The sequence below is a fragment of the Ptychodera flava genome, unplaced genomic scaffold (assembly GCF_041260155.1).
Source record: "Ptychodera flava strain L36383 unplaced genomic scaffold, AS_Pfla_20210202 Scaffold_78__1_contigs__length_561843_pilon, whole genome shotgun sequence".
Taxonomy (NCBI): domain Eukaryota; kingdom Metazoa; phylum Hemichordata; class Enteropneusta; family Ptychoderidae; genus Ptychodera; species Ptychodera flava.
The window spans coordinates 191,036-263,124 of NW_027248400.1; the positions used below are offsets into that span (position 1 = coordinate 191,036).

Below are 72,089 nucleotides of genomic sequence, written 5' to 3' on the forward strand. Positions count from 1 at the left end.
CCAAATGACGCCCTCATTTGAGTTTCAATTTTGTAATTATTCTTTCAGATTTGACCTTGACACCGGTACTAACTCGCGTTGTAGGGAAGTCGATCTTCGAAACATTCGGCTACATTCCAACCTCTAACCTCATATCAATGGATGAGTGACTTTTCGCCTTTTCGCGTATTTGGGGCAAATCGGCCATACCCACCACGTCTATTAAAATTCATGAGTTTTTTTTTCTTAAAGCTTGTTTACGCACACACTTATATCGATTGGATATCTGGGGAATGGCTATTACATCAGGTTGCCAACCCCCGCGTGTGGGCAGTGAATTAAAGGGACAAAGTCGGCAATTTTCATGAATTTTATTTGATACGAGATACTACTTATGTTTTTTTTGGACATGTTGAAAGATAATCAATGTGTGACCATGCATATATTCGACCCCGGTTTTAGACACGATACATTAAACCATCGCGAAAATGAATCAATGGTCATGGCCATTAATTCATTTTCGCGTAGTTTCATGAAATTTATCTAAAACCGGGCTCGAAAATATGCATAGTCACCAATTCATTCATTATATCAAGCACAATTCACGAAAAATGGCCGACTTGTCCCGTCAAGATTACTCTTGTAAGACAGTTACGATTCCAATAAGGCAAGACAAATTTGTTGCTTTCCACAATTTCCCTCAAAGTAGAACATTAATATTCATCAAACAAACAAAAAACTATGAAGACCTAGCATAGCCTTCTTAAAGACATTCGAAACGCATTTTGTAATGACCAAAATATTCCACAATGCTTGCTGTATAGCATGGAGGTACTAGCTCCGCTCCTGTCCACGTGATCGTAGCGAGCGACTAACCATGGAGGTAGAAGAGAACTCCATGGACTAACGTACACGTGGCCGTAAAATAAAACCACGGAGGTTACTATAAGTATTTACCTAAAGCCATTCTATGTGACGGTACAAACCGATGCACGATGGTATCCTATTAGTCCTACAGCCAGTATGAGTCAAGTGTGCTAGGCTGACTACGCACAGAGCGGACTAGCGTGCGTGCAAACGACAGAGTAGCCGAGGCTTTTCTTTTATTGACTTATGTTCCCCTCCATTGTGGTGGAAGGTAATGTAGTTAACAAAACATGTACACAGAGGTCCACACAGCATCGTACGTATGGTGCATTTAGTAGCTACGTTGACAGTAGTTCATGGTTACTGGAAAAGACCAAGGGTAGCCCAACCTGAACTTTGTTAAGTAAACGTTTTTCTTTTTCAGAAGTTTACCACCCTGGAGCAAGAATCTCCTTTAAGAAAATATATTCTCACTCACTCACTCACTCACCCAATAAAACTACGTGGGTGAGAAGCTCATACCACAGGGCATAGAAGTCAGTCCCCTGAGGTGGGGTAGGGGTGGGGAGGGATGGTTTTTTACTTTATTGGGATGGTTTTTACTTTATTTGTTTTTATTAATTTTGACTTTGATATTTCAAATACAGATTTCGACACCACACCGTCTGACTGCTGTCTATATTACCAACAAGTCCTTATCTCGTCTCCAACTTGTGTATGCACCACTGAAATTGCTCCAAAAACATTGCCAGCTGGCTAATCCGCTTTCCTTATCAGCGGATTAACTGATTGAGTCAACACCACAGCCGTCACACACGTAGTAAAATAAGAGGCTACATGTGGGACGGTTGTGGTGTTGATTTAATCACAGAGAAACATAGGCAGAGTCGCAACGGGTGAAGCGGTTACGTAACCCATCCATGTTCGCCTCGCCTCAGGTTGCTCTCGCCTCTCTTTTCCGAAGAGTGCCGACCATGCATCCTTCGGTAATTTTCGGATTTTCGCCAATTGTTAAGCGAAAGTATGTTCGGCAAAGTTTGTGTTGTTGTTGTCATGTGGTGCTGAGCGGAATTGACGTGCTGGCGAAAACGGGAGTGTTTTGAGCTTCAGGAAAGTGAGTTTTACCGTTTTAAAAATTCCTCTCATATTTTTATGAATATATAATAAGTGTGTTTGAACCAAATTTGAAAGTCTTTTATCGATACTGTCTGGTTTTACTCAATGGTTTACGGTCAGTCATACCATCTTTTACACGTGCGTCAAGGAAGGACATGTTTATGAAACTGCTTGCGTGTTATGTTTTGATTGGGGTGAAGCAGTGTTTCTGGCTTGAGAGCTCACAAAGTAACTATGGTTGCTACGCGACTGGCAGTACGATGCCATCTCGTCGTATTTTTCGCATAATCTCGTGCAATTACCAACTACAAACAAAGCCTCCAAAAAGTTTAACACCTTTGAAGCTCATTTTCATATGAAAATGCAATAGTCTACCAAGACGACCATGGAACAAAAGGCATTATTGCGTTTCCAGTCTGTCTACATTTGTCTGTGATTTAATCAGCTAATCCGCTGATACGCACAGCCGAGTAACAATTTGGCAATGTTTGCGGAGCAATTAGAGTGGTACGTACACTGGTTGAAGAGCAGATAAGAAATTGTATGTATTAAAAAGACAGTCAGATACTTTGGAGTCGAAATCTTTATTTGAAATATCACAGTCAAAATTGATAAAATAAGATAAACCGTTGCAAAAAAGACCATCCCTCCCCACCCCAGGGGACTGAGTGCTTTGCCCTGTGCTCATACCAAGATACTTGGCCCAAGATATCCCATGAAATACTAAAACTAATCTTTACGAAACAAATAATAATCGCATACAAACGAAAAAAAACACATAAAAAGACACATTAGTGAAGACAAGACAAAAACAAACCAACAGCAACGATCTGGTAACAGCGTCTTCAACAAAGCTTTAACAAATCAAAACATATAAATGTATATTCTAACTTTTAGTAGAGTAAAGCAATCAACGAAGAACCAAACACAACCCATAAATTCAAGCGACTGATAAAGTAAGAACTCGGGGTTCAAAAACGAAAGCATCAAAAGGATCAAAGTGTCTTAGACATAACAAACCTGCTTTGTTTCGCCGCGGCTGATTTCTAAAAAGCCGAGTATATAATACACTTAAATAGTCATTAAACAATCAGACCATACCACAAAAACATTAAACCACACGACTCCAACATAATTTAATAACCAATGTGTGCAGCTGCGTTTCCGTATTTTACTTGCAATGTGTCATTCTTTCCTATGTTTCACTTAACTGCAAGTGAGACTTTTTATTACAATAATTACTTTCAAAGTCATCTACCCATCATTTTAAAGGCGTGATCTAGATGGTCACAACAGCCAATTTTGACCCATTAGGTTTAATAATCTAAGAAAAGATGCTAAAAACGTACGACGGATATATTGACGAGATAAACAGAGAATAGTGGGATTAAGAGAGGTGTCACTGGTCCAACCTGTTCAGTTTCTATGTTGAGAAAAGTTGGAATGTTTTAGGCTGATGTCATTTAAATCTTTTAAATTTAAAAAAAAACAGGAATCGTACAAAATAAAGTAATCAACCCATTGTAAGGCATCATGTGTTAATTACGAGAAGTTCAAATTTGTAATAACAAATTGTCTTTTGTAAAATCAGAGTATAAATTTTATATCAAGGAACATCGTAGCGATTTCTGTATTATCACTTTACTGTGTATTTCTACCACTCCAAATCATCATTTTTGTACACTCTAATATTCTAATTACAAATCTAATGTCGCTTTATTGTCTTAATGTTTGAAAGTGTTTCCGTGCGAAGAGCTTGAAAAAGTTTTTTTTTTATTTTGAAATAATAGATGTATTAAAAGGAATCCTACTCTGTCTCTGAAGTCATATTTCTTATAATTACACCCATCGCTCTCACAAAAGGACAAAACAATACTTTCTGGCGGTAAATTAGGAAGTTCTTTATTAAGACTCCACTACAGTAAAAAGGCACATAACACAAGAACAAGTAAAACCAATAATGAAGCTGTGTCACAATCAGACTTGAAAATGGTAAGAAAAGTAAACAAGACAAAACCATCAACGATCAAAGCATTCCAAAAACTACAAAATACAATAAGGCAGTTAAATGGAACAAAATACAATTATTCCAGGAGAAGTGGGAGAGGAGGGTGGGAAAGAACATTGAAATGGGAGCAGCTGGAAAAACATGTGACCGAAGCAAGGATATGAACGATCTGAGTAACACTAGAGGGCTACGCTAGACATTTAAGGTTGTTTGAGGGCGCACTAGCTCCTGGGGTGTAATTAAATCAAATGACACATTCATAACAAATTACACCCATCGCTCTCACAAAAGGACAAAACAACTTTCTGGCGGTAAATTAGGAAGTTCTTTATTAAGACTCCACCAAGAAAGAAAACCGCCAGAGAGTTAAAAAAAAAAAAAATAAAAATAAAAAATTCAAAAAACGTATGAAACTGCACTAACAGCAATTGAAAGCAAATGATAAAAAGAAGAGTAGTAAATACAATTAGCAAAAATTCTAATCAAAGGAACAAAATGGAAAGTGTCCAACTATGAAGGTGTAACATCGCACAAACGACAAAGAAATTGAGGCAAAATGACATAGCAGGAAAAGAAAACTGCTATTAAGGGATGGGAAGTACAAATGTACACAAATTTAACGCAAGGATGCTTGAAACTGCTTCAAATATGAAACAATGAGAACATGCTTGAAGCCATACTTGTAGCCAGTATAATCTGATGCCACATAAAGTGGACTGGCAAAATTGTACAGAATAATACGACACTGCGAATCATCAATAATGTTACTGGTGAGACATACTGACTGGCTTTTGTTGTGTCCAATTTACCATGCGCTGAGATACTGACAAACGCGTAGCCATAGGTACCTTAACATACCGTTCATAGGCATCTGAACGCCAGTCTCCGTGCAATTTAATCAGATCTGTAGGAACCCCTGCAGCGTGAGCCAGGGTAGCTCCACCCCTACGCAAGCTATGTACTGAATAAAGCTTGTTATCTTTACCTATACCCCCCAGTAACTTGCTAACGGCGGATGAAAATGAAGAATGTGTTAATGAGACCAGTTTCCCTTTTTTTGGAAAAATGAATGCCGGCATATGTCCCTGCGCCGGTACTTGTGAAATCATCTGTTTAAATGCCGACACAGGGCATAGTAAACTACCAGGAATGGCTGCTAAAGGAATGATCAAAGTACGCTCATGACACTGTATGGTCTTTGACCAGCGAATAGCAACTGTGACAAAGTTCTCTTTGACTACAAAATCTCTACGGCAAAGATGACGAGTGCAGTCAAAGGCCTGTCTAGAAGGAGGTACTAAATTGGACTTCCTGAGGAATGAAAAGAAACCTGTCAATATGGCGCACCAAACGACAACCTGAAATGGGTCTGCAAAATTGATTAGTGTAGACATGTCTTCCAACATGTGAACGGTAATTGGTAACTTCTGCACAGGTGTGTGCCTGCTTGTCTTTTAATGCCTGTCATTGTTAGCTTGTAACTCAGACACCCAAAAGCTTCCACACTGTAGCCAGTGAGAATGTGAAGTGTTTTAACGCCTGAGAGGTAGTTTGCAATGGATGCTGAGCTTCTGAATGATCTACTGAGGAATTGGGCATATTATGACAGAATGGTTGGAGTGGCTGGGAGTGCTTGTAAGCCATAGTATAGTGTAAAACTGAAATACGCACGAAACTGAGTATGCAGGTTCTTTCGTGTACCAGAAGTGAATGCTGCAATTCTAGAATGCTTAACCTCCTGTCGCAGTAAATCTAGATCATGCCTGATATCTGCAAAGAAAAAAAAATTCAGAATGTGTTGTCCAACACAAACAATTTGTCAGAAACAAGGGTTTCAGTTAACTCACTACCGCGAGTCAATCTGCGAAATGACTCACTGTATGAGCTGTGCAGATGCCAACGTGACAGACAGTCTGCTACTTGGTTCTTGACACCCGGTAAGTGTTCTGCCTTTAATTCAAATTCATGTGTAGCTGCAATCAACCAAAGCTCGCGAGCAGCAGCCAAAAGAAAAGGGTTGCGGCCTCTACCAGAGTTCAAGACTTGGACAGTGCTAATGTTGTCACTGTAAACTAATATGCGTTGGCCTTGCCAGCTATGACCCCAAAGTCGCGCTGCAACAACAACAGACAGCATCTCTAGGCAATGTATGGGGTGTTGTTCCTGTAAAACAAAGTGTGGGAAACTGGAGTGAAAAAACTGTGTGCCTGAAATGCCGCCACAGCCTGAAAGACAAGCATCTGTAGAGAAAACACAGTTAGGAACAGACCAGTCTTTGTTGGGAATGATGGATACGCCATTGTACTTTCTAAGGAAGGTAATCCACCACTGTATGTCTTTGCGAAATTGTGAGTTAAGAAAGATATGGTGATGCGCACTCTGGACTGAGCGAAGGGTGTCTAGCAAACGGCTAATAAATAAACGGCCTGAACGCACACAACTGGTAACAAAGGAGAGTTTGCCAATCAAAACCTGCAACTCGCGCCTGGTTGCTTTCTTTTAAACAACCACTGTGGTAATAAGCCTGACAGTTCTGATAACCTATCTTCGGTAACTTCTAAAGTCATTGTCACTGTGTTCACTTGCACACCAATAAAGGAGAGAGATGTTGTGGGTAGGATAGCTTTGTGTACAGACTCCTCAATTCCTAAATCACAAAAAAAGAGCGCAAAGCCAAAAATGCAGACTGAGAAAGGGTAGGCTTTTCTGCACCACAAAAGTCATCTAAGAAATTGACTGCGCGAAAGCCCAGTTGGTTATACATAGCTATGATTGCGTTTGTTGTTGCCTGACATGCGAGTGCTGCAGAGCGCAGGCCAAAAGGTAACCTTATGTCTATGAAAAGTGAACCCCTCCAAGTGTAACCAAGCAAATGGAAGTCATGTGGATCGACTGGGAGTTGTCTATATGCTCTACGCAAATCTAGTTTGAATAAATGACAGCCAGGGACAAGTTCTCTGATTAAGGATGTGAGGGCATCTATATTAGGGTAACTAAGGTGAAATGGCTGATCAAGGTAATAGTCTGCTGGGATACCAGCATTGGCGGATGTGCCTGATGGGAAACTTAGGTCCATAACTGTGCGACGTTCCAAAGAATCTTTCTTCGGAACCGAAGAAGGGGGGATGTTGCAATGGGAATACAAAGTGGGTTATTGGCAAAAGGCCCAGCAGTTGCGCCATAGCTTACTTCTGTGTACACAAATGTATCAATGTGATTTGCGAAATGTAGTGCTGAACTGTGGTTTCGTGCACTCGAAACTGGCAGAATACTCGATGTAAAGCCAACTGGCCACCCAAATTCAAGGAAATCCACAATTGGACTGTAGTCTAGTCCTTGAAGACGTGCACGCAATGCAGGAATGTTCAGAGATGAAGGAACGGGAATGCGAAGCCCTGCAAAATTTGGTCTGCCCGAGTTAAATACTGCATGGTGCGTACTTACTAACCATTCTACAGAAATGCGAAGGCTGGTGGCCAGGAAGCAATACGAGGAGGAATCCAGTGAGGGATGTGAGGAAAGTTAATTTTGACAGTGGAATTTGGTGGCAATGCAAAATTCCCATATGTGAAACCGTAGACACTGTTCAAAACTTGAGGCAATGTTACAGTTGATGAGTAATCTACAGATTGTTGAACAAAAACATTAAATGGTATGAAACTAGGATCAAGTGAGTATGCCTTTGAATCTTCCAAATGATGGAAAGCTGATGTCTCTAATGGTTCGCTTGTGCAACTTGACCCTTGGTGTACATACAATGGAGGTTGTTCCAATGCCACCTGACTGGGCAAATTCACCTCTTTTACATGGACAAAATGATCACTATCGAAATCACTATCAACTACAAGATGGGAAATTGTGAAAGAATTGCCAGTACTAGGTTGAACAAAAGGAGCCAGAGTCTCAAGGCTGTGACCCTGGCCCTCCGAAACCAATTGTCAATCTTTGTGTGAACTTTTTTGTTTTTGTTCTCTGTACTCTCTGTCATTGTATGGACAGCCAATGGAAGCATGCCTTGCCTCTTGCTGTCTGAAGCGCAAGCAGGCTGAACAAACATGCTTCTCTAAACTACCATCTACTATGTGGTCATCTGACTGACTACATTTGTTACTCTGAAAGGCATAACAATACCTCACACGGCGTGCTTTTTTATTCTTAGCAACCATTTGTGATATGTTAGGCTGTGGGGGGTTTCTTACAAATCTGGTGTGGATATTGTCAAAAGAATCTCCCCACTCCAACAACCCTTGTTCTAAATATTGCAAAATAATAGAATGATACTTTCGTACTCGATCCCATGGGTACAATTGAGCATCTGTTACAATATTCTGTAAGTGGCTTAGCCTATGTAAGGCGGTATCACTACTAAGGTTCATGCTTAATATTATTTCAAGCTCTCCAGAAACTAGCTGTGCTAATGTCATATCGTCATATGTTAAGGCATCTGGCCTATTAGGAGTTGGGTCTCTAATGAACTCGTGAAGGCCAGGGTATATACTTCTGAACTCTATCAGTGGGTTTTTCGTTTTGCGCCACTCTTGATACGTTTACCTTTGGTGACGGTCAATGTACTGCTGTGTTTGCTACTTTTACTGTTGCCGTTCGCACCTTTCGCCCTGGACTTCAGATTCTTGTGTACGGCAGCGGCACTTGCCTTGTATTCGCCGTCGGAACTGCCACTGGTGCTGTCTTCTGTATCGGAATTTGGCGAACTTGTAGAACTCACGACTAGAACCTGCTCGACGGAGTCCTGCAGTTCCTTGTTTCGCTTAAGCTCCGACAAAGTTGTGACCTTGGTTTTGGCGCGCCTTCCGGTCCGGTTATCGTGGTGGTCTGTGACGTCATGGCCTTTGGCTTGCACGATTTTCATTACGTCTGCAATTTTGCTCGATATATCTTGAACTTGCGTTGTAACCGCATCTAATTGTTTTTGAACACTGCTGCCTGTCGAAGCACGTTTGACTGTCTTCTTACCAAGACCCGACGTCTTGAAAGTTGCCTTCGGTCTTGCGCTTGCTCGGAGAATTCGTGATTGACCAGGAGCTGTATCGTTAGTGCTGATGGCGGGAACGGCAGAATCGACTGCCTCATCATGTTCCGTTTCGGACGCCTCGATATCTTGAGCATTTGCTCCGGCAGCCATACTTCTGAAGCTAGGGATACTCGTGCAGTGAGAACTATAACTGTGCAGCAGTAGTGTAACGTCGTGCTGATTTGTCGAAGAAGTTTGTCTCTCAAAAAGAAAATTGAAATGGGAGCAGCTCGAAAAACATGTGACCGAAGCAAGGATATGAACGATCTGAGTAACACTAGAGGGCTACGCTAGACATTTAAGGTTGTTTAAGGGCGCACTAGCTCCTGGGGTGTAATTAAATCAAATGACACATTCATAACACATTAGTACCATTGACAATTATCCAACTCACAAAATACACTGCGTGCAAATTTGGATTTCGGTAAATGGTGACCTAGTGACGTGCGACAAACATGAAAATGTAGTTCGTGTGCAGACATCATCGACAAAGAGATCTGAAAGTCGATATTTCTATTGTTCGCATTAAGAAATCATGTGTTTGTCACTCCATCACATTGAGCAACAAGAATGATTTTTGTAGACTTTACATGAAAGTATTCGTGCGATAGAGCCATTGTCAGTAGGGGACAGGAAATACAGGCTACGGCCCTTATTCATGAATAAAAGCTTAATAGATCTGATCGCTTTTTCCGGAAAAAATGTTTATTTTTCAAATGAAAATGATAGGAGCTGTACATGTATTCTACTTGAACACGAAATGTCAATTCCACGTTACTTTAGAAATACAAAGTAAATAAACAATGCAAGTGATTCATGGAAATAGATTCAAGGGGATGTATCTATCCTGGATCCATCGATCAATCGATCGATAGATCGACCGATTGATCGATCGATGCATTGATCGATCAATCAAACGATCTTTCTATCGATTAAATGATTGAATGAATTGATCGATTGATAGAACGATATATATATATATATATATATATATATATATATATATATGTGTGTGTGTGTGTGTGTGTGTGTGTCGATCGATGGATAGATCTATCGAAGGATAGATAGCTAGCTAGATGGATAGCGTATCAAATCAACCAAGACGTATCAAATCAACCAATACACTGGCCAAGTCAAAAAGTAAAGATTCCAATCAACTGATAATGCATCAAGTCAACCAATAAAGTATCAATCAACCCATAAAGTAATAATAAATGCAAACTAACTGAATATTAATGACAGTTGTATCTTTCGGTTTTTCATGATCATCAATTACACCTTTAGAGTTACATATACTTGGCGTAGACTGTTTTCGTGATATTAACAGACATCAGGAATCGAATGTAATCAATTTGGAAAATGTGACATAGTTAATAAGTATTCCTGCAGGATGAATTCGAGATACAACACACATGTGAACATCTTTATCTACACACTTGCTACGCCACTATGTGTTGTTGCATTGTTATATCGCCCTCTCGCGATGGGCACTTTGTTGGACTAGTTGTTCTGCGCATGCTCTCCCCTCTCTCTCTCCGCATCGCCATGTTGTAGTTGTGTTAGTCTTGTACCAGTCGTAATAAAGTTCAACGTTTATCTCCGACATCCTGTGTCTGGTTGTGGTCTTGACCTGATGGTTAAACAGGGATTGTCTCCTCATTGGCGTGGTGGCAGCGATTTACGGACCTACACGCCATTTACGAAATAACGAAGCTTTTCGAACAGACCTTTCCCATACCAGCAGCCGTCCAGACTTCACGTATAGGTGGACAACCAGTCAGTAACTATAATATTACTGGGTATCACGGACGTTCGGACACTCTCAAGCTACACTCAACATGGCGAACCTTCACCGCGCACCAAAGCAATGATGCTTAAGTAAGTCAGAAACCATTACTTCCTTTGAGAGCTGGCGCCAAAATCTCAGCTACACTTTGTCACTAGACCCTAACTTTGAACTGTTCTTGAGTGAGGGCGCCACATGGAAAGCCAAAACCAAGTCTTCCCCTCTTAGAGGATTTACTGACGATGGCCGTACAGCACAACAAAAGGTCAACGCTCTTGAACTCATGCTAGGTCAGATCGCTAACTATTGCCCAATCATTTCCCGTAACATGATAGTTAGAAAGTCAACATCAGTGGACCATATCTGGCAAACCATACGTCTCCACTATGGTTTTCAGTCCACTGGAGCACACCTTCTGGACTTTTGTGACATTCATCTTGAACCTGACGAGCGCCCAGAGGACCTTTTCCAACACTTGACAGCATTTGTCGAAGACAACCTGCTTCATAAGGACTGTGGCATTACTCATAACGGCGAGAAAATTGTCGACGATGAGGAGCTGTCTGCTTCCCTTGAAAACTATATTGTACTGACATGGTTGCAGTTGGTCCATAAGGACCTGCCACGGCTTGTAAAACAACGATACAGAACAGAGCTCCGCACACGCACACAAGTGTCAATAAAACCCGAAATATCTCAAGCCCTCACTTCCCTTCTGGATGAAATCCGTTCCATGGAGGATGCTGCTGTGATGCGCACCACGTCCTCACGACACCAAGATGCCAGCTGCAGTAGACGTGCCAAACAAAGGACACGCTCCAGAGACCAGCGATCGTCTCGCTCCTGTCATCTAAGTAAACAAGCAGGCCGTCCGGATGTCCACTTTCTTAGCGAGTGCAACTTCTTACCAGCCAAAGACCGTAAATATATGGCCAAGGCGAGGCAGATTGTCAATATCATAAATGACAATACTGAGTTTGACTGTCAACCCGATGCCTTTGACAAAGTGGACGATGACATCGCCCCATCTGACGACACCCCAACTGCCATGAGGGTCCAGGTTCGTCAGTCTCCTTATCTTGATGTATTCTATTGCCATCAGACAGCCCGACTAACCATTGATAGTGGTGCTACAGGTAATATAATATGACTGGCTGCTGCCAGACGACTGGGTGTACCAACCAAAGCAAGTTCCCAGTCTGCCCACCAAGCTGACGGTTCATTACCCCTGAATGTCACTGCAGAGACAAAGTTTCTTCTAACCTGCAATAGTGTCAAATTTACGTTCGAAGGTCTTGTTGTCAAAAACCTCGATGTGGACATTTTAGCAGGTACGCCATTTATGGAAGCTAACGACATCAGCATTCGTCCTGCAAGAAGACAAGTTACTCTCGGCAATGGCTCGACCTACACTTATGGCTCGAACCCTCAGACTACACTCAACACCGTTGGTCGTGCCTGTGTCTTACAAGCTCCTACCCAACCCACTACTATCTGGCCAGGAGACTTCATTGAAATGGACATTACTGGTGATTTTCACCAATCTGATGAAACCTTTGCTCTTGAGCCTCATAGAAGCCCACAGACTCGTGGTACACAAGGAGTATGGCCATTGCCAGGCGTATACCAAAGTCTGTCCGGGAAAAGTCGCATACCGAATTTGTCCAATACTCATCAGACACGTCAGCGCAGTGAACAATTTTGCACTATCCGCCCGGTGTTCATCCCAGCCACAGATGACTGTAGTGTGACCAGTCCACCTACCCAACCAAGGAACACACACAAAGATGTTACCCACTCTGCCTCCATCAGACTAGACCCGGATAATCAACTCTCGCACAGCCAGCTAGCTGAGTTTCGCAAGATACACCAGGACTTTGATGACGTTTTCAACCCTTGTATCAAAGGTTATAACGGCGCATCCGGTCCATTTCAGGCGGTCGTCAACATGGGTCCAGTCCAGCCGCCGCAACGCAAGGGCCGTCTTCCTCAATACTCTCGCACAAGCTTGTCGAGTTGCAACAAAAATTCGATGAGCTGGAGGAAATGGGTGTTTTTGCTCGCCCGGAGGATATCCAGGTTAATGTTGAATATATCAACCCGTCGTTCCTAGTCAAGAAACCCAGTGGTGGTTCGAGACTTGTCACTGCCTTTGCTGATGTAGGGCGCTATAGTAAGCCACAACCATCGTTGCTACCTAGTGTGGACAGTACACTGAACCAGATAGCACAATGGGAGTATATCATTGCCACCAAGCTCAGCAAGGCATTCTACCAGATCCCCATTTCCCGCAAATCTCTTAAGTATTGTGGTGTAGCTACCCCATTTCGCGGTGTTCGAGTGTATACAGGTCTGCCGTGGGGATGCCAGGCTCCGAAACAGCCCTGGAAGAGCTAATGTGCCGAGTTTTAGGTGACCTTCTTGCCGATGGCAAAGTAGCCAAGATAGCAGATGACCTCTACTGTGGCGCTAATTCCGTTGAAGAGCTTTTAGTCAACTGGAAGCGTGTATTACAGGCCTTACACCTGAACAACCTATGTCTTTCAGCTACCAAGACCACCATATGTCCCGCTACTGCAACAATACTCGGTTGGCTTTGGCACAAAGGCACTCTCTCAGCGAGCCGGCATAGCATCGCAACTCTGTCGTCTTGCCAACCTCCGAAGTCAGTCCGTGGTCTTCGCTCATTTATTGGTGCCTATAAAGTGTTAGCAAGGGTTATAACCAGGTTGTGCCTCACTCCTCACCCCACTTGAAAACGCAACTGCCGGCCTCCAGTCAGCCGACAACATTGTATGGACTGATACCCTCTATGACGCCTTCCATGCAGCGCAATCAGTGTTGTCAACCAATCGGGCAATAACACTTCCCAGACCTTCTGACCAACTATGGATTGTTACTGACGCAGCCGTCAAAAGCCATGGTATTGGTTCTACTGTGTATATTTCCTGTCACAACAAACTACACCTTGCAGGTTTCTTCAGCGCCAAATTACGAGGACGCCAGGCAACATGGCTTCCATGTGAAGTCGAAGCCCTCTGTATCGCTGTCTCTGTGACGCACTTCAGCCCATACATTATCCAGTCTCACCACAAGCCTTGTGTCCTCACAGACAGCAAGCCCTGCGTGCAAGCCTATGAGAAGTTGTGCCGTGGAGAGTTTTCTGCCAGTCCGCGAGTGACTACATTCTTATCGGCTGCGAGCAGATACCAAGCGTCGGTTCGCCATCTCTCAGGCACTGAGAATATTCCTTCGGACTTTGCCAGTCGCAACGCACAACCATGCTCCACTCCGTCCTGTCAGGTTTGCTCCTTTGTTGAACGCATTGAGGACAGCACTGTCAGATCCCTGTCAATCCAGGATGTTGTCTCAGGCAATGCTCGACTTCCTTTCACGAATAGGGGTGCATGGCACGACTTACAGTCAGAGTGCTCCGATCTACGCAGAACGCATGCACACTTGACCCAAGGAACTCGTCCATCCAAAAAGATGACTGACATCAAAGATATCAAGCGCTATTTAAACACTGTGACCATTGCAAAAGATGGATTACTAGTTGTTAAACGCTCCGGCCCATTTGTACCTTCCCGTGAATGCATCGTAATCCCGCGCCAGGTTCTGGATGGTTTCCTGACAGCGATGCACATCAGATTAAGCCACCCATCTTGTCATCAGATGAAACAGATCATACGTCGCTACTTCTATGCCTTGACTTAGATAAGTCCATTCAGCAGGTATGCTCATCATGTCACCGTTCGCCTCCCTGCGCAAGGTTCCACGATCACTTGCCGAACAGTCTACCACGGATCCACCTGAGGTTGTTGGTATTTCCTTCGCTGCTGATGTTATCAAAAGAAAACGTCAACTTGTCCTCGCTCTTCGTGAATGCGTCACCTCTTTCACCACAGCTTGCCTTGTGGAGGATGAACGCCATACTTCACTCCGTGATGCTCTTGTGCGACTGTGTATTGAGATGCAACCACTAGATGGTCCCCCCGCCGTCATCCGCACCGACCCTGCCCCAGGATTCACTGCTCTCCGTAATGATGCTCTACTCAAACAGCACAGACTTTCAGTTGAGATAGGCCGCATCAAGAATCATAATAAAAACCCAGTTATTGACAGGGCGATCCAAGAAGTGGAAGATGAACTCTCCGCACAGATCCACTGTGCGCAACTATCACGCCACTATCACTCGCAATAGCTGTTGCTCATGTTAATTCCCGCATCCGCTCCAGGGGCCTCTCCGCCCATGAAATGTGGTTGCAAAGAGACCAGTTCACCAGCCCCCAGCTACCAATAAATGATCACATTATCGCACAGCATGCTCAGCGCCTGGCTAACCACTGTGCTAATGAACAGTCCAAAGCTCCAAGAGGTAAGACTGTAACTCCTCCCCCTCTACAAGTTGGTGATCTTGTTTACTTACATGCAGACCGCAATAAGTCATCAGCCCGTGACCATTACTTAATTACCAGTGTTGACGGCCAATGGTGTAATGTCCGAAAGTTCCGAGGTGACCAGCTTCGTCGGACATCGTACCGTGTTAAAGAATGTGAGTGTTATAAAGTACCACAGGCTACAGGCCCTCCTCCTCACCTTAGACGTGACACTACGGAAGATTTGTCGTCGGACGAGGAAATCCCACCACGTCCAGCCTAGAATCCTCCTGAGCCTCCCTGCATTCCACAAGTTCTCTCTTCGCAGGGTAGACCTCCAGACCTACATGAAACTTGCCAGCCTCAGAGTCAGCCTGTCGGAGACCCACCTCTTTCCTCATCGGAGCCAACCTGTGTCGACAGTGTTCCACGGCCACATCCAGTTGACAGTCCCAGTGCTAACGCTCCCAGTGATGCCAAGGACAGTAGACGATCTTCCCGTGAGCGCAAGCTCCCAAGACACTTAAGTGACTTTATTCTGAACTTTTAGACAGTTTGAGGCAATAGTCTTTGCGTGCCCCTCTTGCGTTCTGAGACAGTTGACCGATGTTGTTAGTAGTTTAGTTCTTTGTTCTTTTCCAGGCTTGCGGACTTCTTATTTTGAGGAAAAAGTGGTCACGCCACTATGTGTTGTTGCATTGTTATATCGCCCTCTCGCGATGGGCACTTTGTTGGACTAGTTGTTCTGCGCATGCTCTCCCCTCTCCCTCTCCGCATCGCCATGTTGTAGTTGTGTTAGTCTTGTACCAGTCGTAATAAAGTTCGACGTTTATCTCCGACATCCTGTGTCTGGTTGTGGTCTTGACCTGATGGTTAAACAGGGATTGTCTCCTCATTGGCGCTAAGTTGGAAGGACCTGGAAAAACATTGCAACATGACTGATTATAAATTCCTTTACTTACAACGTCAGTATATCAAAATGACAAGGTAACTCTCAGTCTGGGACTGAATTACAGATAAATGTAGACTCATTGTTCAATTGAATTCCCTATAATCAAAATTCATTAATATTACAAGTCAACAAGCAAGCCAAGTCAACAGATTTTGTAGACAACATATTGCTTCATCTCTCCTTTTTATCCTTCTGTCTCTATTCATGTCAAGTCACATCTTATGATTACGAAGAAATCGCAAATTATTGAGTAGTTGCACATAGTCTGATGCTGGTTAAACAAAACGCTTACCAGAGTTCACTCATACATTTAAATTAGGTTCCAGCATATTTTTCACTGATATGCTAACCTTTTCAAATACACACGTCGGAGTTTTTCAATAACATGAAATATAATCAATTTTACGAATATATCATTAATATTCTTTGGTTAACTACTAATACGCAGTTATTTCTATCGTTGACGTATCCAATATGTGTGCGAAATTTGCGACGTTGGCTCTCGGTGAATGCAGCATTGCAACTGGTCTGTTAGACCCAGAAAACAGTCCCGAAGGATAACAGGACTTTCGTGTTGTAGCTGGTCCAATTACGTTTAAAAAACCCCAAACAAATGTTTTGTGATAATCAAATTTATATACAAAGCACAGTATATTCACGACTCGCCTGTATAGCTTTTGTTGCATTACGATGCCGCCTTATTTTACCAATCGGTTACACGGTAAGGCATTTTCGTTATTTGTTTTGGTTTGTTGTTGCTGTTGGTGTTGCTTTTATAGCTGGATGACATATTCGATTCAGATTCAACTCCTCGTTATACATTCAAAGGTATACATTCAAATCGCACTCAACTACTGCATCGACCCCGCTTTTGTTTCTGAGTGAAAGTCACTCTGTCAAACGCGGTTCCCAAATTTTCCAGGTGTAAACATTAACTGACATCACTTCTATTGTCGCCATGTTTGCCGGCATACAGTTTATGAACCCCCTGGGAGAACATTGGTGGCAACGTTAAAGCTCCATAGTCTTGTTTGTAAGTCGAAACTATATATGTTTTTCTCCAGACTTAACAAAGTGGCAATTTAGAGTTTCAAATATCGGTAAATTTGAGGTACTGTTATATGTTGTCGACAAATTCACTTTTGAAGATAATAGTCTACGCGTAGTTGAGCAAAGAAAAAACATTTAGCTCTCTGCTATAAATTTATAAAAATCTCGTTTACAAAAAGTTTCATTCAATTTATAGTTCAGAATCCGACAAGTTCAACCGCCAGACTATCTCTGTTCTAAATAAAATTGTAGAGCCTATAGTAAGGCTGAAGTAATTCGTTTACCTCTATCAATGTATAATCGATGTGCTGTGATTAACGATTAATTTTGACATAATTAATAACACAGGAATAGTAGTATAAATTGATTTTCGGTTACGAAAGAAATATTTGTCTTCTTCCTGCATGTGTTCTCTTTTCTGAAAGGAATGATGACGTCAGAGTTGTGTCGTCATCTTCAACCAGCGTTTCCATTTACACAAACGGTCTACGACTTGAAAACTACATGGGGGTAAGCGACGTGAATTCGTTTTTGGAATGCACACATAATAATGTCCCGGAGATCGCAGAATGAATTAAAAGATTGTTATATGAATTTCTTATTGCGGAGCGGTTTACGCCAACATGAACGTAAATATGATGTGCAACAGTATATTCGATGAATGTTTCCAATTATTTGGTGTGCGTGAGGTATCAGACCGAACTCACATAAAAATCAAACTTTTACCTCCCTCTAAACCAAACATATCGATGTAGACCAAATAAATCATTTTTAGCACGAGTCGATACTGTAATATGCAAACAGGTTCCCATGAACTTTGTACAGTTAGAATTTTGTGGTAACAAATAAATAGTTAAACATTAAAATGTACCAGATCGTAAGAGGGGAATGACACGTGACCTGAAATTCATTACAAGAATAATATCCGATCAGATCTGCCATGTTCTTCGCCTTCTCGCCTTTAACCTAAAGAGTTTGTCGTTTCACTGTCTTCGTACTGTATGGTCTCATCACTATCAGTCTAGGCTAAGTCGGAACGACAACACAGTCTTACGGTAAGGAGTGAACTATTTACCCGTCATCTACCATAAAGTGTAGTCAAAACTCTGCAACTTTGTTTGAAAATCATCGCAAATGGGGAGACTTTCGGAAACTCTACTTGTCTAAGCTTTGAACGTAACGGCCAGTCATTTCGACAAAATCTGGCTTAATTACGCATCCACTGAGTTCGTTAATCTTTGGGGTGGTTTCTGTCTCGTTATACAAAACAAGTACCGGGAAGTATTAGGCTGTTCTTTTTCAGAGGGGAGAGTTCGTCGGCAGTTTTCGCTCTCGCGTTCATAACTATTAGCAAATCAAACCGAATACACGGTTTGTTTCACGAATTAAGGAGCCAAGGGAGAACTACACTTGAAAGAATTGAACAGACAGATAAATTGAAGACAGACATTGTTATTTTGGACGATGTAGCAAAACACGTCCTTTTTTTACTAAACAAACATGTGGCTTGAACGAAAGATTATCAAAAGCCAGGTACGAGGGCTCTAGAAAATGGCGGATGGAGCTGGCAGGTTGCCAGGTGAATTCTACCTAATGAGATTTCTTAAAAAACAGTATAATGTTAACTGGCGGCAAGTTGCTTTAAGGGATTCGGGGTGGTTTGATTAAAATCTTGGCGAGTAAATAATGAATTGTTCGTCATTATGTTAGCATGTTAAGGTGGCTGGAAAGGCTATTTTGCACCAATTCTTTTCTCAGAGTTATGTCAAGTTTCAAGTGTTAGAATCAAGATATTTAGTTCAAATTTTCAGGATAACTCCCTAACTTAATACTTTCTCAAAAGAATATATAAATTGTATATTTGCAGCCATGATTTTGAAATATGACACCAGTAAATATTAAAATTTAATTTTTCATTTTTTTTTACATATTTGAATTTAATAATAATTGGATAGTATTGATATTACCAATTTAGTTATAAATATGTTGACATTATTGTAAGATTTGTACGGCAGGATTTGTAAATAAAATTTGTTTTTATGATTTTACATGGGTTTACATATCAAAAAATTATTAAAAATTCTTTCAAATCTAAAAATGTGATATTTCTAAAAGTACTTCAAATACAGGAAAATTGTGCCATACAAATCTTATCTGTAACCTTGTTAATAGGCTGTAAAAATTCCATGTCCATATCTCATTTCAAAGGTTTGATTAAATTGGTATACAATTATGTAGGAAAACTGTTATTCTGTCAAAAATGTTGAAAACAAGCCATATTTGCACCCCTCTTTTGAAGTCACAGAGCAGTTTTCTGGTTGATATCACTTTGACACCTCTTTGACACTCAAAGAATATAAAAATGCATTTACAGTAGCAGTCACTCACTCTGAATGCCAGCAACGCCTCGTCAAACTTTCCTGAAAAACAGCAAATAATGACTTTCCCTTTTCAAAAATTTTATTAAAGCTAGGGAACCTCTACCATAGTTAATACATTAAGGACTCCCCAAATTCTTCTTATTTGGTCAGTTTTTCAGAGGTTTCAACAGGCTATAACTCTGCAATGCCTTTGTGCCCAAATGTCTAGTTTTTTTATTCCACAGAGAATGTTGACTACTTTTATATTTTAAGTTTTGTTGAAGTTTATAACTGACGCTCTAGCCTTTCCAACCACCTTAATGGCTAGAATATGAATAATGAAGACAAGAAAATCACCGTGCAATTAAAAGTCACACTGACTTCAGTAATATAAAACTATTTCAATTTCTTTATTAATAATGACAGAAAATTTATGACTTTCTTTTTAAAGTGGAAGAGAATCTCAAGAGTGCATCGTGAGTTTGGAAAATATACCTCTTTAACAATTTAGTGTACAGCATGTTAAAAATAAAGTATAAAACCCACGCTATGTTATCAAGTGGAAGACTTCTACAGTATCACTGTCGGATTAAAGTAACAATATATTTCTAAATTTATCACATGAACTGGCCCGAATCTCCACCTGTGTGACGTAGAACAGGACGGATAAGAAATCCGAATTACCCCTGTTGTACGTCATCAACCGGAACTTTTTTCGCGCATGGTACCGTTCATACAAGCAGGCGTCGCGACACAGACAGGTCTGTTGTGATCGATGCCGTGCTAGCTCTCACGTTATTTTTACTAAAAGGTGACCCGATAAATCCAGACATGGAAGCATAAAAAGGCATATTTGTCCAATGAAATTTCGAGTCGCTAAAACTATAGCTTTTCACAAGAATAGAATGGAGATACCGTCGTAACGTCGCAGTTCCAGCCGAGTCGTGTAGGCTCAATGTGGACGTCGTACCTGGCGATCTCGGTTGTCAATAAAACCGAAACCTACACCTCAACGTAAGTTCAACTGAATAAATGAGTATAGTATAATCTTCGGGAAAGCGACATAGGAGGCACAAGCATAAAGTCATTTGACTAACAACGATAAATTTCTTTCATCGCACAAAAATTCCGTCAATTCTCGCCCGGAATCAAACTTGCAGTGCGACGTAAAGCTGTAGCGAAGACATACAAGCTGTCGAGCTGTGTGCAGCGCTGTAGATCCGATGTACTTTGAAAGCTGACTCAGACAAAACTCAAAACAGAGTTTCCGTCAAGTAAAAAAAATTAGGCTGTTTCCACGGGCGAGATATGTGTCCCTGCAAACATCAAAGTCCGTGGGACAAAAACATTGACGACCAAGATCGGGATTGACGAGTTGACACCGCGGCACCGGTAGAGACCGGTGATGGCAGCGTTGTGGGCACAAACATACAATGAGTGTCATCGAACTGAATCTTTCGCGCTTGCAAAGGTCGTAAATTTGAGTGATATTTTGAAAGTCACGGCATCTCTGAGAATAAGAATTACTGTTTCGATCGTGTCGTTGCATTTACTTCATAAATCTATTTATGAATATTCTAAAGAACTCTGAATACTAAGGCTATCCGTCGCTAGCATGGTGAAAGCTACGTTCGCCGATGGCCAACTTGCCTTGGCATCGGTACAGCGCGAGACAATGATTGACACGTTCACGTCATCGAATCCATACGCCCGGTTGGTGGAGATACCATTCAATGTAGCAAATTTCAGCTTGATAGGATTTATGAATGAAAGTATCTCCTGGGTGACGGGCCGCTTTACTCTTTAAATGAAAGCAATCCGCGTAAGTAAAACACAAATTGCGACGAAATTCATGTAATTTGTTATATAATTTTGATCCATCTACGTCAAAAGAAAATAAGAAGACTGTTCATGTGATAAATATATAATCCCATGGTATTTTTCTCTGTTTGACGTCATCGTACACTCGTGTTTTTCGCGGAGCCGCACAACTTCTCGCCCTCGGCTCGAAGTTGTACGGCTCCGCGAAAAACACTCGTATACGATGACGTCAAACAGAGAAAAATACCATGGGATTATATATAATAATGACAAAGTTTCATAAGATGCCTGGCCAAAAATTAAACAAAATTATTTGTCTGACACACTGTTTCTGTTCCATTCTAAATTCAGGCTTTTCTTTACATACTAAACAACCTGCTCGCCTGCCCGTCCACTCACCCATCTATCAACATAGATAGATACTAGATAGATAGATAGATAGATAGATAGATAGATAGATAGATAGATAGATAGATAGATAGATAGATAGATAGATAGATATATAGACAGATAGATAGATAGATACAAACATACAAAGATTACGTTGTTACAGTTTTTGACAAGGTACGTGGCGGTATTTTGACTATCAAGCTGAAACATCGGCTATCAGATAAGGTATATTTGTTTTTCCTTGCTACCTGCCACCAGAAACTCACCATGGGGCAGGAATGCGTCAAAATTTTTTGGTCATATTTTGAGTAAGCTTTATTCGGCAGACGAAGCAGCTGCTGTGTTTTTACGCGGCGATTTTAATTCGCGCATAGGTAATTTGCATGATAATGTAGTTGTTCTTGATGACATTCCAACCAGACAAGTGTGGGATGAAACAGTGAATCAGCATGGTAGGGCATTTATCGATTTTTGACTGACTCGAAACTCTGTGTACTTAATGGTAGAGTAAACCGTGGTACTGATAATTTTACATCTATCTCAGCAAGAGGTAGGGCCGTGGTTGATTTTATTACGTGCCGGTTAACGATGTACTAACCGGTTTCCATGGGTACCCGGTCAAGTGAAGCCCTTCGACATTTTTGACGTCAAAGTAGACGCATAACGCTGGATATAAAATATCCATGCGCGCTACTATTTTGATTTTCGGTAAAATCTGTATATGCTGGTCGATAATGGTAAAGTTGTTTGAAAAGGCCCTGCATTTAACTAAATGTCGAGCATTAACTGTGAAGAGGCATGTAATACATTACGGGAAAGCTCCATTAACTTAGGATACCCTACTTCCCCCTAGAGGATCAATTTCACAGACCTGCCTTTCCTATAATGTCACTACAATGGCACCAGCTTGATTAGATAAACGTAACAATGGAACATTCACACCTTTGGGGATTAAAAGTCTTCTGTTTGTAACCCGAGTTGGTCAGGCAAGGACCCGAGTTTCAGGTACCATGAGAGTTAATGCAGTCTTCCCCTAATGGGTACCCGGTCAAGTGAAGCCCTTCGACATTTTTGACGTCAAAGTAGACGCTTAACGCTGGATATAAAATATCCATGCGCGCTACTATTTTGATTTTCGGTAAAATCTGTATATGCTGGTCGATAATGGTAAAGTTGTTTGAAAAGGCCCTGTATTTAACCTAATGGCGAGCATTAACTGCGAAGAGGCATGTAATAAAAATATTATCGCCTGAATACATGGGTTTATGTGCCCTCGCAGCACATTAACCCATGTATTCAAGCAATAATATATAGGCCGCCGCAAGCAGAAACACCCCCAAAGCTGAAAATTTTTCAATTTTGAGTTATTGATATTTTCAGAAAGTACTGAAGCTGCTCTTTCCAAAAATGTAAGTGGTTAGCCCATTTCATACTCCTATACCCTATAAATCAAGGGTAAACGACCCTTGACCTATGCAAATTTAAGGCAAATTTATATCTGACTATTTTCATCCACTGTGATCCTTTGCATATCTTTCACATGACATTATGAAATAATTGTCATCTTGGGGATGACCAATTCTGCATGACAGTGAAACTTGTCACACTCGGCATTGGGTATGGACGCTTACTGTTGGATCAAACCATTTTTCTTTGTGGGGGTGAAAGGAAGAGAAAACAGACCTAATTTTAAGTAAAAATCACTTATTTTGAGCCGCTATGGCATCTTTATTCTTTTATTGACATGTAAAAACTGGCTCATAACATTTTATTTACAGTGCAGCCAGGTATGTTCAATTATAGATATTACCAATTGCCATGGAGATTGTTGCTAGGCAACATAGAGATTGACTATAATACAGTATAAAAGTCATGAATGACTATATTAAAATCGTTTCTCATCATATATTATATTACAATATAACATCATTTTTCTTATTATGCCTAGATACATTGTCACACAGGAAAATCAATGGATATACAATAAATTGTAATAAAGTGAATAGCAATGAAACCTTATTTACCATAAAACTTATCACATTATTGAAGCATTGGCATAGAGATTACCATGCATTAGACTCTGGAAATCTACTCAGTAGTCAGTGACAAACAATCCATTACCTCATGTTTGCTTACATTTGTTAAAATCTCCTTGAATACTTCTCAATGGGGTGTAAACAATTTAGTTTCATTTAAGTTCAGTTCATTAAGTTCATTTCTAAGGAAATTAAGACTTATTACAATGGCTAATTATGCTAATTCACACCAAATGCCGTACTAGGTCCAGTATGAGATACTTTTACTGCACCATAAATTTGCCATCAATATTCAGAATACAATAATTCATCTACATACAATTATAGTTTTTACTCAATCATTGAGAAATACAATTGTGTAGCAGTATACTTCGTCAAATTTAACTTAAACCAGAAATTGCTCATTATGCATCAGTATTCACTGCACATTCAATATTTTTCAACATATACAATGTCAAAGCACAGTACAGCACTGCAATGACAACTTTTAAACTGTCACTATTGAGTATGATACAATATATTGATATAATGTTGCCATATAAGCAAAGGATAGATAGACAGATTGATAGATGTAAAGATAGATAAATAGACAGACAGATAGATGTTTTACAAACTCTTATTTTTCAAAGTGTTACCACAGCACTGTTTATTTACTATGTGTAGCAGTGTGCAGAAGTATGTGGCTCCCAAACATACCATAGTACTCTGGTCTGGAGATCAAGATAACTATCTCTGGACAAACCACCAGCTGGTAGTACTGGGGTAAATTATCATCACTTGGTGGCCATGTAACCCCCTTTTCACTAAATAAACACGTTCCGAAAATCCAGTTACTGATTTTTTTTTACATACACAGCCCCTAGGTCATCTTTAGTAAATCTTAAGTGATGATAGCCACTGATTCCCCTGAGATTTCAGAGAAACTTCTTAAAAAACTCATCCCACTCCCTCCACTGGAAATTTGACTCACTCTCAACATCACCTGATGCATCTGAAGACATGTATGGCCTTGAAGAATTGACCTTTGAACTTTTAATGACAATATTACACAGTTGTGCCATAGTCTCAATGTCACTCCTCCTGCACAACTGACGGATCTTACCAAATGCTGAGTAACATTTAGTATGGCCAGCTTCCATAAAGTGACATCTGATCTCTTTATGCTTACTGTGCTCTAAGGATAAATAAAATAACGCAATAAACTTTTGTTTTTATCTTGACCAGAACAGTTATCTGCATGGATAGGAGCACATTTCTCACAAAGACCAAAATACTAATTACATTATTTTGCCAATTACACTTTGTTGTCTGGCTGTATGGTTTGTGATTCGTGAAATAAATAATTCATGATGTATAATTTACATGCCTCATCGTGAATACCAAAACAATTAACTTTCATTGGATTGAGAAAATAAAGTGGTCCTACTTGACGTGATTGATGAGGTAAAAGAAAAATCTGAGCAAATCAAACGTATAGTGTACTTTGGATAAATTATTACAACAGAAATTGCAGTGACCTGGCTTAATTACTACTTTGACAGGCTCACCATACTGTGCTGTTGCCATTTTTATCAATTCGTTACAGAATTCACTTTCAGACTGTGCACTTGAAATGTGATCACAGAATTCAGTTCATCGGATTCACTTGTTGCATACTGAAAAGATTGTCTGAAAGCTTCACTTTTTGGACAAACATCAGTCCTTGGTTCCATCGGTCTGATATGTTGGACACAGCTACTCCAAATATTACGGAAAGTCGTCTCACCAACAGCCATATGTTGAGGGTCACTTTGTTGACAACTCTCCATATACTTGTCATATACCTCAGCTTTGGTGTCACTTGAAGGTAGCTAGTAGACTTGGTTCAAGTCGGTGAATTTTAAAAAAATAAAATCATTTATAATAGTTTCTTTTGTGTCTCTCCTATTTCGTACAAACCTGTCCGGAATTTGGCAGCTCACGCCAGGTTTTCCCAGCGATTGAATGCGTCACGTTTGAGTCTGCGCAGTAGTGAGTTAGTTTCTGCCGGATTCACCGACTTGGACTTCTTGCAAAGTACAGGCGGTGAGACGGACTGTGTACACAGTGACGTAGAGCAAATACAAAATGATTGACAGCCCCCGCCGTTATTCTGGCCAATAAGAAGAACGCTTGCTAATAAACCTCTGCATGCATTAAAAAGTTTGTTGTCATCTCCGTGCAAAGCTAGACATCGAGTACGTTTTATATCTGGGCGAATAATAGCATCAAGTTCGTACATCCACCGCGTTTTACAACTGATCGGTCGACCACCGCTAATCATGCGAGATTACCAAAGAAAGCTTGTTGAGAGTTACATTGAGGGAAAAGATGTGTCGTCTGCACACCAACCGGCAGCGGAAAATCACTGACATACGAAGGCGCTCCACATTGTTTTGATTTCCATCGCTTCGGGCACGTAAGAGAACAGAATCCAACTGTAAGGACGGTGTCTTTTTCCATCCTTGAATAACCGGCCACGATTTTCGCATTTTGTAACATAGGCCCCACAAACAACACATATTTTCACGCGTTTTCGGTGATAGAAACAGAGGTCGTGCTGACTTTTGTGGGAGTGATCGCACTCGACATTTTGTCAACAACGCCATGTCAGTTTTATGCACGTCTCGTTTGGGTCAACTGGTAACTCCTCCCAATGTGTAAAATTTAGTGATGTCATCTTATGAATAATATATGAGTAAAGAAAACGTCATCTCATGAATAATTTATAGCAACGCAAATCCTGCAAGAAAGCCAAGTCTGTGATTCCGGGTGAAACTCCGCTGTATAGCGTTCACTCCACTCATCGCGTTCACCCTACTCATCGCGTCCACTCACGCGCGCGTTTCACATGAAAGCAAAATACAAATCATTGCGTTCACTCCACTCAAACATTCACAAATCACAGACTTGAACCAAGTCTAGGTAGCTAGATGGGAGGATGATCATCTCTAACCGTTGGAGCAGCTTGCATTGGTAACCCTTTCTCATCCGGTACCTTATAAGGAATTGAACAACATCCTCAATAACCTGGAGATCAAGAGGTATAGGAAATGTTACTGAAAGGAACAAATCATGCAATGTAAATTCCAATTCCAAAAGACAAATTGGCTGATTTTCGTCTACCTTTAAATTATAGGGGCATAAGCCTGCAATGTGTTATTTCTAAACTTTATAGTTCTATTCTGAATCGTAGGATTTTAGATTACCTGGAAAGTAATGAAGTTTTAGTAGATGAACGAAACGGGTTTAGAAAAGACCTTTCTTGCCAGGATCATCTTTTCGTACTAAGTTCGATTATCTGTAATAGACTTAGACTGTGAATAATCTGCCAACATATACAGCTTTCCTCGATTTGAGAAAAGACTTTGATTATGTTAATAGAGATGCACTTTTATATAAATTTCTCCTGAATGAAATCGATGGTAAGATGTTTAATGCTGTAAACACCCTATATTCTGACAACAGTGCATCGATTTGTTAAAATGGTTTCTTACAGAGTCGTTCGAAACACGCAGTGGTGTTAGACAAGGGAATAATTTATCTCCGACACTTTTTGCTGTCTTTATAAATGACGTTGCAGGAAATATCAAGAATTTGCAATGTGGTGTCAGAATAGGGGAGATGAATGTTGGTATTCTATTATATGCCGATGATATCGTTCTCATATCTGATTGTGAGCACAATTTACAAGAAATGTTAATTTTGTTTCATACATGGTGCAGAAAATGGCGCCTAGAAGCCAATGTTGTAAAGTCGAAATCACAATGTTATACGTAGTGATTTCTGTTTTCACATTGGTACGCATGAAATTGCTTTTGCTTCGAGATATAAATATCTCGGTATTGTGTTGGACGAGTTCTTAGATTTTTCAGTAACTGCCGCAGCACTAGCTGATTCTGCTGGCAGGGCTCTGGGCTTGATTTGCTCAAAATTCAAATATTTAAAAAACATGGGATTTAATACGTTCACCAAACTGTTTAATGCCTCTGTTACTCCTATTCTTGATTATTGTTCAACAGTCTGGGGCTATGAGAACTTTCTTTTCCCTGAATTAGTTCAAACCAGGGCACTCCGTTATTTTCTGGGAGTAAATAAATTTGCGCCTAAACTTACTGTTTTTGGAGACACCGGCTGGGACATGTGTATCACTCGTAGGAGGGTTAATATGGTTCGTTACTGGAACAGACTCTGAACTGTTTAGATGAAAATAGATTAACCAAGGAAATGTTTCTATGGTATAATTATCTGTGTGCTGGAAATTGGTAAGCGGAGTTGTATAATATTTTTGACAGTTTAGACATTGATGATGTGATACCTTGTGACATAGATAGGGTCAAGAAGAACAAACAATCAAGTTGTATTGAAAATTGGTACAATAATGTATTAAATAACCCACACTCCGTACTTCTTCCACTTTTAAGACAGAGTAACGTATAGCACTGAAAGCTACCTAAACTTGGACTGGTCTCGATCAGAAAGGTCTCTGTTTGCCCAGTTTCGTTTTGGTATTTTTCCTCTCAGGGTTGAAACAGGTCGATAAAGAGACGAGGCCGTGGCCAATTGTACGTGTAAACTATGTGACTCAAATGATGTCGAGGATGAAGATCATTTTATTTTCCATTGCTCATTGTATGATGACTTACGGTGTTTTCTTTATATAATTCTGTAAGTGAATCTTGTCCTGAATATTTTTCTTACGATGATATACGTAAGCTGAAAGATATCATGGTAAATCACCCAAGAGTTACCTCAAAATTCATTGTTAGAGCCTTTAATAGGCGACGAAATGTTTTGTATGTTCCTAATTAGTGATTTGTGAGATTTCTTTGTTTTATAATATGATGTTTCTAAATGTAATTTGTCAATGTATTCTAATTATATAGCACCCTCAACGACTTTTTGAATGAATATATATTTCATAGTGACTTATAAGCCCTATGGGCTGGGTAATTCATCTTGTATTTTTGTCTTTGAGTTGTATACTTTCGCAATTACAAGTCACTACAATAAACATAATACTACTACACACATACATACATACATACATACATACATACATACATACATACATACATACATACATACATACATACATACATACATACATACATACATACATACATACATACATACATACATACATACATACATACATACATACATACATACATACATACATACATACATACATACATACATACATACATACATACATACATACATACATACATACAATACATACAAACATACATACATACTTACATGCATGCATGCATGCATGCATGCATGCTTACATACATACATACATTAAAATACAATAAAATACAAAATACTACAACTAATATTACATTACTACATCTCCCGCCTAACTCTTAACATTTTTTATGCTTTCATATAAACCTTCTTAACCAAGTGTTAGGATGAGTGGGATCAGGGAAGCCATTCATGTTGTTGTCGACGATACAAGCCTTGATGATCTGAAGTTTGTGCTCCGACGACTTGGAGTTTCAGAACCTATCATCGAAGATATTGAGAAAGATCACTCTGAAAATGCACGCGAATGCAAATATAAGATGCTCCATAAATGGCATACGATACTTGGCAGCGAGGCGACTATCGATGTTTTGGTAAAGGGACTGTTCGACTGCCGCATTACAACGACTGCTGAAAAGCTGGCTGAGAAATTTAACATAATCTGTTCAACGAGAGGTATATCTTGATCCCTTGTATTCGAGTTCTTTTATCTTGAAATATCGCATAATGTGTACGCTTGTTGAGAAAATATAATTACTTGCTCAATTGAACCTTATATCTATTTAAAACTCTCAGTGCGTTTACTAATTAAACTGTACAGGAAAAACAAAGGTACGATAAAGATGACGCATGGATTGGCTATTATATACTATTATTAATCAAATAACTGAGTGCGCTGTAAAATTGTCACCATATTACACTATGCCGGAATCACTCCTTGTAATATAAATATCGACAATATTTTCTTCGTGCTCTCTGTACGGGGATAAAAATAATGTATGTTACATTCGTTTCTTGTCAGAGTAGCATTCGCTGTAGGTTTTCGCATTATGAATTACACGAAAGAGTTAAATTAATAATTGTTTGATCGTGAGATTTCAACGCAACTCATCTGAACTTTTCAATGAATCCTTGAGACACTCTGCACTTAACTTCGATGAATCCTTTTAAAAATGTTCTGAACTTTATTTGCTCAAATCCTCCTCTCTGCAGCAAATGCTGCTATCTTTCTAATCTTCAATGAGTTAATTCAATCGAAGGGGTTGTGAATTGCTACATCGGTTTTCATAAGCTCGAATATCAGTGTAAACTTTACTTAAAGTTTTGAAAAGCCCGCAAGCACCAGTTCTGGTGAGCAAGCCTCAATACGACGATCGGTAGACTCGGCAGAGTATACCGATTCTCTACAATGTATGTATGCTAGCCAGTAAGTGATTAATTCTGCATGGTCCTTCAGATTTGAAATATATGTCTGACATCTCCCTGATTTCTCAATACAAGACATAGTATTTATCGAGGTGTTTCCCCCGTAGATAATTAGTACTGTTTGTTGCTTTATATGCACTTGGAAATGTTTAAAACCTTCGAGACAGTTTATATGATTTTTTTGTTATTGACGTTGTCACTTGAAAACATGTGTTTGAAATATAGTACGGTGTAACTTGACGTGATTAGATTTCAATGTAAATTACTTTTGCATATACTCTGGCGCTAGAAATGTCCAGCAATATAACGCACCAACCAATGAATATTCTTATTTTCCATTGCTCCACAGATTTTCATAGTTACAATATCGATGACGTTTGTAAATGGTTAAAGAACATCGCCATTGACGAGAGTACAATTTCTGTGTTTCGAGAGAATCGTATAACTGGCAAGGACATGATAGAGTTTATCACAAAGGATATCCTACTCGGTGAAGGTTTCGAGTTGTCAGTTGTCACCGCAAGTAAAATACTTCATTATCGTGACAGCGAAATAAAGAAAGCTGAATCAAAGAAAACGCTTTGTAAGTAACGTAAAATACGAACAGTTCATGGTGGGCAAAAGTTTATGATGAGGGGAAGTAAGGAGATTTTTGACGTGGGAAGAAAGGTCATCTTGTGTTTGAGAGGGGGATGCTCAAGTGTGCTTTGGCGGTAGACAAAACTTTTCAAATCTCTACGAGATGGATGATGGCAGTTATGACCAGCTTTAACTTCCCCTCCTATATTAATTTTTGCTCAGAATAATTATGTATGTATGTATGTATTATGTATGTATGTATGTATGTATGTATGTATGTATGTATGTATGTATGTATGTGTCATAATGTAAAGCAAAGAAGCTGGATCTGACGACGAGTGCTGATGTATAACTGGAACTTATTCATTGAATACGGAACCATGACTGGGCCTACCGGCCCAGCCGCTGATACATGAGTCTTAGTTGGTCCTAGTTCCTAGTTTCGGTCACTCCACTAGAGAGTGACCGTGGTCCAAAGTTCTGGTTTCGGTCAAAGTTCTAGTTTCTGAGTGAATGTCCTGTCTCGGTCACTCCACAAGAGAGTGACCGTGGTTATCGGTCCTCGTTAGTCTCTGAGTTAGTGTGTCCATTTATACAGTATCTTGGCTATGTCGGATGTCGAAGCCATGAAGAATATGATAACAATACTTTGATTTACCGACATTAGAGAAGATTACAAAAGTAGAAATTATAACTTGCCTGTGCGTGGCTTGCTACAATTCTTTTGTTTCAAACCCACGCCAAGAATAAATTAAAATGATAACAACGGCTCGATATTACGATTGGTTGAAACACAATAGAACATGGGGGTAGTACGCAGAATACCTCCATGAGAATATAAGTTACTGGGTAATTCTTTCAAATGTGTAAAAGAGGGAGATCATGTTGCCAATACTGTGCTGGTATTTCGTGGCGCCAGCATTGTTAGAGTCCAAACAAAGAAACGTTGCAGCTTGATCAATCGCGTCCAAGAACGCTAATGTATTGTGAGCGTGGAATATTACTATTCTGTGCGCCAATTTGGAAGATTATGACATATGTATGTATGCATGCATGTATGTATGTATGTATGTATGTATGTATGTATGTATGTATGTATGTATGTATGTAATTAGAGTGGTCTATGCAAAATTAGAGTGTTATAAACACACATTTCACAAGGTGATGACATTTTTCATAATTTTGCAACTGCTAAGACTTTCCCCCACATCTTCATATGAATTGCTGCGTCACACCATTTGCTACAATCTTTGTTAGTTTATAAGTTCGACAATAAGAGTAATAAGACTAAATCAGAATGTTCATTTAACAGAGTAGATTCAATCATCAATTATTTGCAGTTTTACTGAACAGCAAAGATTGCATCTTTTGCTTATGTTAGAGCAATTCGATGCTCCTGAAAATGCCTGGTCTTTGTTCTCAAGAGTCCGAAATATTATAAGCCTTGTTACGGAAGGATAATTCTATTTGATTAGTGGAAATGTATTAAAAGCTTTATCAGCTTTCTGCATTGACTTCTGTTGAGACTTTTGAGGCACAGTAACAGGAAACGAAACATCAGGTGAAACCGCCCTCCCCTTTTCAGTAAAAAACTCAGTATCTAACATCGACCAAAGACGTTTCGACGTTTTGATCTCCACTTCCGGAAGAATATAAACACGGCTAAATTAAGCTACGTTTGCAAGTAGAATACGATATGTAGTAAGAGATTACTCCAATAAGAGAAAAATCATCATAAAGCAAAACAGCTGTACGTTATTGCTACGATAAGACTACTTGTCCGTTAAAAGTTTACTGTTAATCTAGAGAAGTCATATTCATGGCAAAAGTCTAGATAGGAAAGTGAAAAACATGACCTCCGTCCCCTTGCCAATGTACCCCACCCCTGGCCATAATAAACAAACACTCCCTTATGTGATTCAAGTAATGTTACTTTCCATAAAGTAAGAAAACGACACTCTTTCTCACTTTCTTGGCAGGTCAACCTACCGCCGGTACCGCATCAAGTCTATCCGGCGATCACAGCAACCAATCTCCCGGTAAAGGTACTTCAAAAGCAACCGCAGATTGCCACACTTCCCTCGAACCCCTAGCGATGCCCACTCAGTGTTCGTCCGAAGTTGACAAACATCCGGTACATGGAAGATTTGGCAAAGAAAAGAAAGAGGAAGCAAGAGGTGAAAGCTCTGTTAACTTTGTATACTACACATTCTATAAGGTCATACAAACTAAAGATGAGCTGTGCCAGCGTTGTTTGATCCATATTTCATATTTGATCACCGACACACGGTCTCCGAGTGTCGAACGGTAATGTCGTAATCGCCAGGGAAACATCGGAAAATTATGATTCACAAGATGACTGTCTCGGAATAACGTTGCTTTACGAATTACCCCTTGTCTCTTATTCATTTCTACAAAAAGTCCACTTGCGTACTGGATTTTCAATGAATGAAACTCACGAGAACAGATAAATATTTTGGGAAAATATGCGTCTGTCTGGTCTTGGTTTCAAGGTGCACATGGTAATTGTATGATTTTACTATTTACTTTGTACAGTAGAAGTCTTATCAACATCCCATTTACATCAATGATAACGATTTCAGCACCATCTTGCAATTCATATTTCTCCTCGCGGCGATGATGCATGAATAGTTTTACTTCTTCTATTTAATTTTACAGACCCTGGACACTGGACAGTGCAGTTATTGGGTAATATGCAACATGGCAAAGAGCCCGGTCTTTTTCAAGCCCCCAGAGGTCTTGCCTGGCATAAGGATCGACTGGTGGTGTGCGATCAACAAAACCATCGAGTGCAGATCCTAAACAAAGCATATAATTGCGATGAAATCATTAGATTTGATGATAGGTTTGAAAAATCATTTCAGCCATGGGATGTAACTGTCTCCCCTGACGATCATTATTTGATTACCGATACTGGAAACAACCAGGTGATCACTTACGATCATCATTCTAAACAGATTCTCCATACGATAAACTTACCTGATGACGTCAGTGTTGGAGGCGTTGCTTTCATGGCTGGGTATGTTTGGATAACCGACTACAAAGGCTACCGTTTGATGAAGTATACTAGAGATGGGAGGCATGTCGCCACAGTCGGCGGAAAGGGTAGCAAACAAGGTGAATTCGATAAGCCGCATTCACTGGCTGCCACTAGTAAGAGAAACCTCTTGGTCACAGAGGAAAACAACCATCGCATCCAAGTCTTTGATTCTGAAATGAATCCTTTGCGTTCATATTGCTCAAAGGGGAACGGCCCTGGCCAAGTCCATCGCCTGTGCGGCATCGATGTCGACGGGAGGGACAACATTTACATTTGTGATTGGGGAAATGATCGGTTGTCAAATTGCGATCCGACGGAAAGTTTGATAGAGTTCTGTTTAAAGACGACCTCAGTGATCCAAACCACATCACAGTCAGCCAGGATGGGTGCAGAATAGCTGTCACACAAGGATGGATTGCACCTGTCAATCAGATAAGAGTATACAAACTTTACACAAAATAAATAAAAAAATGCCTTGCGTAAATTTCAACGTCCACCTGACTTCACCGCACCATCTCCTTGTGCTTCATCAATCGCAAAGATGTAGTCTTCGAAAATGTACAAGTATTGAACTTCTTACTTATTATGGCTGTATTGCATAGAAAAGCATATTTCCACTGTACTGTGGCATTAATTTCATCAACAAACTACACATTATTTTTTCCTTAACTTTCAACGGTCCGATAGGCATCAATCGATTGGATACATAATGTTACTTTGTATTTTCACAAAAGCAATGTCATGCGAATGTTTATGTGCAAGTTCCGTGGAATGTAAAATATTTCATCAGCTGTCGTTTTAAGCACTTATCTGTCGTCACATGTACTTAACGAATACCGTTACTGTGTGAGCATTAGGCCTTGCATCCTGGCAGAGTTCTAAGATCTAGAAACACTGTGAATCGAACGAGGAAGCTGCCACTAAAATACTGAAATATATGCGTGCATGTCTCTGAACCTTTGACGGCGGCTTTTATATATTTTGCAAAAATGATACTTAGGTCTACGCTAACACATTTTGTGCTCCTTTCGGCACTTCCTCTCTCAGCAATGTATATTGCATGAGCTACATCAAATGCACAACAGAATAGTCCATTGATTGTATTTCATTTCTTTCTGGATCGTTTCTACATAACCCTGCAAATTCGTATCAAACAAGTATTCAGATTATCTTTTTATAATGTGCGGCTTTTGTTTTTAAGCAGAGTGTTCTTTACTTGTCTACATAACCTATTTGAATTTTGAACTTTGTACATAAAAATAGACTTTTACGTTATGGAGCTTGTACAAAAAGCGAATATTTCGTCGATTGTCAATTGTTGGTAAATATGAGGTTGCCTGCTTCTCAGATCCAACATTGTGACCATTGGAATCTCCGAATCTCTGAAGCTCTTTTATTAAATTATGGGTGCAATTTCACAATTTTCACTTGAAAGCACATTCGCCCGTAGTGTGACATATTTTATTGGAATATTTGTGATATATTTTCCAATGATATCGAATAAATTTGCTTTATTAAAAATTTGTTTGCAAGAACAGTAGTTTTGTATGGCGCCCCCTAGGGCCGCACTCTGTCCTTGTCCCCGCGTGCTTCACTCGCTACGCCACCCGCCTTTGTCACTCAGTCTGAGTGTGTTTCCCTCACACATTTCTGTTTGTCCCTCCTTCCTTTGTGTTTATTTTTCCTGTTTTGGGTCCTCCTTTCTTCTCTTCAGTTTGTTTTCCCTTCTTTTCGCAATTCTGCTTTTCCATAATAACGTGCTTTGCTCATTAAATTAGTATTTGTATAGTTAATAAATAATCTCAAAATTTCGCCAAACATAATGTGTCATTTTGTTTTTTCCTTTCAATTGCATCATGTGGTCCAGAGTGGTTGCATTCTCATAAAAGTTAAGAAGGTCAAAGTTACTGTGGAAAGGTATCTGAATGAGAAATACATTCATATCGACGATATCATTAATGTCTGCAAATTGTGTCGTTGATAAAATTGAACAAGTTTTACTCATGTTTGTAATATAGTTTGCTTACCAATCAGGCTAATGTAATGGTAGGTTGAAATGTTTCTAACACAATGCTATTGTTATGTAGGCATGTACGTACAAAAATAAAATGTTTGATACATTGCTTTACAACAGTGTCCGTTTAAGCCCTTTAGGGAACATTCTCAGTTTTAGTCTTACAGGGAGTTGAAGAGATTAGAAAACCTAGCACAACCATCGATTTTGTCTCTTCTCGTGGTACCTTCCCAAGAATTGCTTGAAAAAATCTTTCCGTTTCTTTCACTGTTTCATCTTTTATGAACCTTTAAAGAAAACATATCCATTAAACTAAATGTTAATTATGATCGTATTTATTTATTTATTCCTTTCGGTTACAAAACTTGATAACATTTACTGTTGTTTTGAGGTAACAAAATAATGATCGTGGTACTATATCGATCTTGCAACGAATGAATGAATGAATCACTGGATTGGCAAATGTCGGTAAACACAAGATTACCGGAGTTTAATAGTCGAGTTAAGACCATGATTATCACATGGAATCAATGAAAGGCATTAAGTATGGTATAGCTTCAATATAAGGACGGACAGCAAAGTTTGGTTAAGTTTTCATACTATGACATAAACAAACAGAGCTGTTGAGCTGTTAACTATACTGTATATATGCAAATCAAATTTGCATCGTTAGGATAAACAAACATTCTTAGTTTATCTAGTACTACTTGAACATATCTTGTTAGCAAGTACTTTATTCGTGGGGAACTTACATAGATTCAGTAAACGTTTCTGCCGTATACACAATTACTTTCCTACGTCAGGCTCACATTAAGGCATGTGTATGCCGTATGAAAATGTTCTTGAAAATTGGACAACAGGAAATATTTTTTTATTTCAAAAATCTTATTTTTAATACTAAAGAGGGTATGGCTGGTGCTACTTGAATTTTGGTGCATCCAACGATCCGTAGATGACACCCATGATATTCTTCTGTTTTGTTGTTCCGTCTTGGAGTTTGTCAACCTGCAGTAACATCTGGCTTCCTACTTGAATTTTGGTGCATCCAACGATCCGTAGATGACACCCATGATATTCTTCTGTTTTGTTGTTCCGTCTTGGAGTTTGTCAACCTGCAGTAACATCTGGCTTCCTCCCTTGGGTCCAACAGGAATAATCAGCCTTCCTCCTGGCTTCAGCTGGTCAATCAGCTGAAAATAACGACCCAGATATGTAAAATCGCGCAAAGTCACTGTGGAGCTTAAACTTGTACTGCCTATCGAATTTCCATTAGTTTAGGAGCACAGATACTTTTCGACATGAAAACGGAAAATAATGATCGGAAAATAGTTAAAATAGTGAAATTGATAATTTCATTTTACTAAATGCTTAAAATTTAATCGAAAGTTCCATTCAATATGGCATTCTTGTATTACTCTCTTGTCTGGGTAATTGATTTCTTTGGCAACGAACTTTGCACCTTGACCCCTGATTGTTAATCTTGATTTTGAAAAAGAATCGTTGAAAGTTTGCTCACGGAAAGTTTTACCAAAAGTTAAAGAAATCCGCTTTCGAGGCACAAATTATTTTAAAGGATTAAAGAATACTGTCATAGAAAATTTTATGATGGAAAACTTGTATGCCTGATAATTACTTAGTAAGAGGCAACAGTGAGAGAAGGAACTAAGTATTAATTGCGTTAGCAGATGTGTTTATGTGAGAAATTACTTTTCCCAACAAAAATAGGATCAGCAACGTTGCGATTGCATGTACTTTTCAACACCTTATTCCCAAAATTTTGGATAACTCAACTTATAAAACTTGACTTCCGTTTGATTAGATTCATTTTTAAGTCGTCTCTTTCACTCTGCCAAATTATGATATTTTACAAGGACTGTGCGCTTTGATGTGTTATAATACGCACAGGACAAGGACAAGTTAATAATTAGTTGTTAGATGTGTGAGTTATTAAAGATTTATCCGTACAACAACATGACTTACTTCCTGGGGGACCGTCTCTGATGCTCCACCAATATGAATAGCATCGTACGGAGCCCTTGGTGCGTAGCCCAGTCTTCCATCACCAGCTACAGTAAGAAAAGTAGACAAGAGAAGTTAAAGGTATACTGTCACCTGTTCCAATGGAAAGATAAAATCGAACCAATCGATTTTAAGCGGGTGGTCGCTTTTTAAAAACAGCGCCCTCATAAGGGCATTTTGAATACCAAGGAAAGCCCCATTGACCAGATATTGGCATATTTAGATTACAGGTGACTGTATATCTTTAAGGTTCCAAGAGAAGAAATCGACCTTTTTAGCTAACAATTCTCTGGTGGTTAATAAGCTCAGAACCCCCGTCAATTATATATTGTCGGAAAGCCTAGATAAAGGACAAAATTTTGGCTACCATAGGGTCACCATTGTTTACATAACTATCACGTGACTGGTAATTTGCATAACCTTTCAAAAATTGGTTTTCCCTATGTTTTGAATCAATGCTTTGCGATATGTGGCTGAAATTTGTGTGAGTGCAGGTTGTCCTTAGGATCTTCCAAAGCGTGTCTCAGGATTTTTTAAAACCTTCTAAAGCAATTTTTATGCAAGAAAAACTTCTAGAGCGGTGACTTTAACCCTAGTTGATTTCTTTAAAATGTGCTCCAAAAGAAACTATGCAAACTATAAGAGACACACTTTGGAAGAGAGTTGTGACAGCTTGCATTCCAGCAAGTTTGAGTCAGATGTGTTAAGGTATTGAGACAAAACATTGGGAAAACCGATTTTTGAAATTTTATACAAATTACCTGTCACGTGATAGTGCTGTAAAAATGGTGAACCAATGGTTACCGAAATGTTCCCCTATGTCTGGGCTTTCAGAAAATGTATAAATTGTGGAGGTTCGGAGCTTACTAACCACCAGAGGATTGTTAGATTCAAGAGGTCAATTACTTGTCTTGGAACCTTAAACTCTGTCATATCGCTTTGTTGAAGAGCATAGTCGATGTCTTAGCTATCTCTGCTTACACGTACGCCTTTCACTCTTTCTTCCACTACGTAGATGCCCGGACGACGCCATACGTAATTACGACCACTCAATCCATAGATTTATCATATAGCTGTTAGTTTTTCCAATAGACGGAGATACTAAATTCGATTCAACACTCAAAACCGAAACTTTATGCAGTGTTACAGTAGGGGCTAGACGCAAGTTTAAAGTCACGTAAAACCTGTGTACAAATGTTCTTAGGACACCATTGTAAACAATGTACTTACGAAGCAGTCTCAGCCTTTTCTTATCCAGTAAATCTCCATGAGACTTTCTCACATACGAAATAGAATCCTCCACCAAGTCTTCCAACAAATCGATGCCAACCGCTTTGCCAGTTTTCCCGACCTGTTACAGAGAAACAATAATTGATGCACTTCATATCAATTACAGAAGATTGGTAACAAAAGTCATTTTCTTAGATATTGGGGATAAAATGGTCGCGTAAGCCCACTTTGTAGCAACAATAATATGCCCTGTACATGTTTTTGTCGCAATTTGCACCAAGTCTGTTAGTGGTGGCCTGCTGTTGAAAGAGATGCCTAATGGGTGAAAATAAAAGTTGAGATACAAAAAAAATATTTGATCCATGTATATGTCCATGCTATTAACATTTTGTGATGCTGCATGCGATGCACTTAAAATTTCACCATTGATTATTACGATGTCTTTCGGCTTATTAAAAATGACAATTAACTTTACATTATTATGTTTGTTGCACGTGGGGAATGATACAATTGACGCTAGGTTAGAGTTACCGTCATCTACACATCTTCATAAATAGAAAACTAACCATAACTGCCATGCATGTTGTCAGGTACGCACTTCCGGAACCCACATCCAGAGCTGCACAACCTTCGTTTAAATTACCACGCAGTAATTCCAGCGTACGGGCGTGCTGAGGGGGAAATGACAAAGGATCCACTACGACATTTAATACTGGCTCGTGCCGTATTTTTCATTAGCATATCTGTAATCATCGCATTCATGAATTGACATTTAATATTTAAAATTAAAACCATTTAAAATATGTAAATAAAGGATATCTACGTCGTTGACATCAAGATCATCAAAATTGTACATTTTTACTCTTTTGACTATACATTTGGCTATACATGTCTTACCTACCATGTGTGGTGCACTGATGTTCACTCCAGGATACCCTGTAGAGATTAATATCGATGCCATAATTTTTCACTTTATGGTGGAGGTAGGAAGATAAGCGTGAGAAGCTATAGAGTGTATAACTTTTGGGAATAGTCTTTACATCTATTCTCTATCAGAACCTAACAATTTCTTGATGTATGATCCTAACGTCGTGTAATGTTGGAATTACCGGTTTCAATAGTGCAGGATAAGTCTAAGCTGTTAGAGTCAAATAACACGCTACAAATCAGGGTTGACAAATGTTATTAAAGTCCAAGTGCAACGTCCAAACGTCAACAATCGTGTACTGCCTCGATATTGAGGCTAAAGCTAAATGCAATGGGTTTGTCTATCATGCGACACACTGGGCATGCAAATGCTGTATCAACATTTTGATTTAGTGCCCTGTCGAGTTTCAGACTGAAAAACACATATCAACTCATTAAATAACTCTATTTTTACCGAGAGACTGAGGACTGTCCGCGTAAGGATTGGTTCTGGCAAAGTCGCCTCTGTCAACAGAAAGCATTGCGTCATAAACTCTTTGGCTTGTAATGGCACCGCTACCTGCATAGAAACAGAATAAAAAATAATATACGGGAGCAAGGCAACCTTAAAACAAACAATACATAAACACACACAATAATACATACATACATAGTATATACATACATAATATATATATATATATATATATATATATATATATATATATATATATATATATATATATATATATATAATGTATATATATATATATATATATATATATATATATATATATATATATATATATATATATATATCCCCTTTATCTATATGGCAATGAATTCGAATTGATACAGGAGTTTTCTTGTAGCAAGTATGACTTCAGCTTACCACGAAGCTTTTCTAGTAGTGCTTTATGACCCGATCGATACGGAGAAACTGTATGAGACGGCTTGGAAGAAGGGTTAACTGCTGCGACTGTGAAGATAAAGAAAAGATATGAAAGGAATTTGAACTTGTTTATAAACATATTCTCAAAGAGACAAAGTCGGCCATTTTCTACAAATTTTTCGATAGCAAAATTCCTCAGTCAAATCAATATTTGACCAAAATAGTGAACATAGATGGCTTAAAGGATATATAAAAGCGCCTTCTTGCTCTTTACTGAAACGTTCAAAACTTACCTGGGCGTCCGGGCGATTTGAATTAACCGCCATGGTTGAACCCCATCACATAATAAATTAATGCGCACACTACTTCAGATCATCGTTTGGAAGAGTACGTGAGCGGTCTGTAAGGGAACGAGCACAATTAACGGCAGGGGGGGGGCTGGAAGAGAAAATATGTGGTGCATATATTTTTTACAGGCCCCCCTTACACCAGCAAAAATTTTAGTGCCCCCCCCCATCACCGGCAACAAAATTTTTGTGGCCCCCCCTCCCCAAAAAGAAAGATTACATAGGTACAAAGTTGTACACATATATATAATCCTTATAACTTTTAATATATGCTTTAGTGAAAACAACATTCTTGCATTCTTGAAATAAATAATAAACAAATAAATATATAAATGATAAACAAACAAAATAACATATGTTCAAGCTTTACTACTGTAACACCTACAGCTACTTTTCAGTATTGTGTTGTGCTATTTTAATCTCAAAGAATGATGAAATTACCAAATACCTTATAAACAATTTACAAGTTCATTCAGTGATGTTATAGTTGAAGCATTGATTTAGACATGAAGTATTTTTAATGATGACAGTGTTCACTGCACATCTCCAAGTTAGTCTAACAACCTCTAGTCAATTTTCAATTATAATATTGCTCATTTTACACATAACAACTGCATTGTGAGGTTTAAGACTTGGTATTTAATCATGCTACAAGAAGTTTAACAAGGAACTCCAGCTTCAACAAGGAACAACCAGATTTGAACTGAATATGCTCAAGTGTTTTACAACAGGTTCATTAATAGTAGTACGCTTCACAGAACAATAAGATATCTGTTATATCACTATATGTAGCAGGTTTTATCAACTTCGCACAGTACTCTCAGAGTTTAATCACTAATTACAAAACTTTATTTAATATGCAAATGAGCTGTTAATTAACTTGACACTGCTCAATGCTTCATGGGACAATTAGATATCCATCAGATCAACATTTGTAGCTTATTTCAATTAATTTAATGCTGTAATTTCAGAGTAATGTCACTAATTACTAAGTTCATTAAATATGAGACCTAAATTAACTTGACACTGTTCAATGTTTCATAGCACAATTAAATATTTATAAAATCAATATTTGTAGCACATTTCACCAAATTTGGTGCCGTAATTTCAGAGTTACATACCTAATTACAAAGTTTCTTAAATATGCAAATGAACCCTTAATTAACTTCACACTACTAAATGCTTTACAACACAGTTAGATATCTGTCGGATCAGTATTTGCAGCAGTTTTTGTCACATTTGACGCAGTTATTTCAGAGTTATATGACTAAATATAAAACTTCATGAAATATGCCAATGAGCAATTTATTAACTTGACACGGCTCAATGTTTCTGAGTTCAATTGAATATCTATTAGATCAACATATGAAGCTAGTTTCATCAAATTTAATGCTGTAATTTTGGAGTAATATCACTAATTACAAAGTTCATTAAATATGCAAATGAACCCTTAATTAACTCCACACAACTAAATGCTTTACACCATAATTAGATATCTGTCGGATCAGTATCTGCAGCAGATTTCATCACATTTGGTGCAGTTATTTTGGAGTTATATGACTAATTACAAAACTTCATAAAATATGCAAATGACCTATTTGTTAACATGACACTGCCAAATGCTTCTCAGTACAATTAGATATTTATCAGAACAATATCTGTACCCAACTTCACTGACTTCGGTGCCGTAATTTTAGAGTGATATACCTAATTACAAAGTTCATTAAATATGCAAATGAACCCTTAATTAACTTTACACAACTAAATACTTTACACCACAGTTAGATATCAGTCGGATCAGTATCTGCAGCAGATTTCATCACATTTGGTGCAATTATATCGGAGTTATATGACTAATTACAAAACTTCATAAAATATGCAAATGAGCTATTTATTAACTTGACACTGCCAAATGCTTCTAAGTATAATTAGATATATATCAGATCAATATTTGTTGCAAGTATCATCAAGTTTGGTGCAGGAATTTTAGAGTTATCTCACATATTAAAAGTTCATTAAATATGCAAATGAGAAGATAATTGACATGACACTAACAGTATCATGATAATATTCTGAGATTGTCATCTGTGGAAAGTTTCATGAAATTTTGTGCAGTATTTCTTGATATATGTCTACACTGTCATTACCGTCTCCATAGGGAAACCATTGTACGGAAAAAAACGATATTGCATAACTTCATTAATATGCAAGCCACACTAACCAAAATCTAATCAGTTCTTGCAAGTAGCATATAGTACCTGTGTACCAAATCTGACTTGAATTCGTTCAGGCGTTTTTGAGTTATCGTGTAAACAGACAGACAGACAGACAGACACACACACTCACCACAACACACACACACACACACTAACACACATACACACACACACACGGACAGACAGACAGACATCGCTATGACAATAGCCCACGTGTTTACACACGTGAGCTAAAAATGCTGAAAAATATTCTCTGTCTGTCATGGTGTAAAAAATTTTGGTGGCCCACCCCTTACCTTCCCTGGAATTTTCATGGCCCACCCCAAGAACACTCATTTTTTTCGTGGCCCCCCATTTTCTCTTCCGCCCCCCTGCCGTTAATTGTGCTCGGTCCCTAACCTTCATACAACCTTCAGTACAATGGATAACGCCGAACACACGCCAAAATGAACTACTGTTATATACTGAAACTTACATGTAAAAATGACTTTGCTCATAAGCTTAACTATTTATCGAATGACAAGGACTGTGAAACAGAAATAATACCATGGACCCAATTGTTCTATGATAAAACTCAAACCATGTAAGATTGCTACCGTGTGTTCGTGATACTGATAGTGAAACAGTTACAGAGTCATACATTTTCTTTGCATTTTTGGTGAGCAAATCTTGATCATAAACCTGCATCTTCGTAGACTTTTACTTAGGGCATATTTCTGCCATTCCATATGTTTTTTTCAAACATGGCATGATGCAGATGATCGAACATTGAAACATCACACCCGGAGGTGCGACTGAACGTCGGTGACATAGTGGAACCGCCGAGTACTATCGATCGTTGGTTACCTCTTGACACAAAAAATCTGTACGAATGTTATTGAACGGGGAATTTCTCTGTGCCTCATACAATTATTTGTTACAGATGAACGGTATTTCGAACCACAAGTGAGTACATGGATGGCAATGACCGCGACTTCAAATAGCAGCACTCGCCCTTGTCTTCCGGTCACTCGCATCGTATGGCAGTTTTTGCAGCGTTTGCTGCGCTGACTGATAGTAGTTTGCCTGACCGCTAAACAAAAACAAATAGCCGCTTATAGGAAATCGGCCTTGATCACTAATTGCTGTGAATACCGTAAAAGTCATGCCACGAACAGGAACACATCGTTTGAACCTTTATCTTAGACTTGATCCATGTCGCCTGGCTTTCCTCGGCAGCTGAATTACTGTAGCTGGTCAAGCAAGGCGTTTGCCCCATGACTACGCAACAGCCTGCCATTAGTAGATAGAGGGACTGTGGTTCGTCGATCTGCTGATGTTTAGTCCTTCAGTTTTGATCCCTAGGCCCTATATGCCCACAGACTTGGAGCAAGTCTATCTTTATCTGCACAATTTTGTGTTCGCCGGTACAGCTGAAACCACAAGACTGATTCCACTGGACATGCATCACTACTGGAGGCCTATAGCCGGTAACACACAGCCCTGCCATGCAGACTCTGAGCTGCAGAACATTTTTGTATGGACGAAGCCTGGGTTGAAACCTATTCCCGGGAGTGAATCAGATTTCTAGGGGATGAAGCTCTTAGTCTCACAATTGTTTCTTTTAGACGTGATAAGAAAAAAGTAGAAGTATGTCTCGCCGGATTTACATGTAAACAGTATCTTACGGCGTATTCAATTCACGCAGTCATGACCGGGCATACACAGCATGCAGTAGTGCACAATGCACGCGTCAGTCGCCAAAGTATTGTTTCAATGCCGCGATCACCTCAATACTAACGTGACAGTCAATTGAAGTTTATTCCTTCATTTTACTCCGTTTTGATATTTCTATGCCTACAGAGTTGGCACAAGTCTACATGGAGCTACAAACGAGACACAAACGATCCGCTATTTAGCTATATAACTGTTTAGCCAATAGTTCACAGTGAGCGAGAGAGACTGTGAATAAACACTGTCGTTGGCAAACGGCTCCGTGATTGTACTGCGGCATTTTGTAATATGACGCATTTTGTAACAACTTACGCAAAATGTAATAAGGGTATTTGTAATAAAATGGGCTACGCAATTTGTAATAAGGGTATCAGCGTTTTGTAATAACACGCGTTTTGTAACATTAGTTAACGCATTTTGTAATAATTATAAACATCCGCTGATATTGTAGGTATTTCAAAATGCTTTGTGGTTTCTGAATACGTAAAAATGTAATAGCATATAATGATGTCGAGATTATATCTCACTACCAGTGCTAGGTTATCATAATAACGTCAGATGAGGGGGTCTGTTTTCAACTGATTCCCAGTATTAGGCCAACAATTATGAGTGTAATTGTTAGTAAAATAATCGTCCACTGGCGTTGGCTTCCTTATTTGAAGAGTCAATTCAACTTTCAACACTTACGAATTGTTCAGAACAAGTGATCACGTACTTCTACCAAATCAACCTCAGCGGGCGTTGTTCGGACAATTATTAAGTCAGTTTAACTTTTGTGAAACCAAATGTCAGACAGCTGGAACTACATTAAGGTAACGACTCTGCTCTTTCCCTGAAACATTTTTCAACCCATATTGCCCAGTCAAGACAACAAGGTCACCCCTAAGTGTATTTTTACTTTCAAGTACGTGTAGCTGAAATTTATTTCTATATGTATCTTTACTTGTAAACCAGAAATGGATCGCTTCTGGGCAAATAAATCCATATGTCAGTATGACGGTTCAAATTGATATAGGTACATCAGTCACATTTACTTTTTCAGACTCTTTATTTCATTCAAGACATCAGCTTACGTGGGAAAACAAGATCAAACTGTCTTTCCATATTAGCTGTCGATCATGATTGGCAACTCTCTACAGATTTACGTTTTATAAAACTGATCAAGTAAACGTGATTGCTCATAGCACTGTTCTAACTCTGCGCAGTTTATCAAAAGACGTTTCGTTCACCTTTTCTATAAAGCGCAACTGAATATTTTAGACAAAATAACCACGCACAGCCGAGTCTATTCTTTAAATTTATATTGCACTTCTAAATAGAGGCCGAGATGCACTTTTGTGACAGGAAACTGCTTTCTCATTGATCATGCTCTTCATAATCGGACTACCGCTAACCGAAGACATGCTCTCAATAGTAACATTTTCTACATATATGAAGCGCGATGTCATGACATTTTGTTAGAAAAAGTGAATTTGACATAAAACGGCCGATTAAAGTGGAAAATAAACGTACGAAAGGTTGCAGTATTTTAAGCAACTTCTATACGTATGATATGTGTTTCTCTAAAGTTTATTGCCGATGATTTACGGTAATAAGAGGGGGGCACGTTAATATGTCAATGCTGACAGTTGATATTTATCAAAATATACTGAAACAAATCATTGGCAATGACGTAGTCCCCCTTGTAATTGGGAATTTGTCACTTGAAGAGACTAAAAAATCGAAGTCGATATGATGTGCATGAACTAAGGAATGCGGGTACCAAATCCCTGTCTGTGACTGATGCCCTTATTGGATCGGATTGTAAATAAGTAGTGGCATAGGGCTATGTCCTTTTAACAAGTTTGACAGAATTAGGTATGCCATGCCCTGGCTTTTTAAATGTCAAAATTCAAATTATATGCAAGAAACTGGTCCAGGCATGTCTGAGTAATGGCTCTTGACATAAAAAGTCAGAACACCAGATGTGAACCAAAAATGTCCTCATGTTAAGTAAAGAAAAGACTTCCTATAATTAGCTATTGATACTGCTAATATTAAAACGCCTTTCTTCACTGATAAATCTTTGCATGATCGACATCTGTAACAAGTGGCATCAAATTTAGTGCAATCATTCAGAATATAGATCTCTCATTACAAACATTGTTTCCCTATTCAGCCAATCTGGGCTGCCACCCTAATCACAAAAGGTCATTAAATAAGTCAATAAATAATTCATCAACAGGATTCACTATTCAGTTTTACACTACGGAAGATCAATATCTGTACGATGTTTCATAGACTTTGATACATGATTTCTGGACGTGTAACACTAATAAGGAAAAGTCATGAAATATGCAAATTAGCAATTAATTAACATTATACTGATAAATGTACTTATACACAGTTAAAGCAAGATGAGCTCAACATCTATACCAAGTTTCAACAAATCTGAAGAATTATTTCTTGACGTATCAGCCTAATTATGAAAATTCATTAAATATGCAAATACGCAATTAATTGACATGATATGATTAATGTCTTTGCATGCTACTACAACACTTTGAGATCAACATCTGTACCGAGTTTCATCAAATTTGGTGCAATATTACTGGACATAGCACACTAATTAGGAAAGTTCATTAAATATGCAAATTAGCAATTAATTGACAAGAGACTGCTGAATGTCTTTGTTAGCTATTACAACACTTAGAGATCAACATCTGTACCAAGTTTCATCAAATTTGCTGTCGTATTTCTAGACATATTTCCTTAATTACAAAAATTCATAAAATATGCAAATTAGCAATTAAATGACATGATCCTGCTAACTGTCTTTGCATACTGTTACAGCTCTGGTATATCAGCATCTCTACCATGTTTCATCGAATTTGAGTGGGTATTTCTTGACTTAGTACCCTAATTATAAAAATTCATCAAATATGCAAATAAGCTATTAATTGACATAATCCTGCCAAATGCCTTTGCAGAAAGTAACAGCTCTGGTATGTATACATCTGTAAGAAGTTTCATTAAATTTGAGTCAGTATTTTTCGAAATATTAGTGGAATTATGAAAATTCATAATTTATGCAAATTAGCAATTTATTGACACAATACTGACAAATGTCTTTATGTGCTATTAGAGCTGTGTATGACCGACATTTGTACAAAGTTTCATCAAACTTGGTGCTATCTCTTAAGCAAAAGAGCTCTATTTTCAAAAATCGCTAATTATACAAATTAGCACTAATTATGCGTGCCACACCGTAAACAATGGACGTGCATATCTATGCCATAGTGCATTATCCTTGTACCAAGTTTGAAAGAAATTGGGACAGACATACATACATACATACATACATACATACATACATACATACATACATACATACATACATACATACATACATACATACATACATACACACATACATACATACATACATACATACATACATACATACATACACACACATACATACATACATACATACATACATACATACATACATACATACACACATACACACACATACACACACATACACACATACATACATACATACATACATACATACATACATACATGCATGCATGCATGCATGCATGCATGCATGCATGCATGCATGCATGCATACATACATACATACATACACACAACACACACACACACACACACACCACATGCATGCGTGCGTGCGTGCGTGCGTGCGTGCGTGCGTGCGTGCGTGCGTACGTACGTACGCACGCACGCACGCACGCACGCACACACACACACACACACACACACACACACACACACACACATACATACATACATACATACATACATACATATCGTTGAGACTCCCTCAAAGATCTCCCTTGCTACACCTTGTATGGTCTGGCTCAACAAGAGCCAGCCGAGTCAGTAAAGCCTCAAGCTTCCAAAGCCGCCATAGCAGGCTGCACCGGCTCACATAGAACAGTGCTACACCAAAAACAATGCGTAGCAACCGAGGGGCCAGGCTTAGCTGTGGGTTCATAGCTGTGGTGTTTTCAGACAGGATGTCTAAAACCGGAATGGAATATGCATGGTCTCCTGTTCATTCAGTATCTTTCAACAAGTCAAACATATAAATAGTGTCTCGTATCAAACAAAATTCATGAAAAATGGCCGACTTTGTCCCTTCATGTACAATGTCATTATGTAATTTGAGATGTACGAATTTTTATATCATTAATTTGTTCTGGCATAGACATAAATCAAAGATAACTTTATAATCAGATATGAGGCGCAAAATGTAAAATAATTACTTTACACTTTTAAGACATATGAGCGCACATATTTACACGTACACACATACATCATAGTCTCTGCATGGATACGTACACATACTCGCACACTAATATACATACATACATACATACATACATACATACATACATACATACATACATACATACATACATACACACACACACATACATACATACATACATGCATGCATGCATGCATACATATAGCTGAGACATACATACATATAGCTGAGACTCCCTCAAAGATCTCCCTTGCTACTCCTTGTATGGTCTGGCCCAACAAGAGCAAGCCGAGTCAGTAAAGCCTCACGCTTCCAAAGCCGGCATAGTAGGCTGCACGGGGTCACATAGAACAGTGCTACACCAAAAACAATGCGTAGCAACCGAGGGGCCAGGATGAGCTGGGGTGCATAGCTGTGGTGTTTTCGGACAGGATTTCTTCTGCCTTTTACGGGCTGGTTTTAACTTTTACGTTTTCAACCCCACCAAACGTCAAACTCAGCAGGTAAAAGGCAGAAATCCCGTCCGAAAACACCACAGCTATGGACAACAGCTAGGCCAGGCGGTGAGCGAGTCCAGACACTAGCCAGCTAGCTGAGTTTGACATATTAGCTCATGCATGAAGCACGGGGATGTGTTGATTAATCGGCAATGCCTCAAGTGGAGGCATGGCCGGTGCATTGCAGTTTGTATCCCCTGCCGATCTTATCCCCACCCATGCTTAAAATATTAAGGCTGAAATATTTGGTTCCTTTCCCTTTTTACATTTTCCGAACCAAAGTCCTGGTAGTTCAGTAATTCAATGAAAAATATATAACATTGTTATGTCATTTAATTTTTGTTTTAATATGTAGATGGCGCTGTTGACCGGCTGCCTTTTTAGTTCTCTCTCAGTTTTTACAACTAATTTTCGTTCTTACGGCGTGTTTTAAAGCTGGGTTGTCTTAATCTTGCTTTTAAAGTGTTCTAGCATCAAACGTTTCGGAAGAAGACGTCATTTCTCGCTCCAGAGACTGTAAGTTTCTGCTTCTTTTCTTCGGAGTTTCTGACGCACTTTGTGACCAGTTCAACATGGCAGCGCGTACTCTCCTATTACGTCACAGCCTTTGTTCTTCACTGTACAAAACTTCCAAACCCCGTGGACGCAAAGCTGGACGAAACATCCTAAGCCAGTATACCGTATTCGACCATCGTCACTACAGATCGGACTTCCAGGCTACTACAGAAAAGTGTTCGAACAAGTGTGCTTCAGCAGATATGTGTTCAAGATATTGTATACGGTGAGCCTAAAGCCATTGAAACTCTCGTTACAAATCGTACCATTCAACCAGGTGCAAAGAAGAGGAAACCGGTGCTGTTGAAAATTCCAAAGTTCCCCACATGTTTTCAAAAACTACAACTGAATGCTGCCCTTTGGAATGCACGTTCAATGACTGGAACATGGCTTACGAGTCATTGCATCAACTCTGATCGAAGATAATCTCGATATCTTAGTCATCACTGAAACATGGCTTACGAGTCAAACGGACCCTGTAATCGCCGATTTTCATTCAGCGGTCAGAGGCTACAATGTTCACCACCAGTCTCGCTCAAGTCGAAGAGGCGGCGGTGTCGCTGTGATCGCTCGCTCCAATTTGCGTGTTACAGAAAAACATTCTGGTTCATTCAATTCTTTTGAATCTCTGGACATCAAACTTCAATCATCAAGTCAGACAGTGCGTATCATCACCATCTACCGCCCGCCGAAATCAAAGAAAAACAGTTCGACTACAAATGATTTTCTCACCGAGTTCTCCACACTACTGGAATCTGCTGTACCGTCACCAGGCTATCTTGTCATTGCTGGTGACTTCAACTTTCATCTTGATGACGGCAACTTGCCCGATACAGTGAAGTTTACCACCCTACTGCACTCTATGGGATTGCGTCAACACATTCTCTCGCCTACACATAACAAGGGACACATCCTAGACCTAGTTATTACACGTTCAGCAGACCAGATTCTCCACTCCGTCAATATTACTAATTCAATGAACTCTGATCACAGTCTTGTACAATTCGGTTTGACCGTTCAGCGTCCGGCAAACAGTAAGGTGAGGATCTCGAGGCGAAATTTCCGTAACATGAGCACCGATGACTTGCGAGACGAAATCGCTGCTAAGTTCTACACCACTCCACGTGATATCGACATTGAGCGTCTATCAAAATTCTACATCGACTCAGTAACGGACATATTAGACACTCTCGCCCCCATTAAGCAGAAAGTGGTGACTGATAAAGTAAGAGCTCCATGGTATTGTGAAGAGTTACTATTGCTACGGAAAACTGTGCGACGACTTGAGACAAAATATCGCGCCACAAACCTTGAGATTGATCGTCAGATTTTCCTGACAAGGCGGAGTGAATACTTTCGCCGCTGTGATGATTTGAAGGCTGACTACCATAGGACTCGCATTGAAGAGGCGGATAGCAAGAGGCTGTTCAAGATCATCGCTGAGTTGACTGATGCGAAGGCATTCACGCCAAAGAGCTACCTTGGCAAATTCCATCGAAGGAAATTCCATCTGAATTCATGAACTACTTCAACACAAAAGTCTCTAAACTTCGCGAAAGTTTACCCAATGTCAGTGTTGACAGTGACTGCGTTTTACCATCCCACACATTTCCAGCTTTCAGCGATGTGTCTGCAGACCAAGTTAACACCCTAATTAAACGAGCAGCGCCAAAATCATGTGATCTTGATGTACTGCCAGCGAACTATATCAAGAAATTTGCCAGTGTTCTATCGCCATTCGTGGCTCATCTTTTCAATGAATCGCTGTCATCTGGAAGTGTGCCCAGTCACTTTAAATCTGCCGTCATCCGACCACTGCTAAAAAAGTGGACATCAACCCAACCATCTTGAAGAGTTATCGACCTGTATCCAATCTACCATTCTTGTCCAATGTTCTTGAGCGCATTGTTGCATCGCAGCTGAGTAGTTATCTCAGATTACTCTCTGTTTTCCAAGTTCCAGAGCGCATATCGCGCTCATCACAGTACAGAGACTGCCCTTCTGCGTGTCCATAATGACATCATGCTTGCTCTCAATGACAAAAACGACGTTCTCCTCATCATGCTAGACTTGTCGGCGGCTTTTGACACAGTTGATCATGAGATACTACTTCATAGACTTCAATTTCGGTTTGGTGTCACAGGTACAGCTCTATCGTGGTTCAAGTCGTATCTCACCCATCGCAATCAGTGCTACAAAGTTGGCTCTGCAGCATCAGCTAGTACACACATGAAGTATGGTGTTCCTCAGGGCTCAGTCCTGGGCCCGATTCTTTTTACTCTGTACACATCACCACTTGAAGACATCATCGTCCAGCATGGTTTTAATCCTATGATGTATGCGGATGATACACAGATTTATGTTGTGTGTAGCAGACCTGATGAAGTTCGAGTTTCTGTCGAGGTATGCGCCAACGAAATCCGCTGCTGGATGAAATCCAATATGCTAATACTTAATGATGAGAAGACAGAGGTTGTTCAGTTTTCGTCTCGTCTCAGATCCGACGCAGTGAAACTTTCAAGTTTAAGGATTGGGGAGTCAGATATTGGCCCTTCTGCTACAGTTCGCAATCTCGGTGTGAAACTTACCCATGACGGCTCGATGTCAGACCATATCAGCCACATCTGTAAGAATGGATTTTATGCATTGCGTAGAATTGGAAAGATCCGTCAATTGTTGGACAGACCCACCACAGAAAAGATGGTCCATGCATTTGTTACTTCTCAGCTGGATTACTGCAACAGTCTTTTGTATGGTGTTGGGAAATTTCAGCTCGGACGCCTTCAATCACTTCAGAATGCTGCAGCTCGCCTTGTCTCGCGTACTCGTAAATTTGATAATATCACACCTGTTTTCATTGATCTACACTGGCTGCCCGTAGAAGCTAGAATTAAATTCAAAATCTTGTTGACGACCTTTAAAATAGTTCATCATGTTGCTCCACTTTATCTCATGGATCTGATCGAGATATACACCCCTGCCAGAGATCTCAGATCGAGTGATTCCTTACGCGTAGTGCCACCGCGTGGAATGTTCAACAAGGCATATGGGCAGAGAGCTTTCTCTGTCTGCGCACCTTCTCTATGGAACTCATTGCCCCCTGAAATTCGTAATGCCAAGTCCGTTGACTGTTTTAAACGCGTTTTAAAGACTCACCTTTTTGTAAAGCACTATTACTAATGTTTTGGAAGGGTCACCATTTTACCGTAACCGCTGATGCTTGTTTTATTTTAACGTTTTCTGGTACTTACTCTGTAGAATTTTAATGTTTTTTGTAGTTTGACTGTTTTTACTCTGCAGAAATTTTCATCATTTTTAACCATGTACGTTTTTAGCCTAATTTGATTGTTTTTTACATTTTAGTTTGTTATGCTTTGCTGGTATTTTATCAATTTTAAATGTGTAAAGCGCACTGAGACGTATGTGTAGTGCGCTTTAAAGAAATAAATATTATTATTATTATTATTAATTTTTTAATGTTAGTAATCATCGAACATTATCAAGAACCCTTTTGTCGCAGTTAATGACTTTTGTGTCGAAAAAAATTTAAAAACGCACGAATGTCGTAACAAGTAGAACACGATCGGAACCAATTTGGGATAATTGGATTTCCATATTTTTCAAATTTCTCAAACGTGTTAGGTGCCGTATAGGTGAATGTTGCAATATTACCAATTACTCATCAAAAAAGTGTGTAATATAAAAAGAAAAGCAGATGAGATTACATTTGTAGATTAAATTGGCATTACTTCACCATCCAATTACCCCAAATTAATTCCAATCGTTTTGTAGGCTTCGTAATGGGGCAGAAGCTGCATCTGTATGTAATTTTTTAAATATTTCTATGCAATGCATTGAATGGAGTTTGTTGCTGTCTCTCTACAACATGCTGAAACACACAATATTCAGTTTGGCGACAAAGCCTGCATATATTAATACTTGTGATAATTGAACTAAAGTCAAGACTGAAAGTAATTTGTTAATGATAAAAATGATCGGTACACATACACATGCTTTGTGCAAGAAGTATACTGGACAGTTCAACATAATTTATAGAAAAGAACAGTATCGCATTCCTATAAACTGGACAAAATATTGTCACAATTATGAAGTTAACTACTGTCCTTCTACTGCCTACTTGCAGTGTCACAATTACTGCATACAGGTAGAGACGGTGATAGCTCTGACTCTGATGTAGTTATATAGTTGAAGAGTTTTGGTCAAATGACGCTCCTGACAGTAATACTAGTACACAAAATCAGGCCAGAGAGAAACACTTGGAGACCGGGAGATTTGACACTGAGCTTGATTTTTGAATTCTGGCATATTAAAATAAATATTAAAGAAAAAAGATTGGGTCACCATGCTTAATTTTCTACAAATCAAGCAATGAAAAGTCACTGTTTTTCTAAAATCACTTAAATCAGTACTTGAAACCATTCATTTCAAGCTCATGCAGTGAATTAAATTTTCTCATTCTCATCTTACAATAACACAAAAGTAAAACTGTTCACAGTAGAGACTCTATAATTTAAAAGAAACAAGCGTGACTAAATGGAATTATTTATTTTTTACCAAATTTATCATTATTACACCCAAAAGTTCAGAGATTAAAAATGTTTATTTGCTGGAATATTTTAACCCCATTGTCGACTTTTTTAAACAACACAATTTGAACTAATTCTGGATAATTGGTTCTTCATTTTTTTTTCAAATTTCTCAAAAGTGTTATGTGCCGTAGGCCTATAGCTGAATGTTGCAATATTACAAATTACTGATAAAACAAGAGTGTAACTTAAAAAAGAAAAGCAGATAAAGTAACATATGCAGATTAAACACAACCGTTGTATTCACTGGTAGGTACCTCCATGCTCCTTGCGTCGAATGCCCCGTGGAAAGCCCAAGACAAAGAATTGCTGTCTTTTTACCCAAATTGATCTTCATCCATCATTGTGCATGGATTTATTGCATCAATATTTCTGTAAAAAATTGTCTTTATTCCCTTAACTTTGTAAACCGCGAACGTTGGTTGCTCAGCTGACTGCAGCGGCCTCAGTGAACGACCGTTGTGCGCGTATGGCCGACGCTCTTCCTTTGTTCTACGAGCAGCCCTGATCAGTGATGATCTCACCTGATAGTAATACCACGATCATTGTTGTGGCTAGCTTACTAGCGCAAAATAAACTGGAAAGTTCAAATCCACTTCCAAAGCACAAGCACTAGCCCTGCGTACCATGCTGTATTTCCGGCGTTATGGAGGCCGTATAACACCAGGAACACACAGCATGTCATGCATGGTACACAACTACCAGCACCATGCGTGTATTAGCATTAGTCTTGCAAGGGTATTTCTATGGCAATGTAAAACACACAAGCCCTGCTGTGTATGCAGCTTTTATGAGCGCAGCGTTTTGTATGTTGTTATGTAGGTCATTTCCCCACACTCATGACCTGAGTTTAATTAATCTAGGACATCCTTAAGGTCGCTGTCCTTCATGACCTTTGAATTCAATTAGTCATGTTTGGAATGTTCTGGAAAGTTGATTAGTTGTGTAAGGGAGATAATTTTAGAACAGTAATTAGCATGTCAATAAAAGTTCTAGATTGTTCTTATGTTCTCTATATAACCATTTACGTATAAATACTGGGCGGCACATTTTCAGTTTGACATTTGGGATCGTGTCTCTGACGTGTTACTTCAAGACTTTTGAAACTCCAGCAATATTAATTCGAAGACTTATCAAGACCCTCACAGCAACGCTGGATTTATTCTGTGGACTTTGCGCAGCCTCAAGTGTGCAAGCAAGCAAAAGGAATGTTCACTTGGTCTCAGTGTCTGACTCAACTCTTGCGCTTTGAGCCGTCCCAGCTGAGATAAGTAGCCTGTAAAGTTTTACAGTTTGTGCTCTGGTACTTAACTTAGTGATTAGTTTTATTTTTTGTAATAAATTTTGTTGTAAAGGAAATTGCTGAGTTCACCCTTTTTTCTTTTTCTCTCACGTAACAAAATTATGGGCTTGTCCGGGATCCGAAGATTTTGAGCCGTTTGACAACATTTTGCCAGCCTTTGCCAAATTACTGTATATTGTGAACTCAGTGAATTTTCATCATGACAGAATTCAAGCCAGACAAATTTATGGAGGACGTTGATCAGGACACATTTGATTCCCTCAGAAAAGACAACCTAATTGAACTGGCCAATTTCCTTAAAGTAGAAGTCAAAAGATCTATGCGGAAGAGGGAAATACAGTACAATACTGTAAAACATTAAGTCGATTTAGACCACTTTGAGGAGTCCACCTGGAATGATTAAATCCCAGAATCCACCATACAGTCTACCATAGAACTCAAAAGATTAGAAATGCAGGCAGATTTTGAGGTAAAGAAATAGGCATTATTAAAAAAGAAAAATTACAAATGGAAAAAAAGACAAAGAAAGAGGAAAGATTACAAATGGAAGAAAGACAGAGAAAAAAAGGATTACAAATGGAAGAAAGACAAAGAGAGAAAGAGAGAGAGGAAAAAGTAAAGGAAAGACAATTAGAAGAACATCGACTACAGGTAGAAATGAAACGTTTAGAGCATGGACAGTCAGGTAAATTCTCCACTTCAGACAATTTTGACATCACTAAACATTTCAGTTTAGTTCCCCCTTCCAAGAAAAGGATGTTGACAAATATTTCCTTCATTTTGAGAAAATTGCTCAGAGTCTGAATTGGCCTAGGAAGTCCTGGTCTATGCTTTTGCAGACTGCTTTGATGGGTAAAGCCAGAGAAATTTACATTCAGTTGTCAAAAGAGCAGGCTGCAGATTATAATCGTGTGAAGAAATTAATCCTCAAGGGTTATAAATTGGTACCTGAAGCTTATCGTCAGAAATTTAGGGATTGTGAGAAAATGAAAGATCAAACTTATGTTGAATTTGCTCGAACAAAGGAACAACTGTTTGACCGTTGTGTTCTTCTGAGAAAATTTGTCAGGATCATGAAAAGTTGAGACAGCTTATTTTGATTAAGGAATTTAAAAGGTGCATTCGAAGTGACATCAAGACATTTATCAATGAACAAAAGGCAGATACATTAGAGGTTGCTGCACGTTTGGCCGATGATTATTCATTGACCCATAAAACTTCATTTGTCAGCAAACCATCCCAGTCCTTTTCATACCGAAACAATGCAGGGAAATTTAACTCCTTTTCATCCAAGAATTTCTCAAAGGAGAGTAGAAAATCAAATGACAACAGTTCACAGATTTCAAATAACACTGCTACGTTATTCACATTCTCCTTGGAAACGACTTTGCTGGGGACAAGGTCAGGACAAATCCACTTGTGACCGATAAACATAGTTTAGATCAGGATCTAGAGCCAATTGATCGGGAGATTTCTGCTTGTATCCTGCTTGTGCTGTCACTCGAGCCGTGTCAAAGGACACTTCTGAGAATCAAAATTTATTCAAAAATGACGTCACAGACGTCGACTTAAATTACACCACTCTCAGTCAGGTGTTTGACATGGATCATTTCTTTATCCCTCGTGGATTCCAAACTTTCAGTAAATCTTCTGCTGACCCAGGTCAGACATTTTCTAGATCAAATCATATTGCAGATTCAATGAGACAAGACCGACAAAACTGTGTTAATGTATGTAATGCATAGCCTTACAGGAGCATACTTAGGGACATTTGAATATGCAGTTCTGTCTGCTGCATCTCCATTTAATAACTGATACCGTAAGTTGAGGGTTCGAACCTGATTGAAAACACCTTATTTGTACCCTGGTTTAAAAATGGGCGAGCGGGGGAGGGGGTGTCCTTGTATCAGGAATAGATATTCAGTGTCAAGCAGATTTAGTCGCAATGGTCCCGTTTGCAAAGAGAAAAAGGGTACTTGATATATGCTTACTGTAATCGATGTACTTAGTGAAATTGCATTGGCCAGGCTGATAAAGACAAACTCGGCCAATGACATAATCCATGAATGTAGCCGCCCACACAACAGACTTTAGACAGGTGATGGGATGGGGAATTTACAAATCAGAAAATGAAAATGGCCTGGGAATTAACAAATTTTGACTCACAAAAGTAATTGGTGGATTCACCAAATAACAATGGATTTGTCGTTTTGGGTCAATCTGATGGGTGCGGATAGCTGGCAGGGTACGCTTACCCATTCCGGACACCTGGTACCACAACTATTTCGTGGTTCAAGATGACCCAATTACCTTTGTCATTTTCGATATATTCCTTGGACCTGGTGATTTTCTAGTTACCTTGAATAATAATGATTATTGGACCTGATTTGATGTCTATTTCATATATGCAGAGACAGAAAAGCTAGTTTTGTTAAACAGTTCAATCGCACTTGAAGTTTGTACTGTGGAAATGTTTCACCCACAAGCTGACAAATCACTAATTGGAGGTTCTACCACAACTTCTCGAGAACTACAACAACACCATACATAGAAGTATCAGAATGAAACCCATCGACATAAGACAGGAAAATTATTGGTAGACATTGTATACATTATACTGTCATGAGATAACGCAGCCCCCTCTGAGGATCCCGAGTTCAAGCAGGAGAACGGATCCGAATTAGCAATTACAAGGGCATTTTCAAGAAAGGTTGTTTACCAAACTGGACAGAGGAGATCTTCCAGTTACGAATGTTGTCTTCATATCTAGACTGGGGACACCATCTTTTTACAAAATAAAGGACATGAGTCAAGAACAAGTTGTTTTGCTTGTCATGCTTCATTTGTCGGCAGCCTTCGATACTGTTAGTCATGATCCTTTGTTACACAAACTTCGTTCAATTGGCATTACTGGAAATGTGCTATTATGGTTTTCTTCCTATCTCTCGACCGTGATCAATATGTAATTCTCAATGGTGCTGTGTCCGCCACAAAAAATGTGCGGTCCCCAAGGGGAGTGTACTCGGTCCCATTTTATTTACATTATACACATCATCATTAGCTGAATTGCTCGTTGATCGCGGTGTCTCATATCAATTGTATGCGGATGATACGGGGATTTACATCTCGTTTGAGGTTGATGACTCTGCACCCGCCATTGCTCAAATTTCTGATTGTATCAGGGGTGTGCAGTGTTGGATGTTGAGTCACCGTTTGAAGATGAATGACAGTAAGACGGAGGTCATCTGCTTTGGAACGAGGCATTCCCTTGCTCGGGCCTGTGGATTTTGCAATAGGCGGTTCCCTCGTGAATTTGACGCCAGTTGTCAAGAATCTTGGTGTTTTTCTCGATAGCCAATTGACAATGGAGCGGCATGTGACATCCACATGCAGGAGTGCATACTTCCATTTACGGAATGTAACTCGCATCTGTAGATTTCTCCCACGTTTGTCACTTGAAAGGCTCATTCATGCTTGCATTTTTTCAAAGTTGGACTATTGTAATGTATTGTTTCTTGGGCTTCCTTTACGTTTACTACGGAAACTACAGCTATTTAAACATAGCGCAGCTCGCCTATTGTCTGGCTGCCGCAAGTATGATCATACATCTCCTGTTTTAATATCACTTCACTGGCTCCCAATCGAGTGTAAAAGTGAATTCAAAGTCTCAATTCTGGTTTTTAAGGCACTTCATGGTCTTGCACCTATCTATATTATTGACCTCTTAACAGCCAGGAGTAATACGCGCCGTCTGCGTTCTTCAGATTCGGGCTTGCTTGAGGTTCCGTTCACAAGGTCTTCTTTCATATACAAACGGGCCTTCAGCCATGTCGCTCCGCGTTTATGGAACGATTTACCGGTTGATATTAGAATGTGCAATACCGTCGATTGTTTTAAGAAACGTCTAAAAACGCATCTTTTCCGCAAAGCTTTTAATTAATTGTCTTTTTAAGATTTTTAAAATTTTCCTGTGCCTGTTTTTAGTGTCAAGGGTTTTTTTATCATTTGTGAACCGTTTAGAGCATTTTATGGATTTACGGTATAGAAAAATAAATTATATTCTTCTTCTTCTTCTTCTTCTTCTTATTACTATTATTATTATTATTATTATTATTATCATTATTATTATTATTATTATTATTATTATTATTATATTATTATTACAAGTTTAGGGGCTATAAGTATCATATAGAAATCTAATAACAGTTCATTGAAGCTGTTGGAATTCTGAAAAAGAGGTGTTCGAATGCAGGCCAATCGTGGCAGTCGTGGGCGCGCACAAAACAAGGCACAGCAACTGTCGAGAGTCTATGCTAGTGTATTTACCGCAAATATACCTTCACGCATGCGCACTCGTTTGCCAGTGTAGTCTGCCAATATGAGCATGCGCAATTGAGTTTACCTGCGCGTGAATGTGTAGTCTGTACACTACGTCTCGTGCTATAATCTTGTCGTTGAGCTTTGCATGTTGACAGAAACTGGAATTACTGCAGAGAATACTTTTCAGGACATCACAAGTGAGTCCCTAAGGTAATAAGTAGGACGTAAAGGAAATCCTTTCTGAAAGTTCACGCCGCCTGTGGCCATTTTGTGGAGTATAAGCTTATACGTACCTGGAGCGACGGTATACAGTATTTCTTCTGTACATATTGCCAGATAATATGCGATGGAATTTTGCGTTTCACGTCGTTCAATCATTCAGATGGAAATGCCGGCCTTCTCCAAACTTTGAAAAAATCAGGGTGACAGACTTTGGAATGCTAACTCCTGTATAACAATGACGTAATTTAATGAGAAGACATTTGTATTCGAGCTCGGCAACATTTTTTGATTTGAGAACTCTCATCATGGCGGATTGATCACTGAAACAGTGAGTATTCAACAACTTTTTCTATGTCCATGTAGCACTTGTGCAAAAATAAGCGAGTCCACAGGCCTTTGGCGAATCAATAAATGCGTTTTTCACCAAGCTGAAAGGTTGAAAGATGCGTCCGTCACTTTGGGACGAGCTAAATAATTGCAGTCAACCCCAGCTTGAAAATAGAAGATAGAAATTTGCCATAGTATGACTTTGTTCTGGAGACGACCGGCCGTGCGGTGCAACTTTGCAACAAAGTTTCCATATCTGAACTGACGTACTTGAATGACAGGCACAGGAAACGATGGCCTATAAAAACGCATTCTCGTTGCATTTTGATAATAATGTATCAATCACAATGACACGGAAATTATGCCTCCTCCCAACAGAAGGGTCATGATCTATTTTTAGCCCTGCTACAGTATGTCTCTGTGCTGAAAAGGCCATTTTGTTGTCATGTTGTCATGGCGACTTTAAAATTTGCATACAACTGTGAGAGTGAAACGGTTGTTTATAGGTGACAAAACATTTTGAGTCCCACTGTCGTCCATTACACCTGTTTCCTCGGGCATTAAAGGTGTGCAAGTATACACATCAAAAGACTGGAAAATTCACTTCATGGGCAGAACCTTGTAAAATAGCCCTTTCTTGTCTGGTTAACGAAAAAAAGATACCCCTGATCTAAAATATGCATGGGCTACCAGCCAGTGTCACCGGGCTACCAACTTCAGAATATGGTTGCCCAAGTGGACTACCAGGGAAAAAAGTTAATTTCGAGCCCTGGGCAATATTAAAAATGAAACATTTAACTTGTAATATTTCCCCTTGTCTTGGCCTGCTGGGTTAAAAAAATGTTTAAAGGTATACAGGGACCATGTTCAAATTTAGCCATTGCTACCATGGAAATGGGAGATTTAGCTAATCATCAGAATCATAGAATTTATGGGGTCACGCCAGGTCACACAAAAAATAATGCACCACTACATGGCCATAATTTTACTTTAGTTAAACAATCAGAAGTAATTTGTCTTCATTTTTCTTCCTGGAATGAGGTAATGAAATCAAAATAAATTATTATAAAATGAACATTATTATTATTATTATTATTATTATTATTATTATTATTATTATTATTATTATTATTATATCTTTATTTCGGACTTGAGCGTCCATATAATAGTCAAATAAGGCAATAGTATGAAAATTCAGTTACAAAATTAAATTATGGTTGAAAAGATAGAAAAATTGATTATATCTACATACATAATCCAATGGGTTTCTTTTTAAACAGACATTTAAACATAGAGTAACTTATTCCAGTGTTTTACCATCTCTGAGTTGAAGTACAATGATTTACATACATTTCGTACAATTGCATTGCTACTTTTCAAAAGTCTTTGTCTCAGGCTGTTATATTATACGTTGTTAATTATAAATCCATAAAATAAATAAGTACCAGTGAATTATGTTTTAAATAAAACAAAAAAACTGTGCGCTACTGTTACTGCTTGTGATAAATATAATGGTACATTGGGTGATAAGGAGGATCGGGTTCGGATACTAGTAGAATTAATTTCAGCACATAAAATTAATTTGAAGGCATAAACTTAATTCGATAAATGCATAATAAGTTAGTAATATACTATATAACACTTATTTGGGATGACTGCATGAAACATAATTAAAAATGCTTGAAAAATTATTTCTGGTCTATGTAAAATTAATTCTAACACACTAAAATTAAAGGAAAACATAATTTTGACCAAAATGGCCCCAATATACATTATCTTTATTATTCTTTCTAGAATGAAGGCAAAGAAATTACAATTATTATTATTATTATAGAACAAATGTTAAAGTTGTTACTTAGAAATCCATAAAATAAATAAAAAACAGTGTTTTAACATAGACCCTCTCGAGGGTCTATGGTTTTAAATAAAAAAACTGTGGTTACCAAAATGGTTACTATGGCAACATAAAACAAAAACGAACATGGAGTTCATGCTGTTATAAATACACTTAGGAGAGCATTTGCATAGTAACTGGGATTACTTTTAATGGACTTAGGAAAAAAATTGAAATTTTAAACGCAAATAGGTTACTATGGAAACACAGGGCAGTAAAAATGGATATCATATTTTGTCTTTCTAACCCGAAATAACCCTTTGGTATAATATTTCTGTTGATTCCTGGATTTTTACACTGGATATTTGGTCTTTCTAACCCAAAATATCCCTTTGATATAACACATTCTGTTGATTCCTGGATTTTAGATGGAATCTTTGAAAAACTGGTAATTTTTACTCCTGAATGGTTGCCATGGAAACATCTCACATTAAAATGAGTGTGATTGTTTTTGGTGTGCTGACCAGAAAAACCCGTATTATCAATTTTTACATCAATCAATAGTTCTTTAATAGGAATTAGGGAAAAAGTAACATTTTCAATCCAAGAATAGTTACCAAGGCAACTCGAAACATTAAAATAAGTCTGGTTTTTGTGTTCTCTGACCCGAACTCCCCCACTAGATAATTTCATATCAATCAAAGTAACTTTCCATGGGATATTAGAAAAACTGAAATTTTCAACCCCTAAAATGGTTACCATGGAAACATGGGGCAGTGAAATCGATATCATATTTAGTCTTTTCGACCCAAAATACCCTTATGGTGAAATTTTCATGGAAATTGCACCTATTATTATTCGCGTTATTATTTTTCTATATAATACTTATATTATATTAATTATTACATGAATGATGAACTGCAGAGCAGCCTGAAGTATCGAGGAGGAGCTGTACAGAGTCTAACGAGTACTAAAGATGAAAAAGAAAGGAAATAAATACTACCTAATAAAATAGAAAGGATGTGCAGGAATTTTTAACAGTTGGGAAGAGGAAGAAAAATCTTTGCAACCAAGATTGAGGTAATCGTACTGGTTGTTGCCTAGTAACTACGAAAGTTTTTCAATGCGTACCATGGAGCGGGTCTATATCTTTTAAAAGTTTTATTATTATCCCAGCTACCTTGCAAGTTTTTATCATTTATTCACATAAGTAATGTACTATATGCATTATGGTGGGCTTTATGTTGATGGGGTAGGACAAGGCAGCAATCCTCCCTGCAAATTTGCATTTGATAACTCTTCAAAACGACTTCTAATATAATCATTATCAGTTTTTCGAGAATATATTCAGCCGTCCTGAGTATATCTGGCTGAGGAACAATGTAGTCAACAGCCATGAGCCATAAACAAGTAACTTGGTGTGGGTTATGGAGATTCATTGTGCATGTAGATTGAATGAAGTACCACACAGGAAAGTCGTAAGGTGTTCTCTAAATTACTAAACATGGTAACCTGTATATAAATTCTCAGAAAGTGCTGAACTTGTTATACGTCTATTTTAGTTCTTTAGAACCCCGATTTTGTATTGTCAGGCCTGGAAAATGATATTATAAATACAATAATCCTAAACCACATCTTTGAAAACCATTACAAAATGTCAAAAGCATCAAATGCTAACTCCATAATTTTTTTTCTTGATGCGCCACAACACCTCTAATACGAGAACACGCTAGGTGTTGAATTATAGTTGAATCACAAATGTTCTTCATGCGGCCCTCTTTCAACTGAGAGTTTGTTCTTTAAACTTATTCTGAAAGTCGGTATTTCTATTTTTCCTTCATAAAAGTCAGTGAGTGTGCTGGTAAAAATCCAATTCATTCAAGTACATAAAAATCATTTTGTTTGATACGTTTTTTGCATCATAAATATTGATACTTCCAATTGGACCATTTATCGATATTTCTGTCATTTTGTGATCTCTATATCATAGACGTTTTTATATAATTTTGTTTTTAGGACAGACATATAACGATAAACAATGGCAACCCTTTCTATTTCTGAAGCCATAAAACTAATGAAAAGTACTGGGCTTATAGTTACACTGGGTCTGGCCAGGGCAATATTTTAAAATAATCTGTGGAAAAATGTGAAGATCCTGTATAATTGACGCAAATCTGGAATTAGCTGTTTCAGATAAAGTCTAAATATTGCTCTAAAGATCCAAATACATATAATAAAATGTGTGTATTTTGGAATGAAACTCTTCAAAAGTTAAATGATCTCATGGGCCAATATTTAAGGTCAAAAATGCCTTCAAATCAAACATGTTATGGTCCTTCAAACACCATATGTTAAATTTGAGTTAAAAAGATTTCATAATGTTTTAGCTAGACATGCGTCGACATAGTTGCAGAAACTGATGGGTAAAACAGTATCCAATTTACAAGCAACAGAAAATCCTGCTATTATAGTTAGTTATTTTAAAAAGTGTACAAAATAGAAATATTGGCATTCAGACTGTGCCTATTTAGAGGCCTTGGTATAACAAGTCTTTCTTTCACCACAGCTAAAGTTTCTGTTAATTCTGATGTTCACAATAAATTTGACAATATATATATATATATATATATATATATATATATATATATATATATATATATATATATATATATATAATATATATATATATATATATATATATATATATATATATATATATAAGGTATGTTAATATGAGATAAGATATTTGATGAAATACTGAAACTTGACGTGAACAAAGATCTAGAGCCAAACTAGTTCTAGACAATGTACATGTCATACATAAAGGGGTGCTGCGACTGGCTCGTCTATAATGACTATTTCGAAGATGAACGATTACAGGATTTTTATTATTTTAGGGAGGAATTACTAGAATACTATAGAAGAGAGATCCCATTGGATTTTACTCTGGAAAAACTTATAGTGTTTTTCCAGGAAGGACTGCACAGTTACCGATTGGTCTTCGATGATGCAATCATTAAAAATATTTCCAGGGGCTGAACGAGTCCAAGACATCGGGGACAACAAGATACATGATGTGGTGGAGGGTAAGATGAACGAAGTTTTAACAGAAATAAAAACCACATTACGGAACCCACTTGGTGGATTTACAGTATAGAAAACTGTTTGCTAACTTTCCAGAAATATACACAAAATATTCAAGGGTTCACAAGGTGAAACGACAATAAAAAGATCGTCATTAGGAGATAATTGATAAAATTGAAGAACTTGAAGTCTCAGGTCTTGTTGTGGAGGAGATTTTTGGGTCTAAAGTTATGCATGTAGAAGTTCAACAGGAGGCCAGAAGAGAGAAGCTTGTAACACTAGAAGTAAAGTCCATAATTAACATTGTGTTATCGATCTGAATCTACCTCCAGATGTGGTTAGAAGAGTTTCAAGAGAATTGTGGACAGACTAGAAAGGACTGTAAGATATGTGATAAATTTGTCCTGGATTACTGCTGTGACAGAATACCCTTCCCTACACCTATAGATCAACCTGCATTTGAGCGTTTCAAGAAGCCAATCCAAGAGTTCATTTACAGGTCTTCCAGATTCTGGAAAATGATCCCGACCAGTCAAATATTAGAATCTGCTATCAAGAAGGAAAGGTAGGGCCCCAATGTCTTACTGGAAATTAGAGAAAATCATCAAGGCACCGGCCACTCATCTCTATATAGGGCAAATGCTGCAGGCCCGAGGTCGCCAATATCTCACTGGTTGTTTGTGAATACTACTGGCATATGCCACTTCATACAAATTACTTCTTTAAGGTTCCAAGACAAGAAACTGACCTCTTTAATCAAACAATTCTCTGGCGGTAATAAGCTCAGAACTCCGGTAAATTATGCATTTTCTGAGAACTTCGGTAAATTATGCATTTTCTGAAAGCCTAGATATAGGGGAACATTTTGGAAACTACAGTGTCACCATTGTTTACATAGCTATCACGTGACAAGTAATTTGCATAACCTTTCAAAAATCGGTTTCCCTATGTTTTGTCTCAATACTTCAGAATATCTAACTCAAACTTGCTGGAATGCAAGCTGTTACAACGCTCTTTAAAAGAATGTCTCAGATTTTTTATATCTTGCTTTGTTTTTATTTGAGCACAATTTTAAAGAAATCAACTAGGGCTAAATTCACCCCTCTGGAATTTTTCTGGAATAAAAAGTGTTTAAGAAAGTTTTAGAAATTCTGAAACATACTTTGGAAGATCCTTAGAACAGCTTGCACTCACACAAATTTCAGCACATATCTCAAAGCATTGAAACAAAAACATACGGAAAACCAATTTTTGAAAGGTTATGCAAATTACCTGTCACGTGATGGTATGTAAACAATGGTGACACTATGGTCCCCACAATGTTACCCTATATCTAGGCTTTCCGAAAATATATAATGTACGGGGGTTCTGAGCTTATTATCCACTAAAGAATTGTTAGCTTAAAAAGGTCAATTTCTTGTCTTGGAACCTTAATCATGTCGTTAATTCTTTTAAGGATCATAAGATCAAATTCAGACAGCAATGTCTATGCATTGTGGTGAGGTTTAAGGGCTGAGTAAGAATTAAAACTCCATCAAGACTACTATAGAACAGATAAAGCCGGTCCAGTTTTCTCTGATGAGGGTGTGTCAGGTCAAAGAATACCCGAAGAAAGTATATTTTCCCTTTATTGTCCACGCAGATACTGAGGCAATCATAAGAAGGGCAACTGGTTAGACCCATTCAATTTTTCTTTCATATGTTGTAATTGAGCGATGATTTATTGATCCGGAACTCTACGAAAAAGAGAACACTGAATGAAAGGACAGTAGTACACGACTGCTAAGGGAGACAAAGGGTATTCATAAAGAATAACCAAGAATGTATTATTGTAAGATCAAACCGATGATCAATGCGTTGGTTTTGAGAAGAGTGCCACATATTATGTTGCATTCTTCTATAATGTACTTCAATATAATAGAATTATTGAGAAAGATTCTACCTTTTATTGTGAAAGGTGCTTACCATCAAGAACCATTCCAATTTATTTTCACAACAAGGGGTATGATGGTTATTTTGTTATAAAGAAGTAATACATTAACTAGATGATGGGCAAAGCCAAAATCATTGCCAAAATGTCAATTGACTAATCGAGCTTGTGAAACATTAATTTGTGGGGAGGGGTGGTTGATTAGACTTGGCAAATGATGAAATGCTTCTTCTTGATTAAGTTTATTGACAGAGCCAAAGTAACGTTTGGATTGTTCCCGAAGTTGTCAGCGCCTGTACCAGAGAATTGATTGATGATACCACTTTCCTTCCAGGGATTCAATGAGCAAAAGTATATTTCCGGGTTTAGACTCCCCTGAGCCACTGAAAGAATAAAGTATGCCGGGCAGAGAGAGAAATTTTCTAGTTTACTAAGAGATTTTGGAGACTGATTATGAACAAACACTGAAGGTCTGGGATGATGTGGAATGTACGAATCTGAAGGACTATGTGGAATTCTATTGTGAGACCGATGTCCTCCTTCATTTAGATATATCTGAAAATTTTTGTGACACATGTTTACAGGCATATAAGCTAGACCCAGCACATATATATCTCTGCCCGAGCTGACAGGGTATGTTAGTTTTCATGAGGATATGTTCAAACTCGTTCAGGGAGAGGAGCATATCGGTGTCATTCAACCGATTATATCAACTTTAATATGCAAATACGAACCAGGGGAAGACAGACTTTGAAAAGAATTTCTATTTACTGATGAATAACTCTGTTTCTTAAGACAATAGAAGATGTTATGAATAACAGAGACTTTAAATTCACGCAGAGTGGTGATAATACCCTGGAGCGTCAACCAATCATGAAACACAAAACTATCTTAACAAGGGTAGAATATGGTGATCCTTGTAACAGTGCACTACAGGAACTTGGTCGGGGGGGAGGGTATTGTTATGAAATTCCTGTTTTTGTTGGTGCTACAACACTTAACATTTCTAAACTACAGACGTATGAAACAAATTACAATTATTTTCTGTTAGCCTACACAGACACTGATAGCTTTATTACCGTGTGCCTCTCCTCTTGCAACAAATAAATGAGATAATAAAGAAGATATAGAACATAATGGGAAGGAGTCAATACATGATATTAGTGAAATGGCCGCTGATTTCCCAAGATTAACAAAAAGGTGATAGATAAGATCCATGTCAATTCGCTCCATTTACACTCGTAACATATTAACAAGATATTACGTCCTGACAAAATTATTTCCATATGATATAAACCTGGCACCTGTGTCAACAGTAAGACATCGGACCAAATATTGCATTACATTATGTAACTTGTTGTCATCTTCGGTATCCAGAAAGACTATGATGAATTCTACATGCTTAAAGAAGTTATTAGTCTTTTGACATTCCTTGATGTTAGGTAAAATGGTTTGATATAGGTATCATCTTTCATTCTGGAGTTTGATATTTTCTTCTCCGTCTGCCATATTTTGCTTTTACAGTCGAGCTTCAGCAACTGCAGAAAACCAAAGGGACCAAAGGCAGAAAATACCCAACAATTAGTTACTCATGATCTGAACCAGGCACAGATACTGGCAGGTGAGACACTTTCCATACGATGCCTAAAGTTGGATAATGGACTCGTCCTACTTCCCGATACCTTTGATCTTGTTTTTGACTTTATAGTATAGTATCAGGTCACTCAAGTAACGGATTAGTACAGAATGTTGCCAAAATTAGGATCAAGCGCATGATTTTTAAATAATTAAGACAGATATGTCTTGATGCCAGCAATTATAACTTTACTGAATGATATTGTGATCCCTACAAACATAAACAGGAGAGAACAACATGATACTCTTGGGTAATTCATGAGGTACATAATACGAAATATGCTGTTAGACTGTCGCATCCCTTCATTACGTGTCATGGGGTTACCTATCCATCGGCGTTAGGTAGCCACAGCAAGTGACAAATTACCATTGCAACAATCTCACATTTAATTGTCCCTGAAAATTTCCCTACGGTAGTTTACAAACTTACATATACTCAGAGAGAATGTGAAACTCTTAAGGATGATACTCTCGAAAGAGACATTGCTGGGTATTACAAAAATGGTAAACGTTTTCTACACGAATACGTGCACGACTTATGAATCTGAAACAATTTTCAATGAAAATGTATGTTGTCGTAGCATGACAGGTATACATAACTCGTCAAAAAAATAACAGAACCAGTCAGAATTGAAAAGTGAACTGTTCGTAAATCAATTTATTGAATCCATTTGTGTGACCATTGAGGGAATTATGAATAAAATATAAGTACAAAAATAAAGTTACGTAACTCTTGGTATGAATCACGTACTAGGCATTTTTCAAGAAGATAAAAATTGTTGTGAAATTGACAGGATGAGACTATCTATCTAAAGAATAAATTCTGCTTGTTCTTTATCCTCATAACTATAGAGATGTTGTATTTCATGAAAATAACTTTAAAGGTTATTAATACAAAGGACGGTGTACAAGTAGAGACATCAGTGAAGGATGCAAAGCCGCCAAAAATGAACAATCATTTTACCAGGTTCATGGTATGAAGCAGTAAAGGGTTCCGTAGGGAATAATATAATGATATGGGTGGTCATGTGTCCTATACTGGAAGGACGTTGGCGGCATCATCTTTGCGAAATTTGTTGGGGTTTTTTTATCTAATGGTAGGAAGGTTTATTCCAAATCACGTAGGCTTGTGGTATAAGTTTATAATTCTAACAATAGGTAGTTGCATAATCGCCTGGAGAGCGCTTAAAGGTTGATTTTTACAACCAAAACGTTGCCGAGGTGTCACACAAGCGCCGCTCAAGCCGAACACGACAGGGACCGAAAACAATGAAATGTTCGACAGATGTGCATGCTGTTTCATTGTTCTGAGCTATGTGCTTCTAGCTACCAGCAGTGCAGTCACAATGCTGCAAACTATTCAAGACCGCATGGTAGCACACTGAAAAACTGACATGCAAGATGAACTGAACAATGTTTATTTTGGCTCCGACCTGAACACTTTTAATTCTCAATCAATTAACTTTGTATTGACTTCAGGCGAGCCTGGAGAGATGATGGCTCCACACGTTGCCTGTACATTACAACTGAGCAGCGACATCGAATCGAATCCCGGGCCCGAAACAAGAAAACAAGCAAGACTCTCTAAAAACCAGTTCCTAAATTCCATCCATGACTAGCAGTAAACTGTCAAGTCATGCCAAAGCCGAATGATGAACATTTTAGGAGACATTTAGAAAGAAACTATTAGACATGAACTGAAAGCTGATTAGAATGAAGTGAGAAAGAACCTTGATAATATGAATGACTCTTTATCTACACTCAAAGAAGACTATCAGAAACTTGTCGAGGAAAACAAAATGCTACTGCAAAGATTTGACCGCGTAGAATTGAGCTGTGATAAACTTCGACAATATAGTGGTCGGAACAATCTTACCTTTCAAGGACTACCAGGAAAAGGTATAAAATATGCTAAAGAACGAACTGGACATCACGAATGCATTAGACGAATCTGCAGTGCCAATAGAAAGAGTCCATCCAACTTGACGATTATGTAATCGTTGATTATGATGTTTAAACGTTTGGGTTGTTGACAATGGAATATATTGTTTTCATAGACAAAGGTGTTAAAAGGATGAAATTGTAAATAATTTTGGAAGAATCTTAGTTGAATATTGCAGTAAATTTGGTATACATCTGTTAAATGGCCATTGTATTGATGACAAATGTGGTAAATACACTTGTACTGCGAACCAAGTGACGAGTATTTTGGACTATATTATTGCATCAAGTACATTGTTCGATTATATTGACAATTTCT

At 38.6% G+C, this 72,089-nt stretch overlaps 2 protein-coding genes and 1 long non-coding RNA gene across 3 annotated transcripts; 1 reads left to right on the forward strand and 2 right to left on the reverse strand.

Moving 5' to 3' along the window:
* The first annotated feature begins 18,122 nt into the window (after nucleotides 1-18,122).
* Nucleotides 18,123-35,040, forward strand: LOC139128919 (uncharacterized). Its single transcript, XM_070694616.1, has 5 exons — nucleotides 18,123-18,224; nucleotides 29,211-29,506; nucleotides 30,606-30,839; nucleotides 32,815-33,012; nucleotides 33,515-35,040. Exons 2-5 carry the CDS (start codon nucleotides 29,218-29,220, stop codon nucleotides 34,291-34,293), a joined length of 1,500 nt encoding a protein of 499 aa, XP_070550717.1. The 5' UTR covers nucleotides 18,123-18,224; nucleotides 29,211-29,217; the 3' UTR covers nucleotides 34,294-35,040.
* Nucleotides 35,041-36,308: 1,268 nt separating this feature from the next.
* LOC139128916 (protein-L-isoaspartate(D-aspartate) O-methyltransferase-like) lies at nucleotides 36,309-40,015 on the reverse strand. The gene is made up of 5 exons (XM_070694613.1): nucleotides 39,983-40,015; nucleotides 39,726-39,830; nucleotides 39,160-39,280; nucleotides 37,891-37,976; nucleotides 36,309-37,100 (listed from the first exon to the last, which is right to left on the reverse strand). Exons 1-5 carry the CDS (start codon nucleotides 40,013-40,015, stop codon nucleotides 36,936-36,938), a joined length of 510 nt encoding a protein of 169 aa, XP_070550714.1. The 3' UTR covers nucleotides 36,309-36,935.
* A 47-nt stretch (nucleotides 40,016-40,062) lies between these two features.
* On the reverse strand, nucleotides 40,063-41,040 carry LOC139128924 (uncharacterized). Its single transcript, XR_011551452.1, has 3 exons — nucleotides 40,958-41,040; nucleotides 40,541-40,645; nucleotides 40,063-40,095 (listed from the first exon to the last, which is right to left on the reverse strand). It is a non-coding gene; the product is annotated as an uncharacterized lncRNA (long non-coding RNA).
* Nucleotides 41,041-72,089: the final 31,049 nt, after the last annotated feature.

Excerpts from the sequence above, each read along its gene's own strand:
- LOC139128919 (XM_070694616.1), top strand. The coding sequence starts at position 29,218 with ATGAGTGGGATCAGGGAAGCCATTCATGTTGTTGTCGACGATACAAGC. Across the intron at positions 29,507-30,605 it reads CATAATCTGTTCAACGAGAG|ATTTTCATAGTTACAATATC; the intron begins GTATATCTTGAT and ends ATTGCTCCACAG. Across the intron at positions 30,840-32,814 it reads TGAATCAAAGAAAACGCTTT|GTCAACCTACCGCCGGTACC; the intron begins GTAAGTAACGTA and ends CTTTCTTGGCAG.
- LOC139128916 (XM_070694613.1), bottom strand. The coding sequence starts at position 40,015 with ATGTACAATTTTGATGATCTTGATGTCAACGAC. Across the intron at positions 39,281-39,725 it reads CAACATGCATGGCAGTTATG|GTCGGGAAAACTGGCAAAGC; the intron begins GTTAGTTTTCTA and ends TCTCTGTAACAG. Across the intron at positions 37,101-37,890 it reads CAGAGACGGTCCCCCAGGAA|CTGATTGACCAGCTGAAGCC; the intron begins GTAAGTCATGTT and ends CGTTATTTTCAG.